This window comes from Lynx canadensis, chromosome A3 (assembly GCF_007474595.2).
Source record: "Lynx canadensis isolate LIC74 chromosome A3, mLynCan4.pri.v2, whole genome shotgun sequence".
Lineage (NCBI taxonomy): Eukaryota > Metazoa > Chordata > Mammalia > Carnivora > Felidae > Lynx > Lynx canadensis.
Window position 1 is genome coordinate 30411063 of NC_044305.1, and position 72089 is coordinate 30483151.

Consider the following 72089-nt stretch of genomic DNA (forward strand, 5'->3'; position numbering starts at 1 on the left):
ATAATCATTTTTTCTGGCTATTCCTTTAGAGGGAGTTGCTTGCTCTGGGATTATAAAGAGATATTCTTGCATCGGGCCTTGACTTGATTTTAATCTGAATAAAAAGTCACTAAGAACTGAGGAAAGGGAATTTTCACACTAATTACTGGTTGACCAGCTGGCACTGATGTTGGACATCTGGTCCCCATCCCATCTCTCCCTATTGCAGAGCCTTCTAATTCAGCATCTATAACTTGATGTGTCTGGGTGCCCCGGGGACATTTGTGCTGGATCCAGAGAGCTTGTGGGAGATTAAAAAGGGAGCTGGGGGCACCTGGGTGGCTCAGTCGGTTAGGCGTCCGACTTCGGCTCAGGTCATGATCTCCGTCAGGCTCTGTGATGACAGCTCACAGCCTGGAGCCTGCTTCGGATTCTGTGTCTCCCTCTCTGTCTGCCCCTCCCCTGCTTGTGCTCTGTCTCTCTCTGTCTCAAAAATAAATAAAAACATTAAAAAAAAAAAAAAGGGGAGCTGTACTTCCTACGCTCTTCCAGTCCTAGAACCCCTGGTCCTGGTGACTGATAATTCCAGAGAGGCTTCCTCTCCCCCCTCCCCCTCCCAGATCTCTCCCATTGGCTCATCACATGCTTGAGGTCTTGCCATTACCGCATCATTGCTTTGGCTTTGGTCCTGCAGCTCCAGGAAACTGAAACATCCTAGTAACAGAGTTTACAGGTCACTGTCTCCTGGACCACTATATTTTAATGGTGAGGAAGATGGAAGGAGTGCTTAGAGTCTGGGTCAATTCTTGTTGTTGTTTTTTTCAATGTTTATTTTTGAGAGAGAGAGGGAGAGGGAGAGAGAACATGAGTGGGGGAGGGGCGGAGAGAGAGGGAGACACACAACTCTTAATGGGTCAATTCTTAATGAACGGGACTGGGTGAGGATGTGTGGCAGAGAAGTTGGCAGCTTTGGGACCTCTGAGGCCTGATGGGAGGTGGGGGAAATGCTCTACATTTGCAGGGGGAATGATCAGAGACCCTGTGGATGTACCGGGAGTCCCTGCCTTTCACCGGTGTCCTGCTGTCATTCTCCAGAGTGACCTCTCCCCCTCAGCCCTTCTCATCCCAGCATGCTGTTCGTGTGTAGACACTGGGTTGCTTTGCCTCCTAGGAGACTGATATTCCGAAAAATCTTAGGGGAAACCCAGACATGTCTTTGCTTATAATCATTTTTAGAAAAGCTTTAGCAAGGCCCACTTTTCTGTCACCACAAAGGCAGTCTAACCTGGTTTTTCTTCAATAACCAGCCACAACTTTTAGCTGTGTCTCCACACGAAACACCTCATCCTGGTCTCCTTTCCAGTGGCAAGAAGCCAGGCCTTGAGACTTCAGAGAACTGAAAATTCCAGGGCTGGAAGTTCCCTGGTGCATGCCACCTGGCCGAGCTAGCAGTCCTGTTGTGGAGGGTGACATTTGTGTTGGAATCTTATAACCAGGCTTGAAATTCAGGAAATCCTGAGAATTCATTGGCCAGCTTTGACTTATCTTTTTGAAATCATGAAATAGAAATTGGGAACAACATTTCAAGCATTATGAGTCTCAGACTGAGTCCCCTAGGTCAGCTGGCACGCCTCTCATTGGTTTGCTCACAGACTCATTTCTCTTCCTTCACCGGTCTCTGCTCTAGGTTGTAGAGAACTACATTTCCCAGGCTCCCTCATGCTGGAACCTACCTTGTGACTGCGAGTAGGTTGGAAATTTACACGCCGAGGGCAGCTTTTAACTAATGACTGACCGAGGTATCAATATCCCAGCTCCCCTGTCCCTGATGTGACCTCCTGTAGTACTGATCCAAAGTTACCCCCCTGGCACTTTGGTTGATCTCACACCCTAGCCTGGCCCTCTTCCTATTCCCATTTCCTCACCCCCTGCCAGTATCCACCCCATCCCTGACCATTCACAGGTATTCTCATCACAGGGGAAGACAGAGACATGGCTCTGATTCCTTCTTTTTCTAACTTCCCCCAGTCTGAATCCATTTGGCACCTGGGCCCATACTGTCATTTGGGCCATGTCTAAGAGCTTTAGGATAAGTTCCTGAAGGAGATCTTACACTCCTTGTCTCCCCTGAGATGCCCAGCAGGCCTAGGACACCCCTAGAAGCACCCCTTGTCAGAAGTGGAAGGCTGTGGGGGTCACTGAGACCAGAGGAGGAAAACAAGCCCCAGAAAAGCTAAGGGGGCATGTTGACTGAATGACAGTTTCTCTTTTTCTTTTGACAGAGATGTGTAGGGAGACATTGTATCCTCACGATAGTCACTTCTTTGTTTATTGAGTTGTTGTTCTTGTCATTATTACTCTTGCTTCTTGGTATCCTGAGGGGCCCCAGGCCTTTGGGCACATGCGGTTGGGAACTTTCCTGAAGCCATTTCAAGCTGGGCAGGGAGGTGAGTGTAGGCAGCAAAGTAAATGGAGAATCACAGCAGGGTTTGAGGCATGCGCATGGGGTCCAGTGGGGGGCCTGAGCATTTAGCCCAGCCTTACTGGGGAAGGGGCAGGGAGCGCTTCCATGATGAAGTGAAACTTGAGCTGAATGTTGAAGTTAAACAGGGGTTTTCAAGGTAAAAAGAGGTAGTTCCCCCCTCCCCCCAACTCAATATACAACCAACACCGGATATAAAGATGATGCTTTTTTATTTGGAAAGAGTTTTGCATAGGGGTATAAGAACAGAGTTTGGGGTCAAATGGGATTTAAATCCTGGCACCATCACTTCCTCTGTGACCTTGAGCAAGTTCCTAAAACTCTCTGAACCTCAGTGATCTTCATCTGTGAATTGGGATAATAAATCCCACCTCACTGGCTGGTCATCCAGTTCAAAGGAGATGAACTGACTTGTATTAAGCACTTGAAAAGTGACAGCTATGACGTTCCCCTAGTGAGCTTTGAACTTTTATCATCATCAAGTGAATGTTGACAGTTCTCTTACTGTGTTCAAGTGTTGAGTGAACCTATCTTGTCCCAGGCACCCTCATTTGAGAGGACAGAAGATATTATTCCCTGGACTACAGACTCAGAGGGAAGAGGGGACCTGCCCGCTCTCACCTTGAGCTGGGTTCCCCAAGAAGCAGGAGCCAGGCAAGCATGAGAGAGAGTTCAAGTACCTTACTTGGGAGGTGATCCCAGGAAACACTGGCTAGGGAGCAGGAAGTGAGACAGAGAAGGGAAGGCAGCCCACTGCAGGAGGTGTTTTCAATCTGTTACCGTGGAGGGCAGTGGGGCTCAGCTCTACAGGAAGCCCTGGGAGGCAGGGTAGAGTGCATGTCTCAAGGTTACCCCAGCCAGAGGGGATTGCTGCATGGTCAGCCACCAACTCCAGTCGTGGCTGAGAGCCGATCCTGGGGCGTTTGGCGTGTCTAGCCGGTGCTACAGGCAGCACAGCGGACTCCAGTGGCCAGGGAACAGGTGGGTGCTAGCAGCTGGGTGTGGGGTGTGGCAGTGCAAGTGGGGGTTATCAATAGGACACTGTTAGTGTCGCTTTCCCTGGCGTCGTGGTTAGGGAGCTGAGTGACTGCATGAACGGGGATGGGTGCCTGGGAGACAGGATGGGAGTCTGAGGACAGACGGAACCCGGACAGGTGCTGTATCTCCGTCTGGCATTTATGCTCTGCCTCAATGAGCAGGCTGGTTGGGTGCCCTGGACAATTTAAGTGATCTGTTTAAGACGCTGTTCCCTTAACAGGGTGGTTTATGAATAACTGTTGAGTTGATTTTACCACCGTTGCTTCATCAAAAAGAGAAAAGAAAATATTTGACCTACCCCCCAGAGTTCTCTGCCTTCAGTCCCCCTTCTCCTGTTCTCAAGTTCCCTGCCAGCCCCCTCAGATCCAGAGAAAGATTATTAAACATTTCTACTTGCAATTCTCATATGTGAGTGCCGTACGCATGTTTTCTCTGTCTCGTGCTATGTATTGTGACCTGACCCTGAGACAACAATTTGGATCCAAGGGGGTTATTTGAGATAGTTGTTTGGGGGTTATTTGGGGGACTCCGGCAGGAGTCACTCTGAGGAGTGGGGCGGTGAGACAGGGAAGGGAGAAAACACCAGTGGAGGGCATTAACGGGTTGGTGGGGGCCCTCAGGAAACCCTGTCTTGCTGGTGGCTTCTGCTTGAATATCCCCCTGAGGGGGGAGGTGGCTGGAGCACTGCTCCCCAATGCCCTCCCTCACTGGGTGAGGGCTGCCGCTGAGGAGCTAACCCCGGGGCACTTTTGGCATGCTCTGTGCCCAGGGGAGCCCCTCCCCCATCAGACAGTGCCCTCAGGTAGACATGCAGGATGGGCTGAAGGGGGTGCTCTCTGGAGGACGGAAGGAGATGCTCTACTAGGAATATAGAGGTCCTGGAAGACACCTGCTTTCTTCCTGGCGAAGGCACGGCCACAAATGTGAATAACTCTTTCATCAGGCCACTCCCCTGCCCAACCAGCTTCCGTGGATCCCTATCACTTATTTCATCCGAGCTAACTTCCTGAATTCCTGCTGTTCTGGCACTGCCTGATGATTCTTTACCCTCTAATCCATAAATAATGATAACCACAGCAGAATGCATAATTAATCAAACCAACATTCCTGCTTTCCACACCACGGGCACAGAGGGAGCTAACGGATAGTTGGCTGCTGGACTAAATTGCTTTGGACCTACCTTGCCAGCCCTACGCACAGCTAGCTGTACCCTCGTTCCCAGCCTTGCTCACCCCCTCACCCCTTCTGACCCTGCAGGCCTACTCTCCTCCTTCTGCCAGTGCAGTTCCGTGCATTACTCAAGGCCGACTTGTAGATGCACCCCTTCTCCTGTTCTTCCTCTTCTTCCCACACTTGTTCTTACGTAGCGCATGTTCGTAAAGGTCATGTGTCAGGCCAGGGGCTGTTGGCCATCTGGTTAGATGTTGGCTCTGGCTACAGGTGTGAACTTTGTCTGCCCAAGGCTGGGGCCCGAGTTTCTTCTCTGTCCCCATGGCACAGCCATACATAGGGCCAAGTGCTTGATCAGTCCTCTGTGATCACTGGCGTGAGGGATGCTGGCAATATGATTATGAGGACCTTAGCGGATGCTGCTGGTGCCCATATCCGTGCAGCATTCACTCTGCACCCCAAAAGCTGCTTATGGTGAACATCGTGACTCTGCCCCAGGACTTCCTTCTCCGGCTGGGGAGCGCATGTGGCCTGTGTATAGGACAATCAAGAAGTGTCCGAGAGCCACAGAGCAGGAAAGACACCTCGACAGTTTCCTCATCCTCAGTTGAGGTAACTCTGAAGGGTGTTCTGCATGATCTCCCATGCTTCCACAATGGGGGTAGCTCCAGAAGCCTACGGTGGTAACTTGCTGGATAATATAACCCATTTGGAGGGATTCTTTCTCTCTTTCTTCAGTTCTGAACTCTCCTGCGAGTGTTTCCTGCTGTCACTTCTTCCCAGATTAAACTTGCACTTGAATCCTTATTTCAGAGAGTGTGTCCAGGGTCACCCAAACTATGTAGATGGCCTCGACATGAGAACCTGTGGGTACAAGGTCTCTGAAGCCTTCTGAGAGTGTTGGGGTTCACTGTGCTCATGATGAGAGCTGGGAGACAATGAGTGTTGAGAGCCTGAGGGGATGCACTTGGAGGTAGGTCTGAGGTCAAGGAAAGGGTCAGGTGGGCCTGGGAAGCAGGGTTTCTCAGGGTAAGCTCTTTGCTAAAGAGGAAAGAGATTGAAATGAACTTGGGGTGACCCTGAAGCTTGTTAAGTCCTGAGTATTGCCAAAAGACGTGCCTTGACTTGAAAGTTTACTACAAAGTAGTTTGGATATTGGGAGAAAGTACCACTATTGCCAGCCAAAACTCACACCTTCCTTCTGAGTCAGGGTGGCTGCTTGGGTATCTTTTGCCAGGGCATCTGCATACCTTCGTCTTGACACAGAACTTGATCTGTTCCTCACAGAGGGAAACTTGAGTTGGTGGTTATGACCTACCCCCTGGGGCTATGGATGGACTTCTGACCCATCTCAGACTTACCTCCAGTCCTGGCCTCAGAGAACACCTGATACTGGCCATAGAACTGCTTTTTCCCACCCCAGCCATTAGACTAACTTGTAAGTCCAATTTCACATATTGTTCCAGAAACATACTATCACCTCAAGGAGACCAGCAAAGACAGAGTGGGTCCCTGAGTGTAGCCCACCCACAGCTGGAGCCCTGAGGGCACATGATCTCAAATTTCCTATGGGGTAGAGGGTCTACTATGACCTGAATTCTAGGGGATTCTATAATCTGACCTTGGCAATGAGGACCAAAGGCTTTCATGACTATGTGAATTTCATTTTTCATGCATCCATCTGTTCATCCTGAATCTGGAACACTTTTACCCATTGAAGGAATTAAACAGGAGTTGGAAAGAGCTCAGCAAGACCAGCCAAAGACTCAAAGAACATTTGGCTCAAGGAAATTCCAGAAGAGAAAGAGCTGGTGAAAAGGGAGGCTGGAATCCTGGCAGCTACCTCCCACCCAGAGCAGGGAGGGTGGTACAAGCTGCCAAGGGCAAGATCCAGGCCAGGCTGGGAAGCTACCTTCATACATGGGTAAGGATAAGAGAGACAATGGGACTCCATTCTCCAATAAAGTGAAACAGAGAAGCAATCAGCTTTGTTGGGAACCGGTTAAAGGGGACCCTGAATGTGTGCTGAAGAATTTGGTAGAAAACCTTCTGATTGGGACAGAAAGGCCTTGGTTTTTTTTAATTGCAGTTCTTTAATTAACAAGATGGAGAATTTTTTGTCTTTCATGAAATTAAAGAAAACTGAATTCTACCATACATTCTGAAGAGTGGACAAAAGTGTACTGCTCCTTGATGAATTTTCACAAACTGAACTCACCCGTGTAACCGGCACTCAGAGAAACAGAATATGATTAGCACCTCCAAACCCCCCACCTTGTGCTCTCTTCCCAGTCACTACCTCCTCAAGGGTAACCACTACCCTGACTTTTTTTTTTAAGTTTATTTATTTACTTTGAGAGAGAGAAAGAGCATGCATGAGTTGGGGAGGGGCAGAGAGAGAGAGAGGGAGAGAGCGGGAGAGAGAGAATACCAAGCAGGCTCCATGCTGTCAGCACAGAGCCAAATGCAAGGCTCGATCCCATGAAGCATGAGATCATGATCTGAGCCAAAATCAAGAATTGGACACTAAGCCAGCTGAGCCACCTAGGTGCCCCTATCCTAACTTTTAATAGCGTAGATTAATTTTGCTTGTTCTTGAAACTCATATGAATGGAATTATTCAGTGCATATTCTTTTACGTCTGTCATTTCCCCCTCAACATTGTGTATGTGAGATTTATCCACATTGTGTGCAACAACAGGCCATTCTTTTTCATTGCTGTACTGTATTTCATTTTATGGTATACCATGGTTTATTTGTTCATTCTGCCTTTGAAGGATGTGTGATTCATTTCCAGTTTTTAGCTACTATGAATAAAGCTGCTATGGCATTCTTGTGCATGTCTTGATGGATATATGTTTGCATTTCTATTACACATGCTCCAAGAAATGGGATTGCTGGGCCACAGAACAGGCATGCATTTAGCATTTGTAGCTAATACAAAGTAGTTTTCCAAAACGTTTTCAGCAACCTCACTCTTACTAGCAATGTATGAGATTTCCAATTGCTCTGTATTCTTGCTAATACTTGGTACTTTTTGTATTTTTCATCCTTGCCATCATAATGGTTGTGTAATGATATGATATTATGGTTTTAATTTTCATTTCCCTTATGACTGATGGGTTTGGGCACCTCATATGTTTATTGACCATTTGGTTATCCTCTTTATTGAAGGGCTTGTTCAAAACAAGCCTGTTCAAAACTTTGGCCCATTTTTCTATTGGGTGGTCCGTCATTCTCTTATTGATTGCCCATAGTGGCTGTGTGATTTTGAACAAATGTCTACTCCTTTATAGGCCTTTGATTCCTCACATTGTTTATGTTGTTATTGTGGAGTTAAATCGAACCTCTAAGGCTCTTGGGTGGGTCCACAGTCCTGGACTTTCAAACGACCTTATTTCATGCCTATGGCCCCTCTTAGGCATGGGCAAATGACTCAGCCCGGTCCAATGAGATGTTTATGGAAGGCTTTGGGAAAGCAAATCTCTTTCTTCTGGGATTTCTGAATGTGAGGATGATATCAAATGATGTTAGATTGGAGTTGTTCTTATGGTCTTATTGCCATTGACCCACGAGGACATGAAGAGATGCTCAGAGTGAAGCCAATACCAAAGAAAGCCAACAACATGGAAACAGGGAGAAAATATGAGAGAGAGAGAGAGAGAGAGAGAGAATTGATGCAACCATTCTTTTTAGTTTTTCTGTGAGCCAGCATTGTCTTTATCACTTAAAAGAGGAAGAAAATTAGTTTTGCAATTGCTATTGATGCCCTCTCCATGTTATCACTTTGGCACTCACTATTCCCTTTCCCTCCTAAAGCTTCCTGCTATAAGCACTTGAGACTGTGTGAGGATGTTCCCCAGTTTTTGGAATTGCCTTATATAAGGCAGGCTGGAATGCTGGAGCTTAGGAGTCCTGTGAGTAGCCCTGAACTAATGACAGATGAGAGTTGGTGGATAAACACTCTATCTTCCTCTCCCTTATGTCGGACGCTCTGATGTGTGCTCTATACAGTCGCTAAGAACTCTCCAGCTGAAGTGGGCTCCTAGTTTTTCACTGTGGTGACCTGCTCATGATGTCCCCTGCATGGGCAGCCTTCCCTGCTTTGTCTTACTTTCCCACTCCTTTCTTGGTGCTGTCTGACATCACTTCCCAAATAAACCACTTCCGTGGCAATTCTTGTCTCAGGGTCTGCTTTTGGGAGACTCCAAACTAAGATAATGAAGGAACTAGAATTTAAGCCAAAGTTTCCATGAGCATTATAGAATCCAAGTTAATCTAATGCAGTCAGGTTCAGTTTGAGGGCTCTGTATGGAGCTTGAGTAAGTCTCTGAGGGTCTAAATAGTTTAAAGTAATCTCTGTCTTCAAGAGACCCACCAGTTTGGTGACGAGATAAGCTGCCCGTGTAAAACACTTGAATAAATGTATTTTGGAATTCTGATGTTGGCAGGGAAGGGGCCCTGCTATGGGGGTATCTGGGTATAAGTGGCTGGAATCGCCAATTTTATGGCTCCTGAGAGTCCAGAGACTTCCTGCCAATTTCTTCAAATTCCCAACAACAGACTGGGCACAAAGCCCATAGGCACAGAAATCTTATCACACACAACATTTTGATAGTTTGGCAGTTTTAGGGAAGGTGTGGAAAACTATGGAAGTGACCAGGTCTCTCACCTCACAACCATGTCCCACGCTGCTGAAGCCATACCTTCTTGAGCTCTACCTCCCTCCAGACTCTTCCTATTGGGTGCTACCACCAAGCCGTTGGCCCAAGCTCGGTTCTGATTGTTTCTTTCCTGCTGGAAAGCTTGCCGGGCTGGCCAGCCTTCTCCAGAGCTCTTTGGAAATTGGAGTAAATAAATATTGGCCATTCTTAAAAACTGAAGTCTAGATTGATCTTAAAGTTATCTTTGATCCCCCTCTTTCTCTAATCCTCCAAGTCCAGCATGGTGGCAAAACTTATTGGCTCAACTTTCATGACATTTCCAACATCTGAGCAGCTCTTACTTTCTCCACTGCCACCACCCTGGCTTGAACTACTGTCTTCTCTGGTCTTGATGAGTGCAATTGCTTTTCCCACAGGTCTCACTATTGCCAACCTCATTTTCCATACTAGAAGCAGATTTATCTTTCTAAAAGTGTAGGTCACATCCGTCTGTAAATTCTTCTTTGCTCAAAAGCCACCGAAGGCTCCTTATCTCATTCAGAGTAAAATATGGAGCCTTTCCATGACGAACAAGGCAGGCGTTCATCACCACTCTGACCTGAGCTTCTACTGTTCTTCTCTTTGCTCACTCTGATCCAGCCACACTCCCCTCTTGCTGTTTTCTGAACCTGCCAAGAAAGGTCACACCTCAGGGCCTTTGGCCTTGTTATTCCCTCTGCCTGGAATGTTTTCCCTCAGATTTCAGCCTGACTCATTCCTCATTTATTTGGGATCCTTACTCGGAGTGACTTTCTTTGACCATTCATATAAAATAGCATCCCTTTCTAGCAGTCTCTAGTGCCTTATTCACCCACTTGATATATTAAATATATATACACTGAAAATATTTGGTTTATTGATTGTTTTCCCCTAACAGTATATCAACTTCTTAAGATTGAGGGATTTGTTGTTTTTGTTGGGTACTGTAACCCCGGTGCACATAGGATACATAGAATATTTGTTGAATAAGTGAATGAATTTCTTTTTTTTTCCAAATAAGAACTTTTTATTTTTTTTTATTATTTTTTTAATATGAAATTTATTGTCAAATTGGTTTCCATACAACACCCAGTGTTCATCCCAACAGGTGCCCTCCTCAATGCCCATCACCCACCCTCCCCTCCTTCCCACCCCCATCAACCCTCAGATTGTTCTCAGTTTTTAAGAGTCTCTTATGGTTTGTCTCCCTCCCTCTCTTTTTTTTTTCCCCCTTCCCCTTCCCCATGGTCTTCTGTTAAGTTTCTCAGGATCCACATAAGAGTGAAAACATATGGTATCTGTCTTTCTCTGTATGACTTACTTCACTTAGCATAACACTCTCCAGTTCCATCCACGTTGATGAATGAATTTCAAACTTGAGAAAATGTGGGGCTCCCAGGGCTGCTCCTGAGCCTTGATCTACAGAAATAACACAATGATATAATGAGAATGATCATGGCAAGGTTTATTGCCTGGTATGGGAGTACAAGTGAGACCATGCATCTTTAGTATTTAAATTAATCCGTAGTCCTTACCTACTCAGATTAATGGTAATCCAGTATTTTTCTTTGGGCCGAATTACACCTGAGCCACCAGGGATTTTCACAGTCCAGTGGAGCCCATCCTGCTTCCAGAATCCCTACAGGTAGAACTGAGGAGCCTGATTAGTCACTGGCAGATTCCCTTTCCCTGATGCCTTCCACAATTCGCTCTTCCTTCAGCAAGACTTTATTAGAAACACGGATGAAGGGAGAAGGCCATGACTCATATTTGTGGAAGACGGTCATCATGTTTCAGCTCTGCTTTCCTTTCAAGTGTCAGATGTGGGCCTCCAGCACCTTAGCTCCAGGGGAGGACATCAGGCGATGTCTACTGCTGGAATCAGTGCTGCAGGCACACTGGCATGGCTGCAGTGGGGAGGTGGAAATTAGCTGTGACGTGTGGGCTTGGAGAAGCGTAGGCTGGACCTCTTGTTTCCCGCCTTCTTGATCAGGCAGCGGGTTGGTCAAAGCAGTTAAGGCAGATGGCTGTTGAACTTATTTATAAATGTCCGTAGGAGCAGAAGCTTCCTTGCAAGGACACTTTCTTCTCAGCCCGTGGGCTGCTGTCTCAGTTCCAGGACCTCTGGGCTTATCTCGTATGAAGACGTCACACACATGACCGACGTGTCACTTCCCCCTCCTTCCGTGACTGTGTTCCCTGTCGCAGCGGGAACGCTTGCTCTGCTGGGCTGCACTGACCTTCGGATCCTCACGACCCCTCCCAGGGTCCAGCCGCTCGACGGTTAGCGTGAGGTTTCAAGATGTGCATTTTCATTCCAGCGATCAATTGTACGATCAGCTTTATGTTCTGGAGTTTGACCAGGCTGATTGCCAGGATGGTGGCCTTTGAAGGGATTTTAAGGTATTTCAAAACACTGGATATGATTTTACCTTATGTTAGAGACCAACCTCCGCAGATGTGACCCCGCTGTGTGTGTGGCAGATTTATAAGACACTTGCCAGCAACTCCCTTATCGGGGAAAATGTGTGGTGTCTTTAGTTTCTCGGCTGTTTTCTTATCCGAACCCCCACACACTCAGTATTGGTCGAAGGGAGCTGGTCTCCCCACCCCCGGTTTTATTTTTAATTAAAAAATTTTTTTAATGTTTATTTATTTTTGAGAGAGAGATAGAGAGACAGAGCATGAGTGGGGAGCCGGCAGAGGAAGAGGGAGGCACAGAATCCAAAGCAGGCTCCAGGCTCTGAGCAGTCAGCACAGAGCCCGACGCGGGGCTTGAACCCACACACCATGAGATCGTGATCTGAGCTGGAGTTGGACGCTCAACCAACTGAGCCACCCAGGCACCCCTACTCTTTTTCTTTTTAAAGGTTTATTTATTTTTGAGAGAGAGAGAGAGAGAGAGAGCATGAGCAGGGAGGGGCAGAGAGAGAGGGAGACAGAGGATCCCGAGCAGGCTCCATGCTGACAGCAGCAAGCCCGATCCAGGGCTCGTATTCAGGAACCATGAGATCATGACCTGAGCCGAAGTTGGACGCTTAACTGACTGAGCCACTCAGGTGCCCCTCCCCACCCCCAGTTTTAGAACTTACTATGATACAATATCTTATCCAGTTCCCTTTAACTAATGCCTGGGATCTTCGGGATAAAATTGCTTCCACCCTCAGCTACCCTGCCTCTTCTTCCTCACATGGATTGGGGTGTATGGGCAAAGGCTCATGTGCCTTTGTAATACTGGGGAAGACAAGGATTCTGAGGTCTTTCTGAGGCCCTCTGGCTCCTCTGTCCTTGTTCTGGTTGTCATTTACCCTTTAGATCTCTCTAAGTAGCCCCAATGTCTATCACCTTCCAGATTCTTGTATAGGAGGCAGCACATGCTCCTCTTAATCTATCTGGAGAATATATCTCCCATTTTTCCAACAGCAAGCTTCCCGACACCACCCTCTTCCAGGAGCACCCTCCTTCCCTGCTATTTTGAGTCCCAGCCCCGGGTAAGGAGCCAACGGCACACCATCTGAGAGTGGGAGCTCAGGAATCAGGCAGCAGCCCCCAGCGTGAATCCCAGCCCTATCACCTGTGAGCCATGTGGCCTTGGGCAAGTCCCTTTTGCCTCTCTGGGCTTCAGTTTCCTCATCGGTAAAGTGCTGATAATACTATCTGCCTCTCAGGAGCATGAGGATTTAAATGACACCGAGCGCTCCACACGTTTGCTGAATGAATGAGCTAGTGTACAAAATGAATGAACGAACACTTGGGGGTGTTATGATGTTAAGGTGAACACTCTGGCCAGACTACCTGGCCTCTCCTCTCTTACTACTTTTGAGTAAAAACTCCTCTTTGTCAAATTGCTTTTCTCTTTGCTGTAAGTTGGTTTACCTTCATAGCAGATGGTGAGCTCTCCAAGGGTAAGGACTAGATCTCCTCCTGTCTCTCCCTCAGCTTGGCAGGTGCTCAGTAAATGGTCACTAGCCCTTGTGTCCTATTTGGCCAAAATGACTTCTGAACGCTGGCATGGAGAGGCCAGGCCTGAGATGAGCCCTTGGAAGTATCAGCTTCTGCCCTCCCCAGCCACCTGGAAAGCTCGCTCTTGCGTCCTTGATATGGAAGCAGCTCAGAGTAGTTGAGACATTAACCTACATGTGGGGTGAAGATAGGAGAGCCCAGGTACTGGGCTTAAGAACCAAACACACCGGGCCAGGAGAGAAACACCAGGGCAAAGGAAGTAGATGAAAACTCAATATCTGGTTTGTTTTAGTGGTCAAATGATGAGCAAGTTGTGGGCAAGACCGTGATCTTGATTTACGGGCAACCGATGGTTACCAGAGGGGAGGGGGGGTGGTGAGGGTTGGGCAAAGTGGATGAAGAACAATGGGAGATAGGGGCTTCCAGTTATGGAATGAATAAGTTATGGGAATAAAAGACACAGCACAAGGAATATAGTCAACGATATCGTAATAGCAATGTATTGGGATAGACGGTAGGTACGTTTGTGGTGAACATAGCACAGTGTATAAACTTGTTGAATCACTATGTTGTACACCTGTACGTTAGTTAATGTAACATTGTGTGTCAACTATACTCAAATACAAAAATAAATATGGGTGGGATAGCAACTCCTGACTTTAGGGACAGTTAAGTCTCTACCCAATCACACACGAAGTGCCTTGGGGAGAAGTTACGAATGTTTTAACAAATTCCGTTCATCTTCAGGCACAGAGCTCAGATCTCAGACTGTGATGGACCACAGTGCTTCCTTCTTTAAAGTGTAAGAAAAGCATGTGTGACAATATTGGGCATTCCACACCCATGGGCCCTTCTAAGGGAAATCGTATCACCCTTGGTGATAAGGAAGGGGCCCCAGGGTAGATAATACCCAGGCTGGCCATGAGAGAGCCTGGCATGAACGTTCTGCTTCCTGGAGTAAAGCCAATCATTAGGCAACCAGACAATCCCTTTACGGAATTTTATCTGGAAGTTATAGAAAGAACCAGCCAATATGTATCCGGGGGGGAAGTAAGAAGATAGGCCAGTGGCTGAGTCACATTCGTGGTAGAGAACAGGAGTGATGACCAGGGAACTCCTCAGGTTGAGGGAAGAACCACACAACTCAGCCCGTGGAGCTGCCTTGATGCTTCTTGGTGCCCTTGAACGGAGTTACCTGGGTGGGTCTCTGTTCGTTTGCTGTGGTTAAAAGACCATGCTTTGCAGATAGAATTTATCAAAAGGAAAGCCCTAGCCAAATCAAGCAGTAATTCAGCACATGCTGAAGCCCGTGCTTCTCAGACTTTAACCTGCTCATGGGTCACCTGGGGATCTTGTTAAAATGCACATCCCCAGGGCACCTGGCTGGCTCAGTTGGTTGAGTGTCTGACTTCAGCTCAGGTCATGATCTCGTGGTTCATGAGTTCAAGCCCTGTGTTGGGCTCTGTGCTGGCAGCTCAGAGCCTGGAGACTGCTTCGGGTTCTCTGTCTCCTTCTCGGTCTCTGCCCCTCCCCCGCTCACACTCTGTCTCTGTCTCGCTCTCAAAAATAAATAATAAACATTAAAAAAAATTTTTTTTTTTAAATGCACATCCCCATTCAGTAAGTTGGGGCGGGGCCTGAGATCCTGACTTGCTAAAAGCTGTCAGTTGAGGTTGATGCTGCTGGTTGGGGAAATCAAAGTCTGGGGAGCAAGGGCTTAAACAAACACTATATACACACGCACACACAGACACACACACATGTGCGTACACACACCAAGTGTGTGTACCAAGTACAAATTTTTTCCGCCCATCCATCTCCAAGTACAAAATTTTACGTAGAAGTTTTTTGAGACCCCACAGATAACCACTAGGTGGTTGGGTAAACCTGTCAGTTTTCACTTAGCTCCACTATAGAGCTGAAGACAAAACTAATGACTTAAAACAACAACTACTTTTAATTTATTTTTGGGTTGGGAATCCAAGATACGTTAACAATTAATAATAAAAGTTTTTAAACTTAGCATAGATTTCTTTTGTGTTTCCGAGCAAGAAAATTCAGTTTTTAAAAAAACTTTAAGAGTTTATTTAGCCTCCTCAAATTGTGCCTTTAAATGACTCCCTGGGGAAGACTCATAGAACAGTAGGGAAGAAATGGATTATTCAATAAATGGTACTGGGACAATAGCTTTACAACTTCGGGGAAAAAATCAATTTAGAGTCTCATCTTACTGTACAGCAAAATAAATTTCAATGGATTAAAGAACCAACTATAATATAAAAAAGGCTATAAAAGCATGAGGAAATCTCTAGATGGGGAATACTTAATAAGGTTTAAAAAGTTGGAAGAAATCATAAAAGTTACAAATTTTATTAGATAACATTAAAAATTTCTGTCGGTAGTCCATCCTGCTCCCACCCCATCATAATTAAACAGAAATCAAAATAGTAACAGAAAAGTATACATATTACCAATATCAAGAGAGAGGGCAGTTCAATTAACTCTGTGCGTTTGTTGAAACTCATAGAACTATACCCCCCCCCCAAGAAAACTTTCCTCTCTGTAAATCAAACACAAATTGCAAAAGAGATATAAAAGAAAAAATAGTTGCTGAAAACATACAAACATTAAAGTACTGGCAATACACACACCAAACCAAAGGTTGATGTTCTTTTTTTAAAAAAAAAATTTTAATGTTTTTATCTATTTTTGAAGGAGAGAGAGAGAGAGACAGAGCATGAGTGGGGGAGGAGCAGAGAGAGAGGGAGACACAGAATCAGAAGCAGGCTCCAGGCTCTAAGCTGTCAGCACAGAGCCTGATGCGAGGCTCGAACCCACAAACTGTGAGATCATGACCTGAGCCAAAGCCGGACGCTCAACCGACTGAGCCACCCAGGTGCCCCTCTTTTTTTTTAATTAAGAAGCTTTTTTAAACATATTATTTATTTTTGAGAGACAGAGCATGAGCGAGAGAAGGGCAGAGAGAGAGAGACAGACAGACAGAATCTGAAGCAGGTTCTGGGCTCTGAGCTGTCAGCACAGAGCCCGATGTGGGGCTCGAACCCACAAACCGCGAGATCATGACCTGAGCCAAAGTCGGATGCTTAACTGGCTGAGCCACCCAGGTGCCCCCAAAGGTTGATGTTCTTAATATGTAAAAATAATTTTGAATTTGGTAAGCTTAGTTTTAATATCTCAACAGATACATGAAGAAGCAGACAAGTCGTAAGAGAGGAAATTTAAATTACTAAAATAATAAAAGGTAAATTCACTCATCATTGATATTTTAATGTCCCACACATCAAATTAGTCCAAAGTAAAGGAAAAACAGGAATACCTGATGTGGGCAAGAGTGTACTGAGTAGGCTGAGGAGTGACCTCCAAAGATGTCCATGCCCGAATCTCTGGAAGCCTTGAATGTTATTTTATAGAGCAAAAGGGATGTTGCAAATGTCATTAAACTAAGGAGTTTGAAATTATCCTGGATTATCTATCTAGGTGGGAATTAAGGGTAATCATAAGTATCTTTATAAGATGGGAGCAGAAAGAGTTGTCTGTAGAAGAGAAGTGGGAGATGTGATAATAGGGGCAAGGGACTGTAATTCAAGGAAGGGGTCACAAGCCATGGACTGTAAGTGGCCTCATAAAGCTGGAAAAGGCAATGAAGCGGGTTTTTCCTTAGAGCTTCCAGCCCCGCTGAGACCTCGACTTTATTTCTTTGAAACTGATTTTGGACTTCTGGCCTCCAGAACCAAAAGGGAACACATTTGTGTTTCTCTCAGCCCCTGGGTGTGTGGTAATTTGTTACAGCAGCAACGGGAAGCTACTGGAAGCTAATGCCGGCAGTAAAACAGCTTTTCGCATACATTGTAAACAGGAATGTCAACAGTGCGACCTCTTTGGCGACATTTTCACAACACGTGGGAAAGCTGTAAAAATTTTATATCTAATGATGTAGTCATTCCATGTCTGGGAATCGATGTCAAGGAGACCATTTGGTAAAAGGCTCTTGCTTGAAATGATCGTAATCTTTATAGTAGCAGCAAACTGGAAACAAAGTAAATGCTCAAGGGAAAGGGAGACTGAATGAACTACATACAGGCTGTCTGAGGACAGAGTATCATTAAACTCTAAGATCTTTATAAAGATTTTGTAAATACGGGGCATGTTATATTGCATAAATGTTGCATAAGAGTAAAAGACAAAACATAAAGTTATAGATGCACCATGATCTCAACTGCGTAAAAATACATAAAAGTAAGACTGAAAGGATAGAGACCAAAATATTTTCTGGGTGCGGATGATTATTTTTAATCATCTGACTATTCTACGTATTTTTTTAAAAAGTTTATTTACTTATAATGAGGGAGAGAGAGGGAGCGTGTGTGCACACATGCAGGTGAGCTGGGGAGGGGCAGAGAGAGAGGGAGAGCACCCCGAGCAGGCTCCACACTGTCAGCGTGGACCCCAATGTAGGGCTTGGTCCCACAAACCAGGAGATCATGACCTGAGCCAAAATCAAGAGTTGGACGCTTAACCAACAGAGCTACCCATGGGCCCAGAATGTTCTATCTTTTCATATTTTCTATAATGAGTGGGCATTAGTTCCACAATGAAATAATTAGGATCACTAAGTGATCCCTTTGGAAATGAGGGCAAGAGCCCTGGATCTTGAGGTTGGTGTCATGGCCAAACCTTGAAGGAATTGGGAGATCTGAAGAGATTGTTTAGGGACAAGGCAGAAAGGAAGAGAGGAGGGGTGACAGGGTGGGGCGGGGAGGGGGGGGAGTTTGACTTTGATCTGAGAGAGATGGGGAGGAGAGCTATGGCAACTGGTTAACAAATTTGGGGATTTGGAATCATTAAATATAAAATCCCTTAGATATAAAATTTTTATAGCTTTTCCTACATACTGTGAAAATATTGCAAAAGAGTTTGCACTATTGACATTTCTGTTTGCAATTTATGCAGAAGCCTGTTTTACTGCAAAATTAGGTCTTAATGTGTTTCACAAACTAAATCTTTTCAGAAAAAGGACTAGAACAGTCGTAGTTGGTTGTCTACCCAATATCCACTCCCCCTTCCATTCTCTGGCAGAACCCCAACATTGTGCTGGGAGCCTGCCCCCTACTCCCACTCCCCCAATCCATGCAGGTAAAGAAAGCACATCTCAGCCCAGCCGAGGACGGAAGGAGGTGGGACAGTTCTGACTAGTCGAAGCCATTTATGGAAAGCCCATCCCACCTCTCTCAATATATATTTCCAGAGGCCATATTTAAGCTCCTGTCATCACAGAACTTAGAATAATGCCCTGAACTCAACAAATGCTCAGTAAACGTTGATGAATGAAACAATCAGCACTTGGCATTCCCCTCACCATTGTTATTGGTCCAGGAACGGATACATGACGTAGCTGGGTCAAATGAGGCTGAAGAGAAGGACTTTTAAGGTTAAATGAAAGGCTCATTGTGTTCTCCACTATTTTGAACAAAGCAACGCACTGCCCCTGTTTCTGCGGGGCACCATTTTGCCACCTTGAGAAGGGAGCCCGAGAACAAGCTCCCCTCAGAGGAGGGCGGAGCTGAGAGAATCTCTAAGAAACGGAGCCAGAGCTTACCCTACCTCTGCACTTCCAGTCTGTGAGTTAATGCTTTTTGTTTAGGATCTTTTGTGTTGGCATTTATAATGTGGAGTACAAGAGTCCAAGGAGTTTTGATGGAAAACTTCAAAATATTTAGAATCTCTAGAATTCCAGTTCCTGAGGGCTTACCCAGGGTCAGACGCCCTGGAAAAGTTATGCAAGTGGTTCATAACCAGGTACAGATTTTCATCCAGTGAAGGAGCTAGCTGTTCATGAGATTGACAGGATGGGAGAGACAGTTATCGTTTTGGGCTTAGAAAGGGTAAATGAGTGGCAGTGTTACAGGGGTAAATATATGCCTAGTAGAAAGCTATTGTCTTGGGTTAGGGTGTGCCTCAATCAGGATAGGATACCTATGTTGCAATAGTAAACAACTCCACAAAAAGGCTTATTTATTGCTATGCCACCTGTCCATTATGGGTTGTGGGGGAGGAGCTCTGCTCCTGGTAGCTGTCAGGGACCCAGGTTGATGAAGCAGCCACAATCTCAAATGTTGCTCGTCTTCTGGAGGAAAAGAAAGACCTCTGGAGTGTTTCATGTAGGTAATTAAATGCTCCAATTAGCAAGTGGCAAGTAAAGCCAGTTTCATGGGCATGTAAGCTGTGTACAGGGCCCCCCAGGCTCAGAAGGGCTCTGTGCTTGGTTTAATGCTCTGCTGTCGCCATCTTGAAAACCTTAAGAATTTAAAAACCAGGGCCCCACACTTTTATTTTGCACTGGGTCCTATAAATTATGTAGCCAGCCCTGGTGATATGTGTCACTTGTATTTATACCTTATTGGCCAGAACTGATCACATGTCCCACCTGGACCACAAGAGGGCAGAGAAGTGCAATTCTATTTTGAGCCAGAGGGAGGGAAGAACCAGAACATTGAATGAATAACATACAAGAGGACTCCAGAGTACCTGTCCTAAGTCTTTTGTTTTGTGGAGCTGAGGGAAACTTTCTCCCATTATGCAGAGCTCTAGGTTACTAGAAGAACTTATTTGCATAAGGGTCTCAGGATCTTTCATGAGAAAAAGGACAAAGATTTCAATGTCTGTTCCTGGAGATGCCAAGTTACGGAAACCTGTTGGGGTGGACCAAGCCCAGGGGCTGGGAGGAGCCATGAGGTTCTAGAAGTGGAGTTCACTAAGCTGAGGATGGGGCTTGGTACGAAGACCAAGGGGTTGGTGAGGGAGAACCTGCTCTGTCCAACGTGTGTGGAGGTGGGAGTCTTCTATCATAGCGGTCATCTCTGGGATCTGGTGAGTGAGCTTGGGCTGCAAACTAATATGGTTGCAGCCTTGGATCCCAAACATGAGGCCTTCCGTGCATCTGGGCCAGGGAAGTCCATCAGCCATGGACAAGGATGCAAAGGACCTGTCTTGGACACTGACAAAAAATAAGAAGTTACAGCCCCAGAAGTTGGCGAGACTCCAGTTCTCTCTCCTGTTGGCATTTGGAAGCAAGAAGGAACCCTCTTCAAACTGATTCAGGCTCCAAGTTCCTTAGAAAATTTGCAAGGAGGGGCCTGCTTGACAGAGAGATGTTGGACTTCTAATAGGTCTTGAATGATTAATTAAGACAATGTGAAAGAAGGTGTTCTATATCATATCATGAATTGGAGAAGCAGCTCATGTACTTTGCAGCTTAGCCAGAACTATGCTCATGTAAAGCTATCTGAGAGAGCTCTCTCAACTTGGAAGGAACATCTCTCCCAGTGCTTAGGGGCAGCCAAGCTGAATACCTGTGGGACCACAGAACAAGTTTAGTGAACTCTTCTGTGGACCAGTTATTGGGGGGGGGGGTACAGGTTCCTGAGACCTGGGCTGAGCCAGAGAGTGGAAGGTGGGAGAAGTTGTGTTCCAGAAGACTTGCTTGGATTCATGGCGTACCCATAGCCATGTGAAAGAGACCCGTGGGGCCACTTGTACTCTTCACTTGTTCTCCTCAAGGTCAGGGCTCTTTTGACTTTTTACAGGGAGTCTCCTAGAAGACAGGCATGGTGAGGAGAAAAGGATCCAGTGCAGTGATCTTGACAAAATGAGCATTTCACCTGCATTGGATGCTGTTGGTGCCCTGTCCAGATTCCCTTTGCCAGGAGGGGGTATGGTTTCTCCATTGCTGTGGAGTGGTTGTATTGGCTGCTGAAGGCTCACAAGGGGCTCTTTCTCCCTAGAATTTCCCTCAGCTGAGTGGGAACTATCTCCTCTTGGAGGTTACATGTCCCCTGCTGGGGAAGGGCAGCTTTTATCCAACAATTGACATGATACAAAAGACTGGCCCTCTTACCTCAAAGTAGGTCTACTCTGTGGTGCCATTCGTGCCCAGAGCTCTATGCTAGACTCCAGCTGAGAGCACATCCTTGCTCAGCTCTGTCCTCTGCCCCATTTGCTTTTCTCATTCCCATTCTCCTGAGGTCCCTCCTGCGCTAGATTATGTGCACCCAATCTCCATCTCAGATGCTGCTCCCAGGAGAGCACATTTGTTCTCCTCGTGAACTTGGAGAAGTGTTTGGTGAAGAAAGAACAAAGGTTCCTGGGCAATGGATGGGGGAGGCGGAGGAGGGAGGCACAGTTCTCTTTCTTCACGGATGGAAATAAGCTTCCCAAAGACTGGGGGTGAAAGTCACTGAGAAAGGTCTTTGTGCAAGTCCCAGGGGATTGCAGAGAACCACGCAGGATTTGAGGGGCCAAGTTCAGCTCTCGAAGAAGGCACGTGGGCTAGGCTGTGATCTGGGACTACATCCTAGTACTAGTCAGCACGGTTTGGGAATACACCTAGTCACAGACTTTTGTTTTTCTTCCCTTCTCTTTGTCTCCCCTCGCTCATGCTCTCTCTTCCCCAATTCACTCCTCACCTCTAGAACTTTCCATCCATTTTGGGTAAGGCAGGGTTTCCATGAAGGGACAAGTCACTGAGAATATTCTTGCTTAGTGAAACTGCATTGGTCACTGACTTTGACCTGTGGCCTCTCACCCTGATGCAGCTACATGAAGCACTAAGCACAGCTGTGCCTGCAGAAGCTCACTTTGGACCAGAAGTCAGTTCCTTGTGATTTTTCCCACTCCGCATTCCTGTCCCTCTATTCTTAATCTGTCTTTCCCTGAATCTCCTGGTCCAGTCTTTTGGATTTCTAGAATTCCGGTTTCTCTTTACAGGGATCCAGATTACCAGACTGGTTGTACCCATATTTCTTTTCTGCTTAAAATCTTTCACTGGTGTCCCACGCCCTCGAAGATCTTCTGCATGGCTTGCAACCCTTGCTGGGTCCACCTTTCCTCACCTGTGTGACCAGTCCCCCTACCCTGTGCACCTCCTGCCTTGGCCCTGCATCTCACACAGCTGTTTCTCAAATGACTACTTGTCCATCTGTGCCCGTGCGTCCTCTGCTCCTTCCCCTTAGATTGCCTCTCTCCCTAATTGACCTTCCAGGAGTCACGTTTTTTCCTCTCTGCACTTTTTCTTGTCATCCTGGAAGCAACTGTCTACCCCCTTGCCTCGAGTCCTTTCCTGCCTCTCTTCCCCCACATCTTTTGGTACTGACTTTTAACTGGTAACAGCACCATTGTATTGCACTTTCAGGCTACACAGTTGGACTATAAGCTTTTTGGGGACAGGGCTATGTCCAACACCTCTTTGAAGCTCAGGTGTGCCGCACAGCTGTGCGGGCCCAGAGCACCTGGGAGGGGATAGAGTGCCTTGGGCTCACCATCCATGTCAACTTCCTTCTAGTGCCCTTTTTATATGGAGGGGCTGGAAAATCAAAACCCACATTTGCCAGACTCCCCGGAAGCTAGGGTTCTGAACGAGATTGAAACAGAGGCCAACTTTCTGCCGCTTCCATTGGTTGTTCTGGCCAGCAGGCTTTGGCCACTGAGATGCTGGGGTTTTCTGCAGTGCGTTCCAGTGTCTAGTCACTAACTTCATGGGTGTTGAGGGGCAGGGATCAGGGCATCCATGTGTTTTTTTTTGTGGAGGTCTGCAGAGTATGCCCTTACTCTAGAGCAAGCACTGCACTGGGGACCTGTGATGCCCCGTGCCAGTGAGGTGTTGTGGTCCTATGTGTGTGGCATCAGAAACAGCTCCTCGGCTGAGCTAGTTCAGCTGTGTGGTTTCAGCCTCCCCAAAGTTCTCTAAATCCCTAGTGTCTTGCATTAAATCTACTTTTGCTTAGTACGGTTCAAGTAGTTTTCAGTTTCTGCAGCTGCCTCCTGGCTAATAGAGTATGTTTGCAGAATATTGAAAGACCAAGTGGTTCTCATCTAATTCATTTCGCCTATGAGGACACTGAGGTCCAGAAAGAATATCAAACCAGCCAATGGTGGAGCCAGGACTGAAACCAGGACCCTTGTCTCCTAGTCTAGTGATCTTTCCCCTGCATCGAAGTGGCATTTCTGCCTTCACTGCCTCCTCCCTCCCCTGCCTTGTGCTCTAGAATGAATCTCTCTCTTCAACAGGTGGGATAGAGAGGGATTGGACCATTGCTTTTAATATTTGTGTAGTATATAGATATATTCGTGTTCATATTCAACATAAGTAATAATAAACGATATTGACTGCTTTCTCTTCCTTTCCCCACGTCATTTCCCCACCCTGTCCCCCAAACACTATTTTCCGGAATAATTTTCCTTGCCTTGGGGTTTGCATCTAGGGAGATCCAAGTAAGAGAGGAATTCTTCCCTGTCAGTAAGATGGCAAGTCTCAGGAAAGGCTATGGGCCCTGGAGAAGGTAGTTTGCGGAGCAGATTGGCAAGAGATTTAGAGTTGGAAGGCCCTTGTCAGAGCCCACGACACTTGTTCCTGGACGTGGGCCACATGTGGACCCCAGGTGCCTTCCAGGTGGCGTCCTTCCATGCTGCTGCCAATCGAGATCCTTGCTTTTGACCCCAAGGTAGTCTCCAAAGAGTAGATTAGTTTCGGTAAGGTCTCTAATATCAAGTAAGAGGCTCTCAGTCACATCCCATGAAAGAAAAGAAATGTCTGGTCCTTTGGTCAAGCTGCAAATCGTTCAGAAAATGGAATAATTACCTTGAGTCTACTGTTTGAGTCTACCGACTTGTCAGATATAAGGTTTGCTTCAAAGAGTCTTGCCTGCATTCGGCCAGTCCTAAAAACCTCCTGAAAACTAGCATAGTGCATATGGTCTCTCTGTCTTCACAGAACAATAATGTGTGGGGTGGGGGCCCCAGGGGACACAGAAGGATGATAGGGGCACACAGCCTGGACCTCCTTCAGCACGCAGCCCGAGGCAGTAAAAAAAAAAAAAATCTCCAGAGAAATGATAAGGAGTTTTAAAAATAAAAGCCAATAGGGCAGCCTGCAGCGTCCCACTTGCTGGCACCTCTTCTTCCCCAACTCTGGCTCTCAGCACATGACTGGACCCAAGGCTCAGTCCCCAGGGCTCTGCCTCCTTGGCCACCTTGGGCCCAAGGGCTCTGCCCCAAGGTCCAGCCTGGCCAAGAGTGGTCAGCAGAGCAGAGAGAATCATAATGACCCACATGCTCAGAGATAAGGCCACAGCTTGTTGATTTAGGGGCTTGGTTATTCTCTAAATAAACTTTCCTTCTTCAAAAATTTGTCTTTCAACTGGAGCTGAGTGTTTCCTTCTTACTTTCCCAGGGGAGAAGCTTGTGTTTTGCTTTTCATAAATTTTTCTAGAAACTGTTCCCACACTCGCACCCACCAGATACCAAGCCCCTCTGACCCTTCTCAGATTGACCACGAAGGGTGGATGCTGGGGCTGTGGTGGAAGTCACACATTCTCTTGGAGTCCCCTGGGGTTCAGTGGGGGTGAGGGAGGGAGGGGTTTCTGCTCTGAGTGCAGGAAACCTGGAAGACTGAGGATGAGCAATGCTCTGGGGCTGCGTAAGAAGAAGCAATACAACCCCAAGAGGCACAGTTACCCTGTCTCCATTTCAAAGATGAGGAAACTGAGTCTCAGTGTGTGTGTGTGTGTGTGTGTGTGTGTCTGATGACTCAACCAAGACTGTGGTACAACAAAGAGAGAAATGTAAAGTCCAGTCCAAGGACTCGGTCCCATGCTTCTCTGCCTCTCTGACTGACCATGCAAGTTTGTTATTGTATCAGTCAGCTATTGGCACGTAACAAGCCATCCCCAAACGTAGTGTATTAAAATAACACCATGTACTTAGTTCATGATCTCTGTGAGTCAGTAATTTTGGCTGGCCAGTTCTGTTGATCTTGCTTAACTTACTTGTGAGTCTGCAGTCAGCTGAGGTTTGGTGGCCTCCCTCACGTGACTGGTGATTGGCTGGCTGTTGGCTGGCATGATGGGGTAACTGAACTACGTGGTCTCTCTTCCTCTAGAAGGCTAGCCCAGGCTTGCTCGTAGGATGGTGGCTGTAGGTTTCCTGAGAGCAGCAAGAGAAGCAATCCCCCCCACCCCCACAGCTCTCTTCAAGTCACTGCTGGCATCACCTTTGTCTTATTATTTAGAGGAAATCACCTGGCCAAGCTCAGGTACAAGGAGTGGAGGGAGACTTCGCCTCTTGAGGGAAGGAGCAGCAAAGTCACTTTGTAAGGGTGGAGACACAGGGAGGGGAAAAACTTCTGTTCATATATGCAACTGACCGTGGTTACAAATAGCACAGGGGAGGGAATAGAGTCCGAGTGTAACCCCCAGTTCGGTGCCCAGGGTCCCGTTACTGCCCTCTGCTGCTGATCATGTCATGTCTTGGGTTAACCAATCTGCTCATTCACCTTCAGTCGTTGGCAGAGAGCAAAGAACCTTGCATGGTTGGGAGATGGGACATGGGAGAGATAAGTTTTGGTGTGTGGGAAAAGATGGGAAGGAAAGAAGAAGAGGCCAGGACTGCCTGGGGGTCCAGCAGAGCGGGACTGCTATGGGGAGGGTGTAAGTGGTGGGAATAGAGCTGAGAATGCTCCACGATTTGTATTCTGCCACAGACACTCGTCCTGGACACCACTGTCAACAGAACTTCCACCCTCTTTGATTCCCTCTCAACTAGTTCCCAGGACCCTCCAGTTGTGGAGGACCCCATTGACCGCACCTTTCAGCTTATTTTTTAAATCATTGAGCCATCACATACTAAATATACTACCCCTCTCAAGGGCATTGGAAATATAAGTAAACGTGGAGGGGCCAGGCCTTACAAAAAGAGTGAAACCCTTTGGAATGATGGAAAATTAGACAACATGGGTGGCCAGCGAGGACGTAGGGAATTTGGGGCAAGTAGGTTGGGGTGGGTGGCATTCTGTGAAACCTCCTGTATTACCAGAAGTTTTTCACTATATTTCTTGGTATACTAAATCTGGGAGATTAAGAGGACCTAAAACAGGGTCTTTAACCCAGAAGTGCATAGAACCTGGAATTCTGAACTTGAGAGTTGGAAGGAACCTTAGAGAACAACTGGGACACCCCCTCCCCTTGATAGGGTGCTTCAGGCTAAGAGGAATGGGGTGGTAAAAGGACTTGGCAAAGGTACCATGAGAGTGTGTTTGCCAATGTTGGCAATATTGAGCATTAGCAATATTGCACAGCCAATATTAGAATTGTGATCTTGTGACGCAATGTAACTGGCATTATTGAGTGTCGTGTGTGTGTGGACACAGCTGTACTCATGTCAACGATCTCACTAATTCCAACAACAACTCTGTAGTAGATATTATTGGTGCCCAGGACACGGGACCCTCCCCCAGTAGCTACATGCATTGGCTACTGAGGGCTTACCTCTGGAATCTTCTCTGGGAGAATGATGGGAGCCAATCTTCTCTTGGCTGATGGGAGCTGCCCTGTGGAAGAAGCCTGGGAGAGTATAACCACACCTGGTTATACTTACTGATATGGGGTGTAATGACTTTGGTCAATGACTTACTGATTTGGGGGTGTAACCGCTCACCCTCCTTGTTTCTGGGAGGGACAACTCTGTGGTGCCATCTGTACTCCAGAGCTCCACATGGGGTCAGGCTTCTGAAGCTAGATTCCAGCTGAGACCACAGCCCAATTAAGCTCTGTCCCCTGCTCTACCCTGTGTCCCTTACTTTCTTTTACCTGAGAACCCCTCTCTCCACCCAATAACCTGTGCACACCCGTATCCCTCTTTCAGGCTCTGCTTCTGGGAAACCTGACCCAAGATGAATCCTCCATAGTATTAGCTAGAAGTCACACAGCTTGTGAAAGATGTCATCAGAACTGGACCCCAGATCTTCTGACCTCCAAGTTTACACTCTCACCAGTTCAACCCTGCCCCTTCTCGCCATCTCTGGGTACGGGGCCTTGTGGGGGCTGAGTAATATGTCTAGTATTTGCTGCTTCTGAGCTCACCATATGGGAACCATTAAGTGTCTGTATTCCTACCGGGATCCTAGGTTCCTGCTAACCCTCATCCCTCTCTGGGGGCCCACAGGAGCAATGACTCAGGCCTCACTGGGTGGGAGTGTTCCCTGAAGAGTTGCTAGCAGGCCCTGTGACTGTAGGGGTCCAGGAGACTCGTGGGAGTGGGGCCACCAGAGATCAAGTTCCTAGGTAGAGGGCATATGGATCCAGGTCTGGCCTATTGATGTCTACTCCCCCACCCAGGGTCTCTCCTGCCATCCTGGGTGTGAGCACAGCAGGAATAGCTGGTTCTGAGTTCACAGCCTTCTAACACCTCATATGCTGAGTGGGTTGAGGGTTTCAGATGCTTTATCCTGTTTTAATACTCATACCATTTTGCAGATGAGGAAACAGGCTCAGAGAGGGAAGGTGCCTTGGGTCAGGATTGCCTGCCTGGCAAATGGCTCAGCAGAGACTCAAGTATTGGGACTCCTGTGTGTAGCACAGATGTCATCTGCAGGAAATTTTCCAATCCCCACCGTGAGAGCCTTTGTTCACGGTGGTCTTTTCCGGAGGGCCCTGCTGCCTTCACTCTGAAGGACTGGCTGATTGGGGCCAGCCTCCGCATATCCCGCAGAGAGACTGGGCTGCCTATTCCCCAGACATAACTTCCAGGAAGTGTGACCCTTAGACCTGGGCACTCGGGGTCTCTGACCTTGTTCGGTGCTGCAGAGCAGAGCTTTTCAGACTGTCTGTGCTGAAGGACCAGATTTTAAATCTCCCAATCTGCTGTGGACCAATGCTTTTGTAAAATACAATAAAAATGAATTACTAGAGAAGCGAAATGTTAAAGAAAAATGCACAAAACAAAGCCCCAGTTTTTGTTTAATTAGATTCAGAAGGCAAAATTAGGTGGTCAAGTTGCTACAAGCTTCCTAAATGCTTCTTCGATTTCTATGCTAACCTGGTCAGAGTGCAGAGTGCGGCTCTAGGGCTGGGTCTGCTTTGCGGACCATGCTTTGGACAGTCCTGCTTTAGAGAACCTCTGCTCACTAGGGGTTCCTGACACCCTGTCACCTCCCTTACTTCCAGGCCACACTCAGGGTAAGCAGGACTTTGGAATCTTCTATTGAAATGTCCACATCCGTAAAGGGTTAGTATCCAAAATCTATAAAGAACTTACCAAACTCAATATCCGAAATACAAATAATCCAGTGAAGAAATGGGCAGAAGACATGAATAGACACTTCTCCAAAGAAGACATCCAGATGGCCGACAGACACATGAAAAGATGCCCAATAGTGTTTATTATCAGGGAAATACAAATCAAAACCACAATGAGAGACCACCTCGCACTGGTCTGAGTGGCTAAAATAGACAGCTCGGGAAACAGATGTTGGCGAGGATGTGGAGAAACGGGAACCCTCTTGCACTGTTGGTGGAAATGCAAACTGGTGCAGCTGCTCTGGAAGACAGTATGGAGGTGCCTCAAAAAATTAAAAATAGAACTACCCTGCGACCCAGCAATTACACTACTAGCAATTTATCCAAAGGCTACAAAAATACTGATTCGAAGGGGCACATGCACCCCCATGTTTATAGCAGCACTATCAACAACAGCCAAAGTATGGAAAGAGCCCAAATGTCCATCAACGGATGAATGGATAAAGAAGACATGGTGTATATATATACAATGGAATATTACTCGGTGATGAAAAAGAATGAAATCTTGCCATTTGCAACAACGTGGATGGAATCAGAGGGTATTACGCTAAGCTAAATATCATAGAAAGATATCATGATTTAACTCATATGTGAAATTTGAGAAACTTAGCAGATGAACATAGGGTAAGGGAAGGAAAAATAAAATAAAAACAGAGAGGGAGGTGAACCATAAGAGACTCTTAAATACAGAGAACAAACTGAGAGTTGATGGGGGCGGTGGGTTAAATGGGTCACAGGCATTAAGGAGGGCATTTGTTGGGATGAGCACTGGGTGTCATATGTACTAGGTGAATCACTGGGTTCTCCTCCTGAAGCCAAGACTACACTGTATATTAACTAACTTGAGAGTACAAAAAGAAAGGAAAAAAAAATGGCCTCATCCTGCCACTGTGCCCCGTGTGGCCATCTTCTGTGGGTCTGTCGTGCCAAGGTTAGCCCGTGCCATTGGCAAGCATGACCAGGGAGGTGGGGTTATGGACAGAGGTTGGACTGGAAGGCTTAGTTGTCCACACATGTGCAGGCAAGGCCCTGTGTGGTGCAGGGCTGCCGTGAGAGGGGTGTGGGCTGCATGTTAGGGGGCCTCCCTTTGTCATCTCCTCTCACCTCTTCACAAATGTTAAGGGCAGACCTGCCTCTGGGCTTATGATGTTTCCTGCCAGGTTGGGACTGATGAGAAGCAGAGAGGTGGGGGCCAAGTACCTGGGCTGCTGACAGTCACCGCTGCTCACTAAGAGTGGCTGTCTGTGCCCTGACCACCTACCCCTTGTGGCACTGAGCCCATGGACACTGCTGGCCAGCCCTTCCGGCCAGCCGTGTCCCTGCTTCTCCAGACCTCACACAGCTTGTTCCCTCTCTCACGTAGCACCTGGTTGGGGCGCTTTGGTGTTCCTAATCGCTGGTCTGTTTGCTGTCTTGGGGGCTGCCCCGGCAGTAGTCTGAGGTCCCTGGAGGGCAGAAGAGCCTCCCCCACGTCCATCCAGCTCTGGGGCCACATGCACGGTCTTGCATGGGGAAGTTCTCTCATTGCCTTGGCTCTGGTTCTGAACTAAAACAGTCCCCACAGCGTCCTAGGATCTGAGTATTTGCTGTGTGTCTATTTCCTCCACAGACATATTCTCCAAGGGCAGGGACCACAAGCTTCCCTGTGAACTATGGGTCTTGCTGAGGGCTTGGCTCTCTACTTTCTTTTATTATTATTATTATTTTTTAATCTTTATTTATTTTTGAGAGAGAGAGACAGAGTGCAAGCGGGGGAAGGGCAGATAGAGAGGGAGACACAGAATCCAAAGCAGGCTCCAGGCTCTGAGCTGTCAGCGCAGAGCCCGAGGTGGGGCTCGAACTCTCGAGCCATGAGATCATGACTTGGGCTGAAGTCGGACGCTTAACCGACAGAGCCACCCAGGCGCCCCGGCCCTCTCCTTTCTTTATCAGTAACTCCAGCTGGCTTTTCAACTCAAATGTGCTTGACGTTGGCCTCGTGGCCCCCCTTTCCCCACACCTGGTACCTACTTATCCACACACATACCCACATGCACACGCTTATTCACAAACACTCACAAATATATACGTCTATGTGCACAGCTGCACACACACTCACACACACACAGGCACACACAACCACAGCTGTGTCTGTGCTACCCTGTCCACTGGGCTTGGATGGGGCTCAGCAGACAGAGAACCCGGGGCTTCCAGAAGCTGTCTTGCCAGATGAGAGGCTGAAGGACTTTTATAACTTCCCGGGGCCGTTTGCCGGCTTTCTTGATAACACGAGCTGAGTCCATTTTTCAAGGCTGTAAGCCAGACCAGACATCCTGGCCTTTTGGGGACTCAGTGGCTGATGGAGTGCCAGGGCATTTTCTCGCATGCTTTGGCGTCCTATAAAGTCTTGTGCATCATGAGAGGGGATGTTCGTTTTTAAGACCACAGTTGAAGGGCGCCTGGGTGGCTCAGTCGGTTAAGCCTCCAACTTCAGCTCAGGTCATGATCTCATGGTTCGTGAGTTGAAGCCCCGCATCAGGCTCTGTGCTGACCACTCAGAGCCTGGAGCCTGCTTTGGATCCTGTGTCTCCTTCTCTCTCTGCCTCTTCCCTGCTCACTCTCTTTCACTCTCTCTCAAATAAATAGACCTTAAGTTTGAAAAAAAAAAAAAAAAAAAGACCACAGTTGAGCATTTTTTGTCTTCTCCGTGAGTAGCGGACCTTCTTCCAGGGCCTTCCAAGGACCAGGTCAGCCAAGGGGTGACTCTTGGGCAGTCAGCACGATGCTGGGTGCCCATCCCCAAGCTTGGCTGTTGTGTGGTCTGCGAGGAAAGCAAGAGCCAAGGAAAGAGTAGGGGAAAGTCTCCCTGCATAGTTGCAGACAGGGCTGTAGATGCCAGTGGTCAGGTGGGGAAAAAAATGGTCCCCTCTTGCGCCAATGTGTCTTTCACAGACCCTTGGAGCAGAATGGCACTTAGAGAAACATCAGTGATTGCACTTAGACAGTAGTTGTGGGTTACGATTATGGTCATAATAGAAGCTTCGAGATGCAATCAGTCGCCTTATGTTTACTATGGTTACTTAGTATGATGGTCAGTTTTTTGTGTCAACTTGGCTGTGCCACGTGCTTTGATATTCGGCCATTCTGAATGCTTTTGTGAAGGTGTTTTTTCCATGAGATCAACATTTAAATCAGTGGAATTGGAGTAAAGCACATTGCCCTCCATGTGGGTGGGCCTCATCCAATCACTTGAAGGCCTTAATAGGACAAAGACTGACCTCCACTGAGCAAGAAGGAATTCTGCCAGCAGACTGCCTTGGGAGTCGAACCGTAACTCTTCCTTGAGTCTCCAGTCTGTCAGCCTCCCCCATCAGATTTTGGACCTATCATTCCTCCACAATCACATGAGCTAATTCCTTAAAATAAATCTCTCTCTATTATGTATACACACATCCTGTGCGTTCTGTTTCTCTGGAGAACCCTGACCAGTAGGCTTATCTTCATAGAAGGATAGAGGAATGGAGACAAAGGATACCCAACATCTCCATATCAGGAGGGCCAGCAGCCCCCCAAGCTCCCAGCTTCTCTGGCCTCCTTGACCACAGGGGGTGTGTACGGCTGCCACAGTGGGAGCCAAGGTGCTTGCGGTCACCTTGACACAGAAACCACAGCTTTTGCTCTCCATCAGCTTTTCATCCTGTGTGAGTCAAGGAGGCCCAAAGCCTGCAAGCCCGTGTACAATGTTTCATGTTTGCTATGTAGTTCCAGGAAACCAGGCGGTGGGAAGCGGGAGGTCAAGGTCACTTCCGAGCAGATCCAGATCTGATGTTAACCCTCGACACTCAAGGATGCACTCCTTGTTGCTGACAGTTCTTGTCGTTCCCAGGGCCTCCACTTGTTATGATTCACGAATGAAACAGGACCCAGAGGGAGACAAAGGAGTTAGCGTTCAGTGGTTGATGCTCAGGAAGCAGGAAGAGCTCTCAAGGAAGCCCCCTTCAGAACGAGAATGGCAGAAGGCAAGGATTTGTGCTTGCCAGAGCTGGGCTTTGTGGATATGTGAAAGGGCCTTCTAAGCTCCACTAAGTTTCTCGTAAAGTATTAGGAAAACTCAGTGGTGTCCCACTCGAAGTCATGGTGTGGGGACATGCACTTTATGTCACACGGTGGTGAAGGCAGGAGCAGGACCCTCTCTGGGCTCCAGGAAAGGAGCTATGGGTGGGGGGATGAGAACTGAAGAGTCCAGACTTGCTCCCTTGTTTCCCTCTTGGTCAAAATACTGGGGGTGGGGGATGTTTGTACCGGATGGGACAGGTTTGGAAACTCCAGAGAGGAAGGGAACACCTTGCCGTGCACTGGGGAGGAGGCCGAGCCCTCCTCGGAGAGTGGCCTGCACCTCCAGGGAGAGGTCATGACAAAGAAAAAATGATGGCGAGGCTTGGTTGTGTTGAAAGGCCCTGAGATTTCCCTGCCCAGCCCTGCTCCAGCCTCCCATGGGCCCTGTAGGGCTTGGAGGAGATCCAGGAACATGCCTGTGGCCCCTAGAGAGTGGCAGGGAGGGGGCTGAGAGGAGCATGCCAGCTAGGGGATCACTGTGAGGTCAGGCAAGGGGACTCCCTGACCTCATCCCTGACAGGAGCTGAGAAGTGGGCAGTGAAGTGTCAGGGGCCAGGTTGAGAGAACGGCTGAACCTCTTTTAAGGGCCTGTAGCCCCATGACCGTTCAGACTGTAGCCCCAGTCGCCGGGCCTGGCTCAGCCTGGGAGGGACTGAGATTGGGCTTGGCAACAGCATCTCACTCATTGGTCTGGCATCTCCTGTTTGCATCCAGATGACCTCTCCTCACCGCACTAATTTCCAGCAAGCTCCTGGGGTCAGTACCAGTTCCTGGTAATGACTGATGTGGACAACAGCCTGAGACCCCGTCGGCTCTTTATTCAGCACCGAGGCAAGTCAATGGGCAAACCCTGGCCATTTTTTGCCAGAGGGCCAGCTGGAGAGTGGGCAGCCTCAGTGCTATCGTGGGCGGTCCCAATATCACTTTCCTTTTCCTTTCTGATCAAACTAACAAATCCTTTTCCTCTGCCTTAGAGTTAGGCGTGGAGAGCACAAGGTGGCGGACAGATGCCCCACAAAGTCCCCAGGACTCCAGTCTGATGAAGAGAAACAAAGCAGTCTCAGCGTCTGACAGGTTAGCAAGAGAACCCACCTGCTGCCCCCAGTGGGGTCCCCTTGATGTCCACAACCATACTGTCTTCCCTCCAACGTGGTGAAGGGGGCTCCAGGCCCCCAGGGCCCTTTCCCAGCCCTGAGTTTGTCCATGGCCTTGGTGGTAGAGGTGGTGCACGCGCCCAGGTGCCCTGCCTCTGTGGAGCCCCCTGTGTCTGTTTCCTCCCCTGGCTGGGTTAACTAGACCCAGAAGACCACAGCGAAGGGCTGGCTGCAGGGGAGAGGGGACCCCCGGGCTCAGTGTTGCACACCTTCAGTGGATATCTAGGGGTTCTGGTTACACACTAAAGGGGAGGCTTCCCTTGGGTTGGGCCCCCCTGGAAAGAGGCCAGAGACAAGGATTAGGGTGTGAATGATTTATTTGGGAGGTGAGGGAAACTTCGATAGACAGCCAAAGGAAGACAACCAATGAAGGATGTGCCACCGAGCCCATTCCCAAGTGGTCAATGGAGGCTCAGTCCCGTCGGAGAACTCAGAAATGGCGCACCGCAGAGTATTCCCACCTGAGGGGTGAGGGAGCTGGGGTATTTGTCCACCACTCCTGTCCATACGGATAGGAGGCTGCCCCTGGGTAACTAACTTTCGAGGACTTCCGACTGCTCCTATGTGTGGGCTGAGTGGGCTCTCACAGTCAGAAAAGCCCACCGTCCTTAATGCTGATTTCCCTCTTCAGATTTACGTTGCAGAGATCTTTTATGCCCTGTTTTAATCAGTGTGTCCTGAGCAGTAAGTCTGGAGTTAGCGGTCTCTGTGTTCTGCCACATCCCACCACGGATACCTTGCCTTCCTTCTCTACTTAAGCAGAACTACATCCTTCAGAGACTTATCAAGATGGAATCAGAAGTCACATGAGCCCACGCTGAGTCTTCACTTATTATGATTCACAGGTGAAGGCAGGACCCAAAAGAAGGGGGGGGGGCACGGAGAGAGGGAAAGGGAGAGGGAAAGAGAGGAAAAGAGGGAGAGAGAGAGAGAACACATCAAAGACAAATGAGCACTTCACTGAGACGCACAGATTTCCCGGGGGCTTGCCAGTCAGCTTTGTATGGCTGGACACACCAACAGGACAGCAGGGAGCCTAAGCCAGATTAGAAGACAAACTTTTCATTAGGGAGAGCCATTCTGGTCATTGTCCTATAAGCAAAAACAAGGCTGGAAATCAGAGGGATGCAACAAAGCAGGCAGTTCATGGAAGACGGCCAACAATCCCAGTTTGAGTCCACGTCGAAATGGAATATTAGTGCCACTGAACTGCACGCTTGAAAATGGTAAATTTTAGGTATGCTTTTGCCACAATTAAGAAACACGGGGTGGGGGGGGGGAGAAAGAGAAAAGAAACATGAAAAAAAGAAAGAAAATATCTATGTATTGAAATCCCCATCCCTAACAATTTAGAATGAGGTACTTGTTGGGGGTGGGGTTGAAGAATGGCATGGCTGAAGGAGAAAACTTCTGGGTGATGTTGATAAATATTCTTTACAGTTTTTCAAGACCCAGTGTTCTGGCACAAATCGGTAAACTGGATCAGACAGAAGGCAATTTCTGGAAGGGAGAAATAAGCATCTGGACAATTTTTATAAACACCCCCTTGGCACCAGGATGGCGTGCTTGCTGCTGACGTGTTTTGGCCAGCACACGAGCAGTCTGAAGAGAAGCACGCTGGGTACGAGGGCCAGGCTTGTCCTGAGTCCCACTGAGTAGGGGAGGAAGGGAAACACTTTCTTGCCTCTACCAAATCCTGCAGCAAGAGAATGCTCAGTTTGGTTGAGTGAGAAAGCTTGGGGGAGGCACAGTGTTGCAGAGATGGTCCAACTTTCTTCCTGTGAGAGGAAACAGTCTCAGGTCCTCCCAGCTGGAGGAAGGAAAGCCATCGTCTCCAGCACAGCATCTGGAGGTTCTGGCCACAACTTAGCGAAGGCTTGAAGGCTTTAAGAGTTTAAGAGCAAACGTGGCACCTGCTTTTTGGAAGCCTGGAGTCAGATAGGGAAGAGCTCTCACTGTCCTCAGGGACCTCTGGGAAATGTGGTTGGAAACACCATTCAGGGACAGGAGCTTCTGGGGAAGCCAGGAATTGCTTGCTTTTCCCAAACAAGCCTAAGTCAAACCTACAGTTTCCAGGCAGCCTCGGTCAGTGGGGAGGACCTATCCTGTCTCCAGCAATCCAGGGGGGGAAGCAAGACACTGAACCCACTCCTCAGCTAAGGCCTTCCCACTCCTATATATCAAAATAAACTGGACTCAACACCCTAGTGTCACAGCCTCTAATGGCCCAAAGCATTCCCTGGGTGATTTCTGTGGACCTTAGAAGGCCACCTTCCTCATGGTCCTTTTGGTCGTAGCTTCTGTATCCAAACATCAAATCTCTACTCTGTTCCTATGTCATAACCTGGGTGCACTAAGACTTTTCACTGTTTTCCCCCAAATTGTTGCCATACCCAGAGGTTCATTACCCTCATGGAGAGTTTGAGGGGTCATGTACCCATCTTCCACTGATCTTGAAAGTTCTTTTCTCTGCCTGTGTCTCCCTCTCCCCCGTCTCTCTTTCTCTCTCTCCTCTCCCTCTCAGGAGCCAACTCTGTCCTTGTTTTAGCAGAGTGCTTTTCTTCCTCCACTCAGATTTTGGCACCTGCCGATGGTCCTGCCCACGGCTGCTCTGTTCTCCCCCACCAGGCTTCTCCAGGCAAACCTTCCAAAGAAACATGATGCTTTCCTCAAGAGGGACTTCTGATCAGTTCAATTTTCTCCACGTCTTTAATTAGAAACAGTTTAGTCCAACTGGGAAAGAGGCATTTTATCATCAACTAGCCAAATTACTATCTCCTATAAGATAGGGTAAATCAAAAAGAGAATAGAAATGATTAACCTTGCAAATATTTGTGATGCAGAATCCTCAAGTCTTCAAAGATTTTTTTACAAAGAAGGGTGAAAATGCAAACCCCATCAAAGTGTGTTTTAAATCAATGCTTCTCAAATTTCAGTATGTACACAGATCCCCTGAGAATCTTGCTAAATGCATATTAGAATTCAACAAGACTGAAGTGGGGCCTAAGGTTCTGCTTTTTTTTTTTTTTTTAAGTTTATTTATTTATTTTTGAGACAGAGAGTGGGAGAGAGAGAGCACAAGCAGGGGAGGGGCAGAGAGAGAGAGAGGGAGACGGAGAATCCCAAGCAGGCTCTGCACATATAGGGCTCGAACTCACAAACTTGTGGAGATCAGGACCAGGGCTGAAACAAAGAGTTGGACTCTTAACCAACTGAGTGACTCAGGCGCCCCGGGTTCTGCATCTTTCATAAGCTCCCAGGTGATGTTGTTGCTGTGGGTCCACGGACCATACTTTGAAGAGCAGTCACAGACCAGTGGTTTTCAAAGCTACCGCCATCGGAATTACCTGGGGGAGCTTAAGAAATATTAATGCCTGGACTCCACCCCAATATTCTCATGTGATCGAGAATGGCTGAACATTGGTATTAAAAAAAAAAAATTCACCTTCAACAAATGATGTTGGGAAAACTGGAGAGCTACGCGCAAAAGAATGAAACTAGACCACTTTCTTACACCACATACAAAAATAAACTCCAAATGGGTTAAAGATCTAAATGTGAGACCTGAAACCGTAATAATCCTAGAAGAGAGCACAGGCAGTAATTTCTCTGACGTTGGCTGTGACACCTTTTTTCTAGATAGGTCCCCTGAGGTAAGGGGAACAAAAGCAAAAATAAACTATTGAGACCACATCAAAATAAAAAGCGTCTGCACAGCTAAGGAAACGATCAACAAAAGTGAAAGGCAACCTACTGAATGGGAGAAGATATTTGCAAATGATATATCTGATAAAGGGTGAGTATCCAAAAATACATAAAGAATGTATACAACTCGACACCTAACAAACAATCTAATCAAAAAAGAGGCAGAAGACACGAACAGACATTTCTCCAAAGAAGACATCCAGACGGCCAACAGACCCGTGAAAAGATGCTCAACAACACCCATCGTCAGGGAAATGCAAATCAAAACCACAATGAGATATCACCTCACACCTGTCAGAACGGCTGGGATCAAAAATACAAGAAATGAATGTTGGTGAGGATGTGGAGAAAAAGGAACCCTCATGCACCGTTGGTAGGAATGCAAACTGATGTAGCTGCTCTGAAAAACAGTACAGAGTTTCCTCAAAAAATTAAAAATAGAATTACCAAATGAGGCAGTAGTTGCACTACTGGGTATTTACCCGAAGAACACAAAAACACTAACTCAAAGGCTTACAGGCACCCCATGTCTGTGTAGCATTATTTACAATAGCCAAATCATGGAAGCCCAAGTGTCCACTGATAGATGAAAGGATAAAGACGATGTGGTGTATGTACAATGAATATTAGCCAGCCATAAAAAACAGAATGAAACCTTGCTATTTGCAACAACACGGATGGATCTAGAAAGCACGAGGTTAAGTGGAATAAGTCAGAGAGAGACAAATACCATACAATTTCACTCATGTGTGGAATTTAAGAAACTAAACAAATGAACAAAGGGGAAAAAAGAAACAAATCAAGACACAGACTCTTAACCATAGAGAACAAATTGATGGTTACCAGAGCGGAGGTGGCTTGGGGGGATGGGTGAAATAGGTAAAGCGGATCACAGTACGCTTATCTTGATGAGCACTAAGGAATATATGGAATTGTTGAATCATTATATTGTACACCTGAAAAGTATAACCCACTGTATGTCAACGGCACTGGAATTTTAAAAAATTCAGGGGGCTCTGATGTAGGGCTAAGGTTGAGAACCAGTGCCCTAAAGTAAGCATCAAGCACATGGATTAATATTTTATCTTTTCTTTCTTTTTTTAAAAGCTTATTCAGTTTTGAGAGAGAGAGAGAGAGAGAGCACGTGAGTGTGCATCAGGGAGAGGGGGAGGGGCAGAGACAGAGGGGGACAGGATCCAAAGCAGGCTCTGTGCTGACAGCACAGATGTGGGGCTCAAACTCACAAGCTGCCAGATCACGACCTGAGCTGAAGTTGGACGTTTAACCGACTGAGCCACCCAGGTGCCCCTTATCTTTTCTTATTTGCGGTACTTGGCATGGGTAGGTAGGAGGAAGACAGTCTTCTCCTAAAGGAGAGACCAATTGCGACATTCCCAGTAGTCCTCAAGGGCTGTAAGGCGAATCTCGTAGGAACTCAGCTCTTTGTGGTGGGGACGGAAAATGGCTTTGTTAATCTGAAGCCAATTTAAAAGGACATGCTAATGAACAAAATGACAAATCAAGCTAAAATAAAAAGAATGAAAGAACAAAGTGGTAAGATGTAAACAAAGGTATAAATTAATATACAAAAAAAGCCAGTTTTAGGACAAATTAGATACGGTAAGAATAAATGTTTATAATCAAAAATTAAGCTGGATAACACTCAGGTCGAGTATATGAAATACCCAATATTTGATCCTGTGAAACCTACAGCAATATAACAAATTCATATGGCTTAAAAATAATGTGATTAAAAACCAGAAGATACAATGATAAAGCAAAACAAGATTAAAGGTTAAGCATCAGCCTCAGAGAGAAGTCCCTCAGTGCAGGACAAGAGCAGTGTTTTGGGCTGGGTGCCCACTTGTCTATTATAAGCTGGTCTCACTGAGACCTGGGACCTGGGGTGACAGGGACCCCAGGGAAGTAGGCTCTTGGCACTGGCCTTCTGGTGTTTGGCTGTATGGCCTGAGACACCTGCCAGGACCCTTAACTGCTCTCAGAGAGCACCTCTAGATGGCTTAGTAGCAAGTTGTTTATTTTGACCCACTGGCAAATAGCTTATAGACTGCCAAGATTCTTACTAGAGAAGACTTGGAGGAGGGTACTTCTGGCAGGCTGGTCAAATTTGCAGATTAAATTCAATTTATTAAACATTTATTAAATTCCTCCTCTGTGCCAAGCCTTGTAGAGGGTACTGGGGATATGGCAATAAACAGGACATCTGAGTGGTATATTTAAGGTCTGGTGGGGTTAAGGCCCTGGAATGGGGTGAGGGAGTGCCGCGGGTTGGGTCCCCCAGAAGTGGACTCTGAGATGAGGTTTTAGCATGTGGAGCTGTTGGAGCTCTGGGGATCAAACTCTGTGAATGGGAAGGAAGCAGGATCAGGTACTGGGAGAAGCTGGGCTGCAGTGCAGTCTCAACAAAGGCCTCAGCTGACCTACGCAGTGCTCTGAGGCTGAAATGGCCCTTCACAGTTGTCTAACGTCACAAGGAGAGTTCTGAGCCTCTGTATCCCCCAATGACCAGTCATTGGATGTGACTATCCTGTTGGGTGAGGTAGCTATCTCCAGCCAAGGGTAGTTTCCAGGAAGAGATAACAGCTCAGGGAAATCAGCCAGAAGCACTCTCAGCAGATGGGACAATGAGTTCTGATGGGGAATCTGGTGTTACATCATAATGTCCATTACAGGTGGTATCTTAGTTTGCTCAGACTTCTCTAACAAAATACCACAGCCTGGGAAGCTTATAAACAACAGAAATTTGCTTCTCATGGTTCTGGAGGCTGGAAGTCCAAGATTGGGGTGCTAACACGGTAGGGCTCTGGTGAAGGCCCTCTTATGGGTTGTGACTGCCGACATCCCATCGTGTCCTCACACGGTGGAAGGGAGTGAGGGATCTTTCTTGGGTCTCTTATTATTATTATTAAAAAAAAAAAAATTTAAACATTTATTCACATTTGAGAGACAGAGAGAGACAGAAGTGGGGGAGGGGCAGAGAGAGAAGGAGACATAGAATCTGAAGCAGGATCCAGGCTCCGAGCTATCAGTACAGAGCCTGACACAGGGCTCGAATCTGGGGCCTCTCATAAGGGCACTAATCTATTCATTTGGACTCCACTTTTAGAACCTAATCACCTCCCAAGGGCTGCATCTCTAATATCATTATCTTGGGGTTAAGATTTTAACATATGAAATTTGGGGAGGAGGATACATAAACATTCAGTCCATAGCAGGATATATATATATATATATATATATATATATATATATATATGGCTTATATATATATGGCTTGATAGGGTCATTCTGTACAAGATCCTGAATGTGAAGTGAATCAATAAATGGTTGGTTGACTGGATCATCCCTACTGGTCATCTACGAAGCATCAATAAAACAAACTCATCTTTGATCGCCCAGACAGACGTGATGTATCCACAGTGAAATGAGCAAAGCCTTGAGTTGGGTGGCACGTGGAAGATGTGTAACGCATCACTCTCCCGTCTGGGCTCCATACACCGACAATGGCATGCAGAGGGGACAAGGGTGAGGCGAGGTCTGGAGACCAAGCAGGACTTTGCCATATTTGAAGAGTCAGTGGCTGCTTGGTACAAAAGAGAAAAGACTCTGTGGAGAGGGTATGAAGCTGTCTCAAAGTGGATCTGGGGAAGAAGGCAGAACCATCCTAAATGGAGAGAAGACTTTGTGTCAGTATCAGGCGATAGTTCCTAAGGTAAGAACTGGCAGACAAGGGAGTGGGGTGAACTTCTCTTCCCTGGTGACAGCTCAAGAGATGTAACACGATCAGGAGGACATTTTTAACATTAAATATGGAGGGGCGCCTGGGTGGCGCAGTCGGTTAAGCGTCCGACTTCAGCCAGGTCACGATCTCGCGGTCCGTGAGTTCGAGCCCCGCGTCAGGCTCTGGGCTGATGGCTCGGAGCCTGGAGCCTGTTTCCGATTCTGTGTCTCCCTCTCTCTCTGCCCCTCCCCCGTTCATGCTCTGTCTCTCTCTGTCCCAAAAATAAATAAACGTTGAAAAAAAAAATTTAACATTAAATATGGAGATATTGCTAAGTTAAACCCATCTTGACCATTCCTTGTAGTTGGAGACTAAGATATGATAAAAGAATGATAAAAAAAAGAGATTTTTACAGATTGTCTAGAAACCATAAGAAGAAACTGGAGTGGGGTTGGGATAGTTTCTGCAGAGGACAGTCACAGCGATGAAAAGGGAAAGGGTTTGAAATATGGATAAAAGGGAATGAACCGAAACCATATGTCCAAGACATTTTGGGGCACAGCACTGCTGTTGCGTACAAGCACATGGTGAACCCACAACGCATCTCCTGAGGGTCTAGTGACCTCACCTGTGGGAGAAGTTCTTAATCTTACTTGTTCAATGGCAGACTGGTGAAGCCAATGGACTTATTTCAGTATAATGTCTTTACATTCATGACACAAAATACTTAGATTACAAATACAGTTCTCAAAATATTAGCAAAACATGTTTCTAATGTAGTAGAACACATTACAGAACCATATCTAGCAATGGATTTAATAATTATTGCGTTTTTAAGTCGTGCTAAACACACACATCTCTAAAAATATCTACAAAAGATATGTACAAGCATCATGTGATAAGAAAACAATGTGTGATTTGGTGATAAAGGCACAGGCATTGCTGATACTATTATGGGTTGTTACCTACATTCATAATTGAGGGAAGTGCTAAATGCTATTATATTAATTAAACATTAGTTTAGCTACATATTAGTTAACTTTTTTTCCACCCCAGTTCAGGAGTCCCCCAAATTCTGTCCAGTCTGAGGACCCCAGGTCAAGGGTCCCTAGAGTGACCACAGTAGGGAGGCAACAGTCAACAAGGCTGGGAAGCCATTGATGTGTCAGATGTCAAAGGACCCATACTGTTGATGGGAATCTGGTCGGTCTCTGATATTGCCTACCCTCCATAACTCTGTAATCCTCTCTAGCATTCAAGGTACTTTCTTTTTATTCAGATAAGGAACCATCATCCCAATGAGGTTAAAGGTAGTAAATAAAATTTCTTGATTTCACTTCTCCGGCGAGGGTTTCCCCCGGGGAAGAGTCAAAAGTTTTAGACAAGGATGGAACATGATAAGCTCAGGAGAAGGTGTGAATCCAGAATACACCTTCACCACCTTTCCCCAGCATGTGTGGTTCGTTTGCAAACAGAAGAATGTTGGGGCACCTGCGTGGCTCAGTTGGTTAAGCATCTGACTTAGATTCAGGTCATGATCTCCCCATTCCCTGGATTCAAGCCCCAGGTCGGGCTCTGTGCTGACAGCTCAGAGCCTGGAGCCTGTTTCAGATTCTGTGCCTCCCTTTCTCTCCCTGCTCCCCCCACTCCCTGCGCATCGCGCTCTCTCTCTCAAAAACAAATAAACAGAAAGAAAGAAAGAAAGAGAAACAGAAGACTGTTTTCCAGAATTAGGGACCCCTGAGTTAAGTTCTGGGGATTTCATGCTGCACTTTCCTTTCTTGTGTCAGTTCGCAGTGTTTAATAGAGATGCATTTCTATCAGAAAATAGCCCGATTTCACGTTGGAGATTTATCAAACCTGGTGTGACAGAGTGAATCACTGATCTCAATTCTCCACTTTCTGTATGCCTTCATGCCTTTGCTAGCGCTTCATAGTGGTCAGAGTTACTCCCTGACCCCTTGACGCTGAGTATGATCACGTGACTTGTTTTGGCCAATGGGATGTTAGCAGATAGGTCACAAGCAGAGTGCCTGTGCAGTTGGAGTTACCTTTTGTGTTCAGTGCCTTTTGTCGTGGGAAGGGCATTCCCTGGGTAACCACCTCGCGTGGAAAATATGGAGACACATAGGGCCTATCTGGACCTGGCCTGGAACTTGGAACCAAGCCCGGCTGAGCCAGCCTTAAATTAGCCACCTTGCAGCCGTGGGAGCATGAGAATTCAGTGTTTTTTGCTGTATGCCACCGAATTTGGAAGATGGTTTTTATCACAGCACGATTCTAGGTAGAGCTCGTACACCCAGAAATGTATTCTCAATGTAGTATGGCTTACAATAAACTCACGCTTTAATTTATCCATTGCTTAAAATTCTATTATACAAAGTTTATGCTAAAAAAAGATGCCTATTCGTGTATTTAAGTTCGATATTTATATATTTTTGGACTCTGGCCGTTGGTCACTCAGGATATTTCTGTGCATTGAATACACATAAGCTGGTATAACACAGAAGGAAATAGTGGAGTGGTAGTGAGGGAAGCAGAGAAGACTGTTCGATGTTAAATTCAGCAAATATTTATAGAATTCCTAGTATATGCAAGGTACTTTTCAAGGCACTAGAGACACACGGATAAAAATCCTTGCCTCGGTGGAGCTTTCCTTCTAGTGACACTTATTGGGTATGGGAATTATTCTGTTCCATAGCAGAACAGGGCTCTCAGTAGCAAACCATAAATTATGGGAGTGAAATGGACAGGAAGAATAAGGAAAGTTCACACCCACTGAGACTTCAGGATGTGGAAGGGACCATATCATGAAGGGAAAAAATAAGAAATGGGTGAACGCTCAGCAAATAAGTAGCAATGGGTTTTACTCAGAGTGGGGAGAGAAATCTCTCTCTCAAGTGGGAAACCTAAAAATAAAAAAAAAAGAAAGTCAAGTCAGAGACAGGAAGTGGCTTTTCTCTTACCAGGAGTTTACCTCAGAGTCAAGGAAAAGAAAAGAAATGGACTCTTAAGTTGTTATGAACTGTTATGGCCTCTACCTCCTAGGTAAGGTAATCAGAGACTCTATTACTAACCGTACCTATGTCGTCACATGTCCTCTACTTCTTCCAATCTTTTTTTCTTAAAGAGTTGTAAAGCTGTCCTAGGTAACCTGACTGATCTAAAATATCCAGTCTACTGGGCAGCCCTAGGGCTGATTCTGGCCTTCTCTTCTTTTTTTTTTTAATTTTTAAACAAATTTTTTTTTAATGTTTATTTTTAAGAGAGACAGAGACAGAATGCGAGTGGGTTAGGGGCAGAGAGAGAAGGAGACACAGAATCCGACGCAGGCTCCAGGCTCCGAGCTGTCGGCACAGAGCCCGACGCGGGGCTGGAACTCGCGAGCTGTGAGATCATGACCTGAGCGGAAGTCGGACGCTCAACCAACTGAGCCACCCAGGCACCCCTCTGGCCTTCTCTTCTGGCCACTTATTTCCACGACATCTGTAGAAGAAGTGAGAAAGACAGATAATTTGGTGACATAGCCAAACATCTAAATACATGGAAGATTCTGGAAACAACAATGGCATGAAGAAAGTATAAATTTATTTCTCATTCACATAAAAATATGGTGAAGCTGTCTGCAATCGGTGTGGTGCTCCATGCTCTCAGGGACTCTGGCTTCTTCTACTGTTGCTGCGCCTCTTGTGGCCTTGACCTCTTGTCCAAGATGGCAGCATTTACACTCCAGGCAGCACGATAAAGAGTAGGCCAAAGAAGAAGAGAAAAAGGGACATTATTGCTGCTTCTTAAGGAAGAGACCATACTGCCATTTACGTTCCATTGGCTGGATTTTAAACGTCTTGCTTCTCTCAGCCACTTAGGGATGTTGAAAAATATAGTCTTCATTTTGGGTAGCCACGTGTCCAGCCAGAAATTAGGGGATCCAGCACGATAACAGAAAGGATAGCTACTGGGGATGGGCTAGTCAGAATAGGTGAGGCTGTGCTGTGGTACAAAGAAACCCTAATATCTCAGTGGCTTGACATAACTAAACTTTATTTCTTGCTCAGGAATCCAGGTTGACAGACACTCTGCCATCACTGAGCTGACTCACCGGGAACCCAGGACCTCCAGGACCCCTGTAACAAGAGAAGAGAAGGCATGGAGGGAGGACACGGGCTCCTGAATGCTTCAGCTCACTAGTGATATCACCTCATTTCTGCTCTCAGCGCCTTTGCCAGAACCAGTCACCTGGCCTCCATCTAACCAACAGGGAGGCTGGGAAATGAGGAAGAACCATTTGATTATTATCAGTGAACAATAAATATCTAAATATCTCTGCCGTGGGCTAAAACTGTTGGATTCGGTTAAAAAAAATGCGTACGTATCGCTTCTTGGCCTTTTGGCTAAGAATCAAGTGCAAAAACATGTATATGTGTATATGCATATACAATGATTAATTGCTAGAGCACATTAAAGTTTTGATCGACCGTGTCAGTATTTAACATTCCTTTCTTCCTCTCAGCTGGCTTACATGTGGCTCGGAGCCTCAGTTTCCTTCTAGCCCTGTCAATTTGCACTTTTCTTGTATCCGCAGTCTTGAAGAAAATCTGCGAGAGTTGATGCTAGGTTTCCCATCTGACACAGGGGAGGCCTCCTTTTAAACAATAATAAAAATAGCCTCCATTGATGTTGCTGTTTCTTTCCCCCTTTGTCTCGTCTGTTGAAAGAGCCAATTAAACAAAGTGTGTGCTTTCGGCGCCTGTTCTGTGCTCATTTTAAGATTTAATCAACCCTCTGAACCTGCAGCGTAACCGCCTCATAATGTCAAGTTAATATATTGAGATCAGCTCAAACCCACCATTCCCAAGGGTGGTTTTGTTTAAAGGCGAGCGGTAATTGAATTTCTAAACAACTGCCAAGCTTTCAAGGTACCAAAATAAACATTACCCAAACAGAAACTTACCCTGGAGTCTTTGGTTAACTTATGCATACTTTAGGAAAATAGAGGTTGTAACAATTATTTTTTTTAAAGAAGTGAGCTACACTCTTTGCTGTCCCTTTAAAAATTAATCACCATCTGCCCCCATTTTGCAAGGGGCATTTTTCAAATCTGAACAGCCAGATTTACAAATCAGGTAAATCAGCAGCTGATTATTCATCGAGACACGGTTTGCTTTATAGGAAGGCGTTTCAGTCTCCTTTAACCCCTGAGCTCTATCATTGCTCAACTGAATATCTTTAGGGCTGCTCACTGCCTGTGGAATAATGTCCAAATTCTGTAGCATGGAGTCCTACACTCTCCGTGATCTGTCTCCAACACAATTTTCAAGGCTTGTCTCCGGCTACAGAACCCTTTCCCCTTCCAACCGAGCATACACCCTATCATCAGTCGTATCCCACAATTCACCTCTTGCAAATGTGTTTGACACTTTTCTACTTGGGTACGTGTTGATTCTATTCCCTTAATCTGCGATGCTCTTCATCTTAAATCCGTCCCTTAGAATCCTGCCCCAGTCAGCAACCCCTTCTTGTTCCTCTCAGTTGTGTTAAATGTCACCTTTGTGCTCGATAACACTGAGGGACACATTTATCGTATACTTCCCTCCTCCTGTCTTGTGTCAAAATAATTTTTGTTTGGCTTCCACGTGAGAGCGTAAGTTCTGCAAAGCCAGGAAGTATTTCTGTTTTTTTCTCTCTGCTTTGTGTTCATGAATGTTTACGGAGTACCTACTAAGTGCCTGGCCCTGTGCTGGAAGCTCCGAGCACAGATTAGGCCCCGAAGAATCCCATGCAAAGACTGGTTGTAATATTGAAGGAAAAGAAGAGATGGATGAATGAGCTTAGAAATAGCAGTACAAGATGGGATGCACTTAGAGGGTTACAATATCTGATGAACGGTTGTCTGCAGCATGACTGGTACATGATAGAATGTGAGGACCATTTACAAGAAGGAGGTGCTGTCACCAGCTTGGGAAGAGCTTCTTGGAGGAGCCTCACCAGGCATCTGGACGTTCGTGGACAAGGAGACGGGATATGTAACAGCATGGCAAAGGCAAAGGAGAGGTTTAGTGACGCTCAAAGGGAAAGGCAGATGGCTTTTGATATAAAGTATTTGTGAAGGGAATCGTCAGGGACAGATGAAAATAGGGGGAAAAGGCACCTAGAAAGTCCTGAATTTCCAGAAGAAGGAATTTGGACTTTATTCAATAAGCACAGGGAGCCACCGAGAGCCACTGAGGTTTGGTGTGATGTGGCTGTGTTCTTCCTGGGGGTGTTAGCCTGGCATTGATTGGTGCGGGATGGTGGGAGAAGTGACAGATCATCCCTGATGCAGGAGCAAAACTGAGGGACTGAACTACGGCAGCAGCCGCCAGCATGGAGGGGAGGTAGCGAGTGGGTGACCTTGGGCAGAAGTGAAATCACCTGGACTTATGAACGAGGGAGATGACCAACCCAAGGTCAAAAGTGGGTACTGAGCTTTTCAGTCTAGAAACCTGCAGAAATGGCAACACTATATCGGTGAGGGGCCCCTAAGAGGAGGACCGGATCTGAGCATGAGGGGCCAACAAGAAATCCAGGTGGGGGGCTACAGGCACTAGGAAACATGGGCTGGAATTCAGGTAAGGGGCAGGGCTGGATATAATTAATATTTGAAGAAATATTTTCAAATTTCAAGGGTCACTATATGTTAGCACTTTATGTGATTATTTTATGTTTTTAAGTTTATTTATTTATTTTTGAGAGAGAGAAAGCATGCGTGGGGGAGGGGCAGAGAGAGAGGGAAAGAGAGAGAATCCCAAGCAGGCTCCACACTGTCAGTGAAGAGCCCGACGTGGGCTCGAACCCATGAACCGTGAGATCGTGACCTGAGCCCAAGTCAGATGCTTAACCGACTGAACCACCCAGGTGCCCCTGTTAGCATTTTACTATTGCAATGTCTATGCATTTAATTATTGGAACATCTTCGTATGAATATTTAAAGGCATCTTTAATGGGATATAATACATGTACTACTATAGATATCATCCATTTAAAGTATATAATTCAGTGAATTTTAATACACTCACAGGGTTGTGCAACCATCAACACAATGTAAGTTTATTTAAAAAAAAATTTAATGTTTATTTATTTTTGAGAGAAAGAGAGACAGAGTGCAAACGGGGCAGGGGCAGCGAGAGAGGGAGACACAGAATCCGAAGCAGGCTCCAGGCCCCGAGCTGTCAGCACCGAGCCCGACGTGGGGCTCGAACTCATGAACCATGAGGTCCGTGACCTGAGCCAAAGTCGGACGCTTAACTGACTAAACCAGCCAGGTGCCCTAAGTGTGAATAGTATTGATCACTTCTCAAAGAAAGTCCATGCCTGTTAGCCAACACCCTCCTCTCAGCCCAAGGCAACTGCTAATTTACTTTCTGGCTCTATAGATTTTCCTATTCTGGACATTTTAAATAAATAGAATCATACAATACGTGGTATTTTGTGACTGGCTTCTTTCACTTAGCATGTTTTCAAAGTTCATCCATTTTGTAGTGTATATCATATATCTCATTCTTTTTTATTGCTGAATAACATTCCATTGTTTGGATATGCCTTATTTTGTCTGTCTATTCATTAGTCATTGGATTGTTTCCACTTTTTGACTATTATGAATAAAGCTGCTGTGAACATTCACGTACAAGTTTTTGTGTAGATGTGTATTTTCATTTCTCCTGATTTTATGCCTGGAGTGGGATTGTTGGGGGATATGGTAACACTGTGTTTACTACTGTGAGGGACAAACTGGTTCCAAAGTGATCTAACCATTTAAAATTCCCACTGGGGCGCCTGGGTAGCTCAGTCGGTTAAGTGGCCGACTTCGGCTCAGGTCATGGTCTCAAGGTCCGTGAGTTCGAGCCCCGCGTCAGGCTCTGTGCTGACAGCTCAGAGCCTGGAGCCTGTTTCAGATTCTGTGTCTCCCTCTCTCTGACCCTCCCCCATTCATGCTCTGTCTCTCTCTGTCTCAAAAATAAATAAACGTTAAAAAAAAAATTTAAAATTCCCACCAATGATGCACGAGGGTTCCAAATTCTCCACATATTTGCCAACACTTGTTTTTGCCCATCTTTTTGATTGTAACCGTCCTAGTGGGTATGAAGTACTCTCTCATTGTGGTTTTGATTTGCATTTCCCTAACAACGAATGATGTTGAAGATCTTTCCTTTTCTTTTTAAAAAATATTTATTTTTGAGAGAGAGAGAGTGCATGTGCGCTAGTCGAGGAGGGGCAGAGAGAGAGGGACATTGAGGATCCAAGGCAGGATTTGTGCTAACAGCAGAGAGCCCGACGTGGGACTCCAACTCATGGACCGTGAGATCGTGACCTGAGCTGAAGTCAGACACTTAACTGACTGAGCCAGTCACCCAGGTGCCCCACCCATTTTTAAATTGGGTTGTCTGTTTGGTATTGAGCTGTTCTTTATATATTCTTGGTATGTTTCTTTTTAGATATATGATTTGCTAATATTGTTTCCCACTCCTTGGATTATCTTTTCATCTAGGGCGTGTGTGTGTGTGTGTGTGTGTGTGTGTGTGTGTGAAACATTTATTTGCAGCATGAAAATTTTTATTGTGATGTCCAATTTATGTATTTTTTTTCTGTCATTGCTTCTGTTTTTGGTGTCATACCTAAGAAATCATCACCAACCCAAGGTCATGAAGTTCGCAACTATGATTTCTTCTCAGATTTTTACAATTTCTGCTCTTACATTTAGGTCAAGTTAATTTTTACGGAATTCGTTCTTTTGCGCGTGGAATCCAATGATCTCAATACTATTTGTTAAAAGGACTATTCTTTCCCCATTGTGACAAAGAAAGATAAATACCGTATAATCTTACTTACATGTGAAATCTCAAACAACAACAACAACAACAACAAAAAGATTGAACTCAGAAACAGAAAGTAGAACAGTGGTTACGAGGGGGTAGGAGGTGGAGGAGATAGGGAGATGCTGGTCAAAAGGAACAATCCTTCAGTTCTAAGATGAATAAGTTCTGGGGATCTAATGCACAGCATGACGACTATGGTTAATAATATTGTGTTGTGTACTTGAAATTTGCTAGGAGAGAAGATCTTAAGGATTCTCACCTATATATATACAAAACAAAAACAAAGCATAACTATGTTTTAGTTGGTGATGGATGTGTTAATGAACCTGATTATGGTAATAATTTCGTAGAGTCCACATAATTCAGATGGTCATGTTGTACCCCTTAAATATATACAATTTTATTTGTCCATTACACCTTAATAAAGTGTAATCAATAAGTAAATAGCTAATACCACCCTCGCTAAAGGAACGGAATATTATTTAGCTGTAAAATGGAATGCGATTCTGATAGCTGTCGCAACATGGATGAACCTTGAAAATGCTATGCTTGGTGAAATAAGCCAGACCAAAGGACAAATACTGTTATGATTCCACCTTACCTAGAGTAACCAATCCATAGAGCCAGAAAGTAGAATGGTGTTTGCCAGGGGCTGGGGAGAGGGAGGAATGGAGTGTTCTTATTTAGTAGGTTTAGAGTTTATGTCTGAAATGATGTAAATATTTTAGAGATGGACGGTTGCCCAATAATCTACATGTACTTAATGCCACTGAATTGTACACTTAAAAATCATTAACATGATAACATTTTGTTATGTGTATAAAATGTTAACAAAGACAATTAAGAAAATAAAATGGAGCCAGTACACCATCGGATCTTGCTCTTTTCCACAATCTCTTCCTTTTGTTTGGATAATTTAATTCCCTTATACTTGGTGTTTTTATTGACATGGCTGTATTTACACCTACAACTTAGCTTTTTTGTTTTCTACGCCTCATTCTCTTTTGTCCCCCTCTGCTCCTCCTTCACGGTCTTCTGTATTAAGTGAATATTTTCTAGAATAGCATTTTAATTACTTTAATGACTGTTCCACTATATTTTTAAAGTTATTATCACAGCGGTTGCTGTAGGGCTTACAATATACAGCTTCCTTATCAAATTTTCTTCAGATTTTACTAGCATAATTCCGATGAATTCCAAAACTTTTCTGCTGTATAACTCCATGCCCTTCCCCTTTCATTTTGTTATTGTCCCCAATATCACCTCTATCTATGTTACAAACCCAGAAACACATTGCTATAATTATTAATTTACATAACTGAATGTCTTTGATAGAAGCTAAGAGAGGAAAACTAAGATATACGTACAGTTTGGTAACTTAATCTTATTTTCCATTTCAAGTTTTCTTCATTCATTCCTGTGGATGCCAGTTACCTTGTGATTGGATTAATTTCTTTACTTCAGTATGTCTTTGTTCCCAATACTGTCAAATACATTGCATTTCTATACCTCGTGGAGCCAATAATACAATTATATACATACTGCTTTACGCAACCACTCTTTGTATCAATTAAAGACAGGAGAAGAACTATGCCATTATGCCATCGTTTATTGCTTGGCTCCACAATTACCTTTACTGGCGCTCTTTATTTTTCAGTGTGGATTTAAATTACTGGTTAGTGTCACTTAGCCTCAGGGTATCTCGGTGCTATATTGTAGTAACTCTGGCTACTGATTCCCCTTCGCCTCTGGGGTTATTGTTGTTGTTGTTTGCTTGATGTTTGTTTATTTGTTTAGTGACTTGGCTCCACTAATTTGGTAAAGTCTATTTCCCTTGCAGTGTGCAGCCTCTGACGTGCCTGCTCAGATTTGTTTTTCTGGGTACCTAGGGGGTCATCCTTGACTCCACAGAAGCTACTTACTGGTCAAAGTTTGTGCTTAGGCTTCTTTAGCCAGCGAGACTGTGTGTGTGTGTGTGTGTGTGTGTGTGTGTGTGTGTGTAGCTTCAAGGTTACTACCACAGTCCAGGGAATTTATGGTTTGGGTCCACTTTCAGCCAGGGGCTAGCTTGGAAGTTCTTCCTGCATCACTCCTGAAAGGGTAGAGCCTTGGCTTGCACGCATTTGTCAAGACTTCTAGGGATGTGTGTGGTTCTCTTTTCACTCCTGGCTTCCAGGGAGCCCCCTGGAAGCCAGTGTTTAGCCAGTGTTTCCTCATGGGCTGTGCTTAAACTCCTGCCCTGGGAGGCACAGGATTGTTCTGTGTGTGGCCTGGGGAATGCTTACAGGTCTGACCCACGTCCCGCTTTGATTGTTCCCGCACACAGACCACCACATGTGCACAGCCTGCCTGACCCCCAGGGTCAACTGGGACCGCAGGAGCGTTCTTCTTAGCTTTTACCCTGTTTCTTTTTGTTAAACTTTTGGTCACTCACCATTTCACTGGCTGTTACCAGCATTACGAGCTACCAGCACGCCCTCCATTTCCCTTCACCAAGATCTCCTGGTTTTCAACAACACCCTTAAACGCGGAATTCTCCCCATTCTCTTCCAAATAAAGTCAATCCCCTCAGGCAGGACTGTGGAGCTCTTCCTCCTCTGGCCTGTCTCTTCCCCTGGGAAGAATCTGCACTGAACCTGGAGTGGGGACAATGGCCCTTTTCTCCTGGACGTTGAGTGACACTCTTGCTCTGCGAGACCTCAGGAGGGATGGTAGCTTCTTGTCTTCTTGCCTTTTCCCTATCAGCATGGAACCTCCACCTGGTGAATGAGCTGGGGCAGGGTCGGCTGGAGTAGAGCTTCCACCATACAAATAGGGACTGGATGCGGGTTCCCTCATCCACACCCACCCAGAATAGTGGTTCTGCAACACGGGGTTGGAGAAACACTGGAGCCTTGCCCTTCTCAGAACGAAATTGTAGCCCCGGCCTGGGAACTGAGGGAAAAGGGAGTCCTTGTCTTCTTGGCCACACTCAACAGAGTTTCCATAACACAGAGTGGGAGGAGGAGGAGGGAGCAGGTCATGGCTCAGATACCATGGACCCTGCTGTCCTTAATGAGATTTCATACATTTTCTTCAGTGAGTGTTTCTCTACTTGCTGTATGCCCTTAAGATGATTCTAGAACCTGTAAATATTTTTTTTAAATATTTTTTTGCCACTTAAATAATTGTTTTTGTGTGGGCCACACTCCTCACTCTGCCATTCCTGGTGTCCCCAACATCACATATCTTAATATTTTCATTTAATCTCAGTGCAAGGATGACCATGGAGTCCTTGACTCTCCTTTCACACACCCAGCCTGCCAAGAAATCCTACTGGTTTTACCTTGAAAATTTACCCAGGATTCAACCTCTTCTCTTCTCGACTGCTAATCATCTGGGTCCAAGCTATCATCTTCTCTCACCTGCAAGCACCTCCTCTTTGGGGTCATTTCTACCCCTTCGGATGTGACCCTGCATTACCTCTCTGATTTCCCCCTTCTTCTGGTCACTCCACTCCAGCCAATCTGCTCCTCGCTGAACAGGTCAAACCCACTTATACCGCAGGGCCTTTGCAACGACTGTCTGATGTACAGGATGCATTTTTCTAATTATCTACATTGTTAACTCCTCACTTCAAGTGCTTGCTCGATGTAATCTTCCTGAAGGTAGAGACCTAGCCTGACTACCTTTTAAAAAATATTTTATTTTATTTCAATTCCAGTATGCACCCTGACTACCTTTTATACTGCAACACTCCCCTACCTCACTGCATTCCTGATCCCACGTCCCTGTTCTATTTTTTTCTTTTTCCTATGATGCTTTCCACTGTCAAACGTGTGATATAATTGATGATTGTTTCTTGTCCATTCCCCTTGCTGGAATACAACTGCATTAGGGCAGGCTGTTCATCTTTGTTCACGGTTGCGTCTTTAGCACTTAGAACACAGCCTGGAACAAAACAGGTGCTCACTACATTGTTTGTCAAATGAATGAATCCATGAACTCTGATTAGTGGTGTGGACAACATGCCTGGATACAATTTGGGCCATAAATTAGAACAGAGGATGAATTTGGGGCCCTGGGTCCAGAATAACCTTGGAGTTTAACTCATGTACTCTTCTGACACATTTCAGACCGCCATGGGGGAAAATAGAAATTCTGCACCAGGGTTTCCAGGAAAAATGCCACGGCAAAGAAGTAGTTGTCATAGTCCCAAGAGAAAAGTGGTTGTTACAGTCTCGTGAAGGTGGATGTGGGGCTTCCCTATTAGACTACACACCTGCTCCTGACTGAAGGTTTAGTGGTTAAGCCCAGTGTCTTTTTTATTTTTTTTTTATTTTTACTTTTAAAAATTTTTTTTATTAAAAATTTTTTTTAATGTTTATTTTTGAGACAGAGAGAGACAGAGCATGAACAGGGGAGGGTCAGAGAGAGAGAGAGGGAGATACAGAATCCGAAACAGGCTCCAGGCTCTGAGCCGGTCAGCACAGAGCCCGACGCGGGGCTCAAACTCACGGACCGCGAGATCGTGACCTGAGCCGAAGTCGGACGCTCAACCGACTGAGCCACCCAGGCGCCCCATGCCCAGTGTCTTAACAGAACCAAAAGGTGGCCGCCGCTGGAGAGGGAGTGATATGCTTGCCTCACTTGAAATGGTTCCGTTCCTTGGGACACATTTCCAGCTTCCTGCTGCCTTTTGTTTATCCTATCCCAGGGGAGGTGGAATGTGTTGCTAAATTTGGGAAGAGTGAACCCCAGTTTTCCTCTAGGGAGGGAGCCTGTCGGCAGGTACCCGTTCACTGCTGCTCCTCTGGGCCGTAAGTCTTACCCCCCATCTCTCCACCCAGACAGGGTCTGTCCCATCCACGTGGGACCCGTCAGTCCGCCTCTTTCCGCAATTCAGTTGACAGGCCCATTTCGCAATAAACCGCGCTTTCCACAGTAACAGCCTTTATAAGTCATAAGGGCGATAATTCAAGCCTTCCAATGCCACTCCGTTGTCTTAATTCTCACATTGTTGAGAACTCGGGGAGGGAGAAGGGGGCAACTCATGGACTCTTGAAAGACCTCCAGCATTTTGCTTTCATCATGTTGGCCACAACTGGCCCATATGGACACCTGGCTGCGAGGGAAGGATGAGAAAGTGCTTATGTGGCTTTTCCAGCCTCTCTCTTGGAAGGCAGCAAGGGAGAAGGGGCTTGGAGTGGCACCTGAGCAGGCTCTACCTGTCACACAAGCCATCTAGAGCCTGGACCGGCTTCATCAGCATCACCCGGGAGCTTGTTAGAACTGCAGACTATTGAGGGGCGTCTGGGCGGCTCACGTGGCTGAGCGTCAGACTTCGGCTCAGGTCATGATCTCACGGCTCGTGAGTTCGAGCCCCGCGTCAGGCTCTGTGCTGACAGCTCGGAGCCTAGAGCCGGCTTCAGATTCTATGTCTCCCTCTCTCTCTGCTGCTTCCCTGCTCGTGCTCTCTCTCTCTCTCAAAAATAAATATTTAAAAAAACAAAAAAAGGGAAACGCGGACTTTTGAGCCCTACTCCAGACCTCCTGAATCAGAGACCGCATTTTAACAGGATTCCCAGGTGATTCATGAACATTCACATTTAAGAAGCACTGCCAGGATCAGGAGCCTGCAAACTACAGCCTGTGGGCCAAATCCAGCCCGTCTTCATAAACAAAGTTTTATTGGAACACAGACACGGGGCCACATGTTGACGTGTTGTCTATGGCTGCCCGTGCGCTACAATGCGGGAGTTGAGTAGTTGTGACAGAGACCACAAGGCCTGCAAAGCCCAAAATATTTACTGTCTGACCCTTTGCAGAAACAGCTTGCAGTCTCCTGGTCTGGACCGAGTTGAGAGCTGAGAGCACAGCTTGGTTGACAACGCTGGGCGCAGATGTGACAAAGCAAATTTAAAGATAGACTTTTTTTCAGGATGAGAAAAGCATGAGGACACTGGGGGGTGAGATGGAAGAGCCAGTACAGCTGAGAGCCTGACGGGAAGAAGGTAGGTCTGAAAGGGCGGGCCTACGCTGGCCGACTCCATCTTGTTCTGTGTCCTTCACCTTGACCACACCTCCTCCCCTTGAGTAACTACCCCCCTCACCTGCCTAACAGGACTCGGACCCTTCCCCAGCCAAACGGCTGAGGCCATAGCCATTACCTCACCAACTGCTCCTAGGCCCCAATAAAACCTTTGTCCTTTTGAAACTCGCTCTCTCTCCCCCCGGGATCTCACCGCTGCGTCGGTGCAGGTAGGGGATTGAGCTCGAGCTAGCTCGAATAAAGGCTCTTTTGCTTTTACATTGGACTCGGCTCCCTGGCGGTATTTGGGGATCACGAATTCTGGGCATAACAGGTCGGCACCCTGGGGGGAAGAACAGGATGGAGTCAAGGTTGCACGTTAGAGCTCGAGGAAGAGCTGGTAGGATGGGGGTGGGGGTAAGAATGTAGCTAATTGTTCAGGTGAAAAGAGGCAAATCCACAGGCTCTTGGTTGAGGGGCCTTCGCATTTGGAATTTCCCACAATGCCTAGCATACAATCGAACATCAAGTAGGCATCTTTCAATGTTTTATGAACGGAAAAAGGAACCTCAGTAGATAAATTGAGGCTCCCAACAGAGCCTTTTGCTTTCACTTCAAGCCCCAGCATCTCACACAAGAAAACCCCTGAGGGAGGGGGAGGGGACGGAGTGCTCTTATTCCCACTGCACAGCTGGGGAATTGTGGCCGAGAGAGGGTCAGTGACTATCCCGGGGTCACCAAGCCAGGAGGCCATCCCCAGCTGGGGCTGGAACCCACGCCCCTGGGCCCAAGAACTTGCTCACAGAAAAGCTGCTCCAGAAAGGCAGAGAGTGGGGGCTGGGTTTTCCGCCCGCAGGGACTTTTGCTGCTAGTTTGTGTTGGCTGCTCAGGGAAGCCAGTTATCTTTGTCAACAAATTGAAACACAAAGTTGGGTTTCTAGAAGAGGCCTCTTGTTCTGTGATACCTGTGCCCGAAAGTGAGGGTTGCATTTCTGCACCAGACTGAGCTTTGGCTGGAATGCGAAGTGGGGTGGGAGCCAGAAAGAGAGCGAGGTTGAATTTCTGCCAGGGCCTCTGGGAGACCAGAGTTGACAGGAGGAGAATGCCAAGGGCGGTCCTTGTGGCCCTTGTCCTTTTCTGGGGCCCCCTCCCTGCCGCCATTCCGCCAAACGTCCTCCAACTCTGACTGCTTCCCCGGCTAGCTGCCTGAGGCCTGTTCCCAGGCTCGGGTACATGCTCTGACGCCTTCATTCCTCTTCCCAGACCCCGTCCAAACTTCCGGGGCTGTGTCCTACCTCCTCAGGAACATTTCCTAAAGCACTCACCCATGTGGGTTCTGCCTGCCTGGCTTCCCTGAAGCAGAGCCTGAATACGCTGGGGGTGTAGCTGGCTTATTTTGGAGATGTTCCTAGGGAAGTGGGACTTGGGGAGGCAGGCAGGTGGGGGTGGGGGGTGTTAAGGAGGAAAAGTCACACCCAGTTGTGTTATTGAAGTTGCTCTTGTGGTTAATGGCATAAAAATACACCACAAGCTTTGGTGTATTGAAGCTTTGGTGTCAAGGCATACAAATTTGGAATATTTTTCTCTTCTTGCATTAATTACACACTAAGCCTATTTCCACTGTCTGCATTGAACTAGGTTGCGTTTGGTATTAATAAAGGTTTCTTTAGTCACTGTTTGCCTTGTATCTATCCTTTCCTTCTAATCTTTCTGTGCCTTATATATACATTGAGTGTAAATAAAATTGTAGTTGGATTGGAAAAGAATCCATCTTTGTTTTTTAATAAGAGCTTTTGGGGCTCCTGGGTGGCTGAATCGGTTAAGCATCTGACTTCAGCTCAGGTCATGATCTCACGGTTCCTGGGTTCGAGCCTGGCGTCCAGCTCTGTGCTGACAGCTCAGAGCCTCGAGCCTGCTTCAGATTCTGTGTCTCCTTCTCTCTCTGCCCCTCCGCTGCTCACACTCTTTCTGTCTCTCTCTCAAAAATAAATAAGTATTTAAAAAAATAATTTAAAAAATTTTCTTAAATACGTTTTGGGATATATATGACCCTGTTCCCCCTGTCCCCAGTATAGTCACTATTTTGGCATTTTGCACACATGTTGTTCTTTGACATGGGTTTTGGAATCGGTCTGTCAGGTGCTCTCAAAAGGGAATATAATACTGGGGCCATGGCTGGGAGTGAACTGAATGTAGCAATCAGTCTGGGAAGATATTGCCATCAATACCGGAGTCTTTTCGTATCTATGAGCCCTGTGAAAAAAAGTAATCACTGCTTTTATTTTTCTTTTTCGTTACTGTCATACATGGGAGATATATATATTAAATATATTTATATATATTATATATTTATTATATTTTAATTTATAAATATATTTAATTATAAATTAAATGGGATATGTATCTTATATATTTATATATTATATATTTATTATATTTATTATTTATTATATATTATATGTTTATGTTATATATTATATATTATATTTATTATATATTACATATAGTTATTATACATTTATATATCTAATAAATACATATATATAATAAATATATACTATAACTGTATATAATATATATATTTTACCATTATTCTTTCTTATTTTCTATTTGGTTTTTGTTCACGTAGAAGAGCACTTTTGAATTTCATCTCTTGATCTTGTGTCTGGTCATTTACTGAGACTCTGGTGTTAGTTCTAAAAGGTTTTTGGTGAATTTATATTCGTTAGATGAGCAGCCATATTTTTGTAAACAAAGACATTTTTCTCACTTTTCTTCCAATATTTGTACTTCTTTTTCTCTTGTTTCATTCTTTGTCTAGGGTGCATTATTGCAAAATATCCCTGAAGGGAAGCATCTCTGTCTTGTTTCTGACTTTTATGTGACTATTTCTACTGTTTTACCATTCAGCTTGTTTGAAGTTTCTTGCAAAAAAAAAAAAAAAATCTTTTTAAATTTTCTTAGATTAAGGAAGCTGTTTTGTCCTATTAGCTGACTACAGTCGGCAGGTAGTTGTGTGAGTATGTGTGGGGGTGTATTTTAGATCAGAGGCCAGTGTTGAATTTTACGAAAGGCCTTTGCTGCGTCATATCAGTCCGCTATTGGCACAATAGCATTGTGCAACAATCACCCATACTCGGTGGATTAGTACCATAATTATGTTTCTCGCTTACACATTTGTGGGTTGACTAGGATTTGGCTAGTCTAGCTTGGCTCTAAGCTTCAGGCTGAATCCAGACTGTTTCAAATGTCTCTTATCCTTCTGGGACCAGTGACCTAGCCAGCAAAAGGTGGCTTCTATGGTGATGGCAGAAGTATAAGAGGGGACAAGCAGAAACAAATGATACCACAAGATGGCTAGGCTTGGGACACTCTCGCCTCCACCCATTCTCAGTGGTGAAACCGAGTCACATGGCGAAGCCCGACAACAGTGACGTGGGGGAGATACACCTGGCCTCTGGAGGAAGCAACTCAAGGTCACATGGCAGAAAGTGTGGATACGGGAAAGGATAGAAACTGGGACGAGGAATGCGATTGATCACATGCATCTATTGAGGTATTTGTAGACTCCGTCTCCCATCCTTAGAATGTCATGTAATTATATTAGTACATTTTTTTTTAACATTTTATTTATTTTTGAGATAGAGAGAGACAGAGCATGAATGGGGGAGGGTCAGAGAGAGGGAGACACAGAATCCGAAACAGGCTCCAGGCTCTGAGCTGTCAGCACAGAGCCTGACACGGGGCTCAAACTCATGGACCTCGAGATCATGACTTGAGCCGAAGTCGGCCGCCCAACCGACTGAGCCACCCAGGCGCCCCAGTACATTTTCAATTTTTGAAACATCATTGCACGCTTGGGATAAACCCTGCCCGTCTCGATCCACTATCACTGTTATAATTAAATGGCTGGTTTTGATTTTCTAAAACGATTCCTGGGATTAATAGGCTTCCACTGACAGTTGTGTAGAAGGGAATATAGGACTCACTCCTGGGTGGGTTCTACCAAGAGATTATTTCGTGGGAGGGGGGCTTCCCCGTCTCTCTGAGGGCTCGGTAACCACGTGTGGCTCTGTGCTTCCTCTGGCTGTCCTGCGTAATCTCCTGCTTTGGTGCAGGGATAGGTGCCCAGCTGTTGCTTCTTAAGGGGAAAAGGAGGACCCAGCTACTGAGTGGCTCTGACGACAGTTCCCTGTTACAGGTTGAACCGTGTCCGTCCAGAATTAATATGCTGAAGCTCAAACCTCCATTACCTCACAATGTGACCTTACTTGGAAACAGGGTCATTGCAGATGCAATTAGTTAAGATGAGGTCATTAGGGTGGGCCCTAATCCAATAGGACAAGTGTCCTTACAAAAAGGGGAAAATTAGGCGCACGCATGCACGCAGGGAGAACACCACGTGAGGATGAAGGTAGAGGTCAGAGTGATGTTTCTACAAGTCAACGGCCCTCAAAGATCACCGGCCAACCACCGAGGCTGGGGCAGAGGCGTGGAACCGATTCTACCTCACGGATGTCAGAAGGAACCGACCTTGCTGAGACCTTGGTCTTGGGCTTCTGGCCTCCGGATCCATGAGGCAAAAACATTTCTGTTGCTTAAGCCATCCAACTCGTGGTACGTATGGGAGGCCCCAGGAAGCTAAAACACCCTCTTCCCCAAATGATCACACTGGCAAATACTTGAGAACCCTCACTCATTCCTTGCGTCTGTGAATTTTTGGCTTGGAGCTCTCTAAAACCTTAGCTTTCCTGGAGTTTATTCTCTGCCTGTGTTTTTGGCTGATGCTGTTTACAATCTTCTTTTCCCTCATAGATTTCATGCCATCAACCTTCTAGTCAATATTTTTTTTTATCAAGTGACCTCAGTATCATTGTCCAGGTTGTGATAGACTCATTGTATATATGCTTTCTGTCATTCTTGCGGTTTGGGGCCATCTATTTCCCTGGACCAGTTTGGGTTCAGCTACTATGAACTCTAGGTTATGTAGGAAAACGATGCCAGAAAGGGTCAATTACTTGTTTCCAGTCCTATAACCATTAGATGAAAGTTACAGCTTGAGCACAGGCACCCTAGTTCCTAAGTCAACGTGTGTTTCACTGCCGAGAATGGTGGGATGATTGTCTGGTATGGTATTCTAGCAGATTATTAGAGCCCACCTACCGGAATGTGTTTAAGAATGGTTCTGGGCCCTCATGCAAGTTCAATGCTGTGATCAGTTAGGTCTGCTATGGGTGTGGGAGGGACAAGTGGAAGTGGAGTGTTAGGAACCTGTTTTGTCTGCCTTAGTTCTTGTCATTCTTCAAAATTTTGGCTCATGCTCTTGAGACTTCAGTTTGCAAGTAATGCAAAGGAGCCCCCCAAACGATTAATAGTTTGTTAAAAAGATTAGCTAATCTGTCAAGTGGAGTACATGTACTTAAAAAACACCCTGTATGTCAACTAAAAAAAATTTTTTTAAATGGAGGTGGCAGTGGTGTAGACTAAGGAGTGAGCTGGGTACAAGCTAAGTGGTTTTAAAATGGAAACATCTTTGGGGCGCCTGGGTGGCTCAGTTGGTTAAGCGTCCGATTTCGTCTCAGGTCATGATCTCGCCAGAAGTCACGATCTCTCAGGTTGTGAGTTCGAGCCCCGCATCGGGCTCTGTGCTGACAGCTTGGAGCCTGGAGCCTGCTTCAGATTCTGTATCTCTCTGTCTCTGTGCCTTGCCCGCGATGCCCCCCCCCGCCGCCTCAAAAATAAACATTAAAATTTTTTTTTTAAATGGAAACATCTTTGCTTCTTATTCAATTATTTTTTTTTTTTTTTTTTTTTTTTTTTTTTTTTGCCTTACAGCATGTGCTTTTTTGGATCAGAGAAAGTGTTTTGAATCCGTTTCATTCCCACATTCCTCCATCAGGGTGTTTTCATTTCTCTGGAAGACTTGCTTTTCTCTTGACCACTGAGGAGGATTAAATAACTGGTAACGGTGGCTGCATGTTGTTCAGTAAGGAACTTTCCTTGCAGCTTTACTCAAGATTTGTATTTTAAAGCATGCTTACAGGAAGTGAGAGGACTTAGTCCTGCTTCTTACCTTACCTTACCTTACCTTACCTTACCTTACCTCTCCCCATCTTCACTTCTCACTTCTTCTTTCCAGTCTTGGAAAGACTGATGTTCAGGTGAGCCTGTAGAGAAACAATCCTCTGAGAAGGTAACTGGCCACTGGGTAGGACTGGGGGCCGGGAAACTTCCAACTGGCTTGAAGATCTCTTGAGGGATGGGAAGAGGGATTGGTTCAAAAGTCAGATTCCTCAGAGTTCAAATCCTGATTCTGCCATTTACTCGCTGGGTAAACATTTATTTATTTATTTATTTATTTATTTATTTATTTAATATTTATGTATTTTTGAGAGAGAGAGAGAGAGAGAGAGAGAGAGCATGAGAGGTGGAGGGACAGAGAGAGAAGGAGACACAGAATATGAAGCAGGCTCCAGCCTCCGAGCTGTCAGCACAGAGCCCGACGTGGGGCTCGAACTCACGGACCATGAGATCATGACCTGAGCCGAAGTCAAAACGCTTAACTGACTGAGCCACCCAGGCACCCCACTTTCTGGGTGAACTTACACACGTAGTTTAACGTCTTTGATTTCAGTCTTTCCTTCTATGTAATGGGGATGTGACAGGGGTAAACACTCCTCTTTGTAGACTTGTGAGGAATCAACAGGATGATGGATATAAAGCACGGGAGACGGGCGCATTCATTCATTTGTGCACGCACACTTGTAGGCACCCGCCATTCATTTAGAGCATGTTTATGGAGGGTCTGCCATGTGTTAGGCTCTGGGGATTTAAAGATAAATTAAGACATGGTTGCTGTTCACGATGTTCTCAAAGTCGGGTGGGGGAGACACACACATTCCACCAATTCCAAGGATCCTGCGCCAAGGTCACGAGCCTAGGGGTACACAGGAGCTGTTCCACATGAGGGAAGGGGCGGTAATGGGGAACCTCTCTGAAAATAAATCTGGAAAGCTGAAGTTCAGAGATAAAAGAGGTGCTTTTCAGGAGGTGACAGGAGAAGAGCGGCCACCAAAGCCGGGGGAGTTTTCCCTTCATTGAACAGCAGTGTTGTCTCTATGGGAAATGCTAATTTTCTGCTCGGCCTCATTTCTGGGGACTTGGAATTCAAGCCATCCCTGAGGGATCTTCTGAGACGTAGCCTTTCTCTGTGTGAAGGAACGATGTTATCTGCAGGCTGAGATAAAGCGACGGCATGTTGGCCGTTGACAGAACCAATGGTCCTTTGACCCCAGGAGTCTGGGAGGTTGGTCCCGTGGGGGCTATTTCTGGGGAGGGAGGAGGCAGGAGGACTAGGGGCACAACCCCATCTAGGGAAGGTGGAGAGATACCGCGTGGGCGTCCGTGAAGAAGCCTGCAGTTACTTGTTTATATTTAGCCAATAAAATAAAATGTGCCTGTGGAGGGTGGGTGTAAGTTATTATTTATTGCTTTGCAGAAAACTCCCACACAGGGCTCTCTGGCAAGGGAAACTTTGCAAAGAATTTCTGGCAGACGCAAGGTATGGCTTTTATTTCCAGTGGGCTCCACACTTTGCTTCCAATGTTTGTCAACGTGTCACCATTGGGAAGAAAAACAAAATTGAAGGATGCATTTCTGGCCAAACGTGTTCATTAGTTAATGTATACATCTTGAGCACCCACTCTGCTAGATGCTGGGGGTATAGTGGGAGCCAAGTCAGAAGTCCCTGTTCTTAGGGAAGCAGTAAAGACAGGTGATAACAGCTAATAAACATTCGGGAGTGTGGGCCCAAGAATCACCCCCTCTCCATTCTGGGTTCTGGTGACGGAGGGTCACGATACAAATGAAAACCAAAGCCTCATCAATGGCTGTGAAATACCCAACGGTCCACCAGATTCAGAACTCTCTGGTATCAGTCGGAGTGGAGAAGCTGGATGAAATTTGAAGCCAAAGTAGGACCTTTCCGCTCTTTTCTCCAAAGCTAGACATTGAGACCTGTGAAGAAAAAGTCCTAAGCTCTCTTACCCAGCCAGCCTCAGACTTGTCGCCGGAACAGGAGAGAAAGAACAACCGTGGGGGATAGGCCAGTGTAGGTGTCCATATCCCACACTCTAGCACTAATTAGGAAGAAAATAATAATGCATCGTTGATCCAAAACAAGCCAGTATCTCTGGTCACAAAGGCTTACATATTCTTGTTGTGTCTGTTTCCAGGGTCCTCTCTTTGGGAAACTGTCCCTCCTCCATACCAGGTGTTCCTGGAGAGCTTGGTCAGCCAAGGGGTGGGAGCATGCACTCAAGCTGGCCAATCAGAGCGTTGTTCATATAACCCAGCCAATCAGAGATCCTTGCTGAGGTTGATGTGGGTTGTGAGACAAAGGGTCTCTCAGTTCCCTGAGATGAACTGTGAGGAGGTGGGAAGATCACCTGGAGGTTTCTTTGGAGCAGGAAGAAAGAAGCAGGGGGAAGGAATCCACCCCAAAGGCAAACAGGGAGAGTGATGGGGAAAAAGGGACAGATATTCAAGTCTCCTTGAAATTGGCTGTAGCCCGGATAGAAACATTCGACCTCACCCCTGGGCTTTTGCATTCCATGAACTCATAGATTGCATTTTTCCTTGATGTGGCTTTCTGCTGGGTTCTATTCCTTAAAAATGACCATGCACAGAGACTAGAAAAAAGACGGGACCATGGGTGTTTTTGTGAAGAAGCATCAGAACTTCCCAACCAGCAGGTGCCCTGTAGGAAAATGAGTTTGGTGGGAAAAGACATGTAAGCCACAAAACGAGAAAGGCTTGAATGCCTACTTCAGCTGCTCTCAGAATCTGAGTGCATCTGTTCAAAGAGCTTGCCTTGGATGAAGCATCATTTTTTTGTTAAGATATGGAAAGTTCTGGAAGGGATATGCATTCCATGGTATAAATTGGTTGTGATCGTTTTTCCTTGCGGGAGTCATGGTGCCTCATGAAAGAGCTGGACGTTTGGGGTGAATGGATGAAGGGGACGTAGAACCAGGAGGTAATGAGCAAAGATAAAGGAAAGATAAGCCCTAAGCATAACTTCTTTCCTTCACACTTTTAGCATGAAGTGCCTCCTACTAGGGGTGTGGCCTTTGGTATCATTCTAACTCCAGAATCCCAGAATAGGACGTGGAAGATGCCCCTCAGGCTGGGGATAAAAAGAATATGTATTCTAAAAAAGGAGATTGATATTTAAGGAATTGACCTATTATGGAAACTGCAAGCCCCAAATCTGATAGGCCAGCAGGCTGGAGACTCAGGGGACTGTTGCAGTTTGAGTCCAAAGGTAGTCTGCTGGCAGTATTCCTTCTCGCTTGGGAAAAGTCAGTCATTATTCTACTAAGTCTTTCAACTGATTAGATGAGGCCCACCCACAATATGGAGGGCAACCTGCTTTACTCAGACTTGGAGTCCACCAATTTAAATATTAATCTTATCCAAAAAAGAAGAAAAAAATTAAAAAAACACCTTTGTAGAAACATTCAGAATAATGTTTGGCCCAATATCTGGGCATCATGGCCCAGCCAAGTTGACACATAAAATGAACCACCACAGGAATCCAGTCTTTGAAGCCTTGCATTGGCCAGCCCTCAGAAATGGCTGCCCCTGAGGAGGGATGTCACCTTTGGGGAGATAGCCCCTTGGACCTGAGTCCAAATTCTAGGAGGGGGGCTCAGGTGTGAGTTATCATCAGTCAACACTCTTGGCAGCCGCGGGAACGGGTACCTTGGTCCTGAAGTTGGCTCTGGACAACACATCCCAACCCCACTGCACCTCCTTAAGGCCGACTCAGGTCCTGTGCCTGTTGTGGTCTCCCACTCTTCGTCTGGCAGTCGTTCTCTCTCCTTCTCCTCTCCTTCTCCTGGCAGTCATCCCCACTCTCTGGGGCAGGAACTGGGTCTCCCCACAGCCCAGGCCTGGAACACTACAGTCCTCACTCAATTTGTTATTTTGCTGTTTGCAGGACTTTCCTAGAAGGATGCTTCCTCTTTCCCAGCTCTCTAGTCAGTATGAAAACACGGTGACTTCTTAAAAACAAGACAACATCCTGCCTTTTCTCTGGCTTGCCAACAGTTTTGATTTTTTTAAAAAGAGGGCTTAAAATATTTTTGAATACGAAGAAGCTAATCTTTCTGGAAGAAGCCACTGGTAGTAACACGCTTCCCATAAAGAAATGACCCCTGGCCTCTCTTGTTTTGTAGAGAGGCCTCAGCTGGGCCACCTCTTCCCTGAAGTGAAAGCTGCTGATGTGTTGCAACATTCCAGACTGGAGCGTGGTGGTGTCTCCTCCCTCCCCTCCTCCCACCCTTGCACCCTCCCCTCCTTCCACCCTCCCTGCCTCTCTCTTCTCCAACCGTCTGGAATCAAATACATGAGATTCTAGCCACGGGAGGGCAGAAGAAGGAGGACAGAGAGAGAGCGAGCAGGGTGAGTCCACAAAAGAGATGGCCCCTAGTTATTTAGTTGTGAGCAATGTCCCAAGGCCCCTGTCCGAGGGCTCCTCAGAGTGTGGCCCATGGATCAGCATCCTCCGTGAACCCGGTAGAATCCCAGATCCTGGATCCCACCCCAGTCCTGCTGACTCACAGGTAAAGACCAGCACTCTGTGTTTTCACAAGCCCTCCGGGTGATTTTTGTGCATGCTTATGTTTGAGAAGCACTGTGAAACCCCTTTCCTCCCAACCAGTCTTTGGAGCTAGCTTAAGCAGAGTGGGTAACCGGTGGTTATTCAGAGAATTTGGGGAGCAGCTAAATATGCACCCCCCCCCCCCCAACTCCACGAAGAAGTCATCCACTCCCCGCTGCACTTGCTACCTGTGCCTAAAATCCTTCCATTAGAGCAAAACTGTCGGCTGCCATTCGGTCTCTGAAAACGCACCGTTCTTACCCCTTTCAGCACATCGTCTGCTTCCACCCTTTGCTTCCCCTTTTCTCTCCTCAAGGAAAAGCTTTTGAAGAGGACGTTCAGACACAATGCAAGCGGCAGGTATTGCAGAAACTGGGGTGGATGGCCGCCATGATGTTAACGCAGGCTATTTTAGGTTCAAGATGTTCCAGTCTCCAGGCACCGGTCATCGGTGACAACTGACCTGAGTTTGTTGGTCACACCTAAGGACTGATCCGCTGTCTTATGCCTGACTCTGCCACATTGTTCTAGCATCTGTCTTACCCCAAGGACACTGGAGTCTATGACTCTGTGTTCCATGTTTGTCTACTTTTTTAATAGTAAGAAAATTAGTTTTTAGAAGTTTGTTGCATCTTCTGGGAAGAGGAAAGCCACTGACTTATACTTAGGTTTCCCTGAGTGTTTTGAGAGCGTGCTGGGAACACATCAGAGTCTTGTGTACCTAATGGTTTTAACATAAGACCATCCTGGAGGTTAGGAACACATTCCCCACGGCCTCCTGGTGCCAAGCTCCTTGGACCTGCTCTATTCCAGCAGGGTAGGGCCTGAGAGCAGGACTCTGAGGACAGCCTTCCTTGCCTCGCCCACCAGCATCCAGGTATATCCATTGTCCAGAGGGCCTCAGTTAATACCCAGCACGGTACTGGCATTTAAAAATGGTAACTTCTAGAACTGTGATGATTTTTCCCCGCAAAGAACAAACTGAATAGGAAAATTACTGCCCACCGAGGGAGAATTGAGAGGCTTTGTGTTTCAAGGGCTCCTTCTGAAGAATGTTAGGTTGGTTTTTTGTTTTTTTTTTTAAACCAAGGGAGGCAAAAACCATTCAAGAGCGTGTGATTGAGCTCGTCCAAAATAATGCAGCTAGGTCAGGTGTTTCAAATTCAGAACTGCGAGCCAGGCATTTGGCCTTGAAGATTCTCTCCTAGCCGCCCATCCTTCGTGTCCCTGGGCAATGTCTCTGGTTTCCCTTGGACCAAAATGACAATTATCAGACAGTCTGAGAGATAATTTTGTAATGTTGCTATGAAACCACTTTAACACTCTGTTTGAAAACTTAGTCTAAATGGCGCTTTAGACTGTTCTGGGGCAAAAGGATTCGGGTTGTTTGAGAAAACAATTTCTAGGGAAACAGTATAGGAGGTAATCTGTAAAAGGCAGGATGCTGGAGGTCGACCAGAGGCTGTCCCGACTCAACCTTGATGGGAAGAGGAGGTAGACAGACGTGTATCTCCACTTACGGATGTATATTTACGTCAAGTCACGACAGAAGGAAGCTTATGTTCTTATCGTTGATGAATTGGAGGAAGTCACCTGAAGTAGCCTTCACTCAATGGAGCCATGAGTTCCAAGTATCCCTCTGCTTGTTCGAGGCCTACAGCTCCCTGAGCACTCTGCATCATGCAGATGGGACCCCAGCCTCACAGACCTCATGGGCCGTTGGGGAGTAGGGGAGCCCTGAAGATCTCCCCAGTAGCGTCTCAAGTGGAAGATCAGCCTTGTCCCCTCGTTCCCAGTTCCCAGGCCTGCTGGGGAAAGGCAGGATGACCACAGGGCCATTGTTCTCTATTTCTCTGGAGCACCTAGAATGTTCCAAACTGAGTGAGATGGCTTAAGATGGTATATTAGCCAGGGTTTTTCAGAGAAGCAGAACCAAGAGGGTATCTGTTTATTTCATACTGGAACTTACACCATCTGTTCTCTTGGTTCTCTGACTACAGCTTTTGAGACTTCTCAGCCTCCATAAGTGTGTGATTCTTTCTAATAAATCAAATGTATTATTTTATTTTATTTTATTTTATTTTATTTTATTTTATTTTTAGAGAAAGACAGAGAGTGCATGCATGAGCAGGGCAGAGGGGCAGAGGGAGAGAGAGAATCTCACGACCCTGGAATCATGACCTGAGCCAAAATCAAGAGTTGGACACTCAACTGACTGAACCATGTAGGCACCCCAAATTTATTCTTAAAAAAAAATTTTTTTTTGAATGTATACTTATTTTTGAGAGAGAGAGAGAGAGACAGAGGACAAGCAGGGGAGAGGCAGAGACAGAGGAAGACACAGAATCCAAAGCAGGCTCTAGGCTCCGAGCTGTCAGCATAGAGCCCGACGCAGGGCTTGAACTCACAAGCCATGAGATCATGATCTGAGCCGAAGTCGGACACCCAACCAGCTGAGCCACACAGGTGCCCCCCCCCCAAATTTATTCTTTATGATAAATATGTATACTTACATAATTATGTATGTATACCTTTCCATATTTATTTACTTATGGGCATCAGATCACACAATTATGGAGGCTAAGTCTCAAGATCTGAAGTCCTGAGAAGGAGGAGACCTAATGGTATAAGTTCCAGTCTGAAAGTTACAGTCTCTAGACCTAGGAAGAGTTGATGTTTCCAGTTCAAATGCAAAGACAGCAAAAGACTGATATCCCAGCTCGAACAACCAGGCAGGGGGAGGTCCCTCTTACTCACAAGGAGGGTCAGAATTTTGGTTCTATTCGGGCCTTCAATTGATCAGGTAAGGACCACCCATGTGAGGGAGGACAATCTGCCTTATTCAGTCTACCTGAATAACTCAAATGTTAAACTCATCCAAAAACACCCTCACAGACGCACCCAGAATAATGCTTGAATGACTATCTGGGCAGCTGGTGGCCTAGGCAAGTTGACACATAAAAATAACCATCACAGGGGACTTTGAGTGTTGATTCCACCTTTTTCATTTGTTTCTATATAAAACTCTTTTTTTTTTTTTTTTTGAGAGAGAGAGAGAGAGAGAGAGCATGAGCAGTAGAGGGAGAGATAGAGGGAGAGAGAGAGACTCTCAAGCAGGTTCCATGCCCCCGCATGAAGACCAACATGGGGCTTGATTCCATGACTCTGGGATCATGACCTGAGCTGAAATCAAGAGTCAGACGCTCCACTGACCACCCAGGCACCCTGAAACCCCATTTTTGACAACAACTGGGCTAAAAACTATTTACCCAAAAAAGTTGGAAATTCAACCACTAATATGTTTTCTATTGCCCAATATATTACCACACACTGACCTGCTTCCATCAAGGGAAAAATTATATCTTATGTAGTATAAAATTAACATTAAATTATGAAATTAAAAAATGGAAACATATAAAAATAAAATTTTAAATGTGTATTTTTTTCTATTTTCAAGTAATTAAAATAGCTTCATTTTTAGATGTGAGTATAGATGCCAGCCATCTTTTCTTAGGAAGAACTGTCCTTCATCCTGAGGTTAGAGTCTTCCTCATTTTTTTGTTTCTTTTATTAAATGGGGGCAACAGAGGCCAACAGGCATCTTTATCACCATCTATTAGTCTCCCAAATGTCTCAAAGGTTTACTCGTATGAAAATTAAAAAATAGGGCGCCTGGGTGGCGCAGTCGGTTAAGCGTCCGACTTCAGCCAGGTCACGATCTCGCGGTCCGTGAGTTCGAGCCCCGCGTCGGGTTCTGGGCTGATGGCTCGGAGCCTGGAGCCTGTTTCCAATTCTGTGTCTCCCTCTCTCTCTGCCCCTCCCCCGTTCATGCTCTGTCTCTCTCTGTCCCAAAAATAAATAAAAACGTTGAAAAAAAAAATTTTTTTTAAATAATCAAAAAATAGAGTGGCAAAGGTATCATTAGTAGAGGCATAAGAAAGAGTAAAGAGGCTTGGGTGTGAGGCAAATACAGCCACAGATGACAAGGTTGCTGAGCCCCATCCCCAGGTTGAACCCATCCTATGGAGGAATCATTCCATTCCTAGGCATACACCAGTAGGAATTCTTTCATACATACAGAAGAAAGTATGTGGAAAATGTACATTTCATCCTCGTTCGCGCAACCAAAGCCTGGAAACAACCCAAATGCCCAACACTGGGGATCCGACGAACAGACGGCAACGTAGTCACACAATAACGTGTCGTACGGCTGTCAACATTAAGGGAACACCGCTACAACTTGATGAATCGGGGAAATATTAAGCGCAAAAAAATAACTCCCATAATATTACATAGCGTTTGATCCTCTCAGAAGGATAAAAACAAATATATATATATGTATATATATACACACATATACATACATATATATGTATATGTATGTATATATATGTGTACATATATATATGTATATATATACATATATATACATATACATACATATATATATACACACATATATATACATATATATGTATATGTATGTATATATATGTATATATGTGTGTATATATATGTATATATATATATGTGTATATATATGTATATATATATACTGTCAAAAATTTTTGTTCTGTGAAAGCTCACGTGACGAGGTGAAAAGAGACTGGGAGAAAATATTGGTGCACCGTCGATCTGACAAAGCAGAAGTATGGAGAATATATGAAAACAATGTGCAAAATTCAATGGTAAAAGGCAAACAATTCAATCAGAAAATAGACAACAGACATGAAAAACAAATCCGCTAAAGAGGACGTATGGATGGCACATAAGCACATAAAAAGATGTCCAGCATCATTGGCTATCAGGGAAACGAAAATTAAAACCATAACTGTTATCAGTACACACCGATCAGGATGGCTAAAAAAAAAAAAAAAAAAAAAAAAAATAGTGACAACGCCAAATGCTGGTAAGGGTGCAAAAAATTGGATCGCTCAGACATTGCTGGTGGGGAATATAAAATGGTTTAGCCACTTTGGAAGTCATGTGACAGTTTGTAGAATTAAACATGCAATTACTATGTAACTCAGCAATTACACTCTGGAATTTATCCCCAAGAATGAAAATTTACGTTCACACAAAATCCTCCGTACAAATGTTTGTCGCAGCCTTATTTGTTATAGCTCAACGCTGGAATTGGCTCACATATCCTTCAGCCGTGACTGGTTAGTTAGTTTACTTGCACTCAAACCCTCATCTCAAGATCTGCTTTCAGAGATAACCAAACTAAGACACATATGAAGAAAACGAACAGTATGAAAATGGAAACCCAGGAGAGCAAAACCTAACAGATCCCCCGGGGGAAACAAGTAATTGCGTGAATGAAACACAATGTTAAGACACCATGCCCTCCACCACACTCAAGTTAATATTAACAGATAAACATAACAGGATGTTGCAACTGT